General features: G+C 35.0%; 1 protein-coding gene across 7 annotated transcripts; it reads left to right on the top strand.

The window, feature by feature from the left end:
• The first annotated feature begins 12,970 nt into the window (after positions 1–12,970).
• On the top strand, positions 12,971–65,447 carry CB3H14orf39 (chromosome B3 C14orf39 homolog). Of its 7 annotated transcripts, none has more exons than XM_078448187.2 (18): positions 12,971–13,087; positions 13,830–13,886; positions 13,982–14,038; positions 16,468–16,594; positions 21,373–21,462; positions 29,245–29,432; positions 29,518–29,560; positions 31,299–31,419; positions 32,350–32,441; positions 34,877–35,007; positions 35,708–35,784; positions 41,675–41,760; positions 42,067–42,125; positions 48,125–48,186; positions 50,072–50,250; positions 51,922–52,057; positions 58,001–58,058; positions 64,339–65,447. In XM_078448187.2, exons 2-18 carry the CDS (start codon positions 13,838–13,840, stop codon positions 64,536–64,538), a joined length of 1,755 nt encoding a protein of 584 aa, XP_078304313.1. In that variant the 5' UTR covers positions 12,971–13,087; positions 13,830–13,837; the 3' UTR covers positions 64,539–65,447. The 7 variants fall into 7 exon arrangements, with proteins under 7 accessions (XP_078304313.1, XP_078304310.1, XP_078304312.1 ...); XM_078448184.2 differs by having other exon boundaries at positions 13,961–14,038; XM_078448186.2 differs by having other exon boundaries at positions 13,825–13,886; positions 13,961–14,038; positions 31,311–31,419.
• Positions 65,448–68,827: the final 3,380 nt, after the last annotated feature.

Genomic DNA, 68,827 nt, shown 5'->3' with positions numbered 1-68,827 from the left:
AGGCAAATACTTAGGAATAAACTTAACCAAGGAGGTGAAAGACCTACGCTCTGAAAACTATAAAGAAACAAATAAAAGACAACACAAACAAATTGAAATTTATTCCATGCTCGTGAATTAGAAGAATTAATATTGGTAAAATTTCCATGCTACCCAAAACAATCTACAGGTACAATACATTCCCTATCAAAATACCAACAGAATTTTTCACAAAACTAGAAAAAATAGTTCTAAAATTTGTATGGAAGTACAAAAGACCATAGATAGTCAAAGCAATCTTGAGAAAGAAGAACAAAGCTGGAGGTATCACAACCCCAGATTTCAAGATATACTACAAAGCCATAGTAATCAAAACAGTGTGGTACTGGCACAAAAATAGACACATAGATCAATGGAACAGGATAAAGAAATAATCTGTGACAAAGGAGACAAAAGTATACAATGGATAAAAAATCTCTTCAATAAATGGTGTTGGGAAAACTGGACAACTATATGCAAAAGAATGGAATTGGGACACTTTCATACACACACACAAAAATAAACTCAAAATGAATTAAAGATGTAAATGCGAGCCATGAAACCATAAAAGTCATAAAAGAAAACATAGGTAGTAATTTCTTTAACATGTCCATGGCAACATTTTTTCCTAGATATGTCTCATCTGTCAAGGGAAGCAAAAGCAAAAATAAACTGTTGGGACTACATAAAAATAAAAAGCTTATGTACAATGAAGGAAGGCATCAACAAAATGAAAAGGCAACCTACTGAATGGGAAAAGATATTTGTAAATGGCATATCTGGTAAGGGGTTATTATCTAAAATATATGGAGAACTTATACAACTGAAGATTAAAAAAAGCCCAAAACCCACCTGATTAAAAAATGGGTAGAGCAACTGAATAGACATTTTTCTAAAGAAGACATACAGATGGAGGGGGGTACCTGGGTGGCTCAGACAGTTAAGCATCTGACTCTTGATTTTGGCTCAAGTCACGAGATAAAGCCCCGCATTGGATTCTCTCTCTCCCTCTCCCTCTCCCTCTGCCCCTCCTCTAATTGCTCATGCTCTTTATCTCTGTCTCTCTCTCCCTCTTAATACATACATACATACATACATACATACATACATACATACATACGAAAGCCATACAGATGGTCAACAGATGTGAAAGGATGCTCAGCATCCCTAATCACCAGGGAAATGCAAACCAGAACCATAATGAGGTATCACCTTATACCTGTCAGAATGGTTAGTATCAAAAAGACAAAACATAACAAATGTTGGTAAGGATGTGGAGAAAAATGAACCCTTGTGCACTCACTGTTGGTGGGAATGTAAATTGGTGTAACAACTGTGGAAAACAATGTAGAGATACCTCAAAAAATTAAAAATAGAAATGCCATATGATTCAGTAATTCCACTACTGGGTATTTACCCAAATTAAATGAAAACACTAATTTAAAAGATATATGCATCCTATTTATAACAGCATTATTTACAATAGCCAAGATATGGAAGAAACTCAAGTGTCCATCAATAGATGAATGGATAAAGAAGATATATATCTATATATATATATATAGATATATATGTTTCTAATGTATGGAAGAAGTGGAGATTGCTTTGTCTCTCTCTCTCTCTCTCTCTCTCTCTCTCTCCACACACACACACACACACACACACACACACACACACACACACACACACAGGAATATTACTCGGCCATAAAAAAGAACATCTTGCTATTTGTAACAACATGGATAGACCTGTAGGGTGCTTATGTAAGTGGAATAACTCAGGCAAAGAAAGGCAAATATCATATGATTTCATTTACATGTAGAATATAAAAAAACAAACAAAAGAAGAAACAGACTGATAAATATAGAAAACAAACTAGTTGCCAGAGGGGAGTAGGGTGGGAGATGGGCAAAATGGGCAAAAGGGAGTGGGAGATACAGGCTTCTAGTTATGGAATGAATAAATCCCAGGGACAGAGCATAGAGAATGTCGTGAATGGTATGTTAATAGCATTGTATGATGACAGGTGGTAGAATAATATATAGACTTAAATCACTGTGTTGTAGAGCTGAAGCTAATATTGTGTGTCAGCTATACTTCAACAAATAAAAGAGACTTCAATGACAAATGCAGAAAGTTATATAGGTGGAAAAATAACTTAGCTCTTTTAGTAGAGAAGACTAAGTTTTCTTAGGTAATCAAAGACCTAATAAAGACGACATGAAGTATAGGAAATTATTTTGATAAAACACAGAATCTTTGTTTTCTAAGCAGATTATTTAAAGGATAAAAACATTTCACAATTCCATCAAGAATAGATCAATAGTCCAAGAAAACATTGTCCTTTTAGCATATGAAAGAAGATTAAGTTTCAGTTTTATATAAGTACACAATTAATGTTAAAGCTTATTTTTCTTTAAGCCAATTAAATACAGCTCTTTTACAGGTTAATTTTGGCAATACCCTCTGGAGGCAGAAAATCATCACATATACATAACATATATCCACAGACATACATAAACATACAGACAAATTCAAACAGAGACCCTATAGCTTTCATTCCAAAACTTTATCCATGAGTTGGTACAACAATATAAAACTCACTAGTTTATAGAACAGTTGAACCCAAATGTGTCTCTGACTGACAGAGTAAGTTAAGGTTACCCACTCACATGGCTAAAGCTTTTTATTAATATTTGTGGAGAAAGTTTGTATCTGCCCTTTGCCAGTAATCTTTTGGTGGACTAGATTCAGGGCAAGGGTGCTTCTACAGCACTCTGTATTTTCAAGAACTTCTTTCCCCCCTTTTTCTTCCTCACTCTCAGTCAATTGTGGGCAGCATTTTAGTTATCTGTTGGGCTGTTTATATTTCAAATATGATAAATTTACAATCTCAAGGGACAAAGAAGGAAAGCAAGTTTTCTCCTAGGAGTTTTGGGGCATATTTTTCTATTTTCAAAATTCTAGGGTAATTACTATTAAATTTTTTTATTAGGGGTCAGACAGCATAGGGTGCTCTGTCTGTATCATTGTCAATAACCACAACATCCTCCCCTTTGCTTTCCTCACTTTCCCAGTAATTCTACCTTTTGGCGCCCTAATCAGGCTCTGTCAAGAGCACCTGGATCTTAATCTGTGGCAGTTTGTGCTCTCCTTGCTTTGCAAAATGGCGTGCTAAAGTCTCCAATTTATTATCCTGCTCTCCCACCTGGTCCAGCTCCAAAGCTAGCAGAGTAAAGACAACTGCACGTCCTTCTCTAACTTCAGTTTTTCTTCCAACTTTCTAACTTGAGTTTACAGTCTTTCCATAGGCATCAGTGGCCAGCTGAACTACCCACAACAGAAACCAGTTCACTGTGGCAGCTGTTTATTTCCCTAGTTTCCTGCAGTTTGCTGTGCAGAATTTCTCAAATGCATGAAATCAGCTTGTGTTTTTGAGGTGTCCATGTACTTATGTGGGGATCTACAAGCATCTGACATATGGGCCACCCCTCCCCACTTAGAAGTCAATGGCCTACTTGGAATTTCCCCTGCAGATGCCTCTTTCCCAAGGCCCATTTCTTTGGTTTTTTGGCTGACTCACCAACTGTTAGTTCAAGAGGGCAAGGAGAGACCAAACAAAGAGGCAGACCACTTCAGACTGGTAGGTGGCAGGCTTAATAAACAAGGGAACTTACAAGACTCATCTAGGTGGCACAAGATGAGTAGATCTCTGCACCCACATGTCAAACCTTAAAAGTTTATAGAGGTCTTAACTGGTTTCAGTCAGGTTAAGTCCAGGTTGTCTCAAAAACACCTTACTCTCTCAAGGCTATGTCCTTGAAAATGACTCCCATTGTGGGAATGGTAGGCATCCCAAGGATGGGATGGGGTTGAGGAGCCTTTGAGTGCCTGGGTCTAGCTCACAGGTCAACCAATGGTCATGTCCTCTTAATGACCTCCTCCAGCAAATTGCATTATGTAAATAGATTAATTTGGGATAAAGCACATCCTTACGACATTGAATATTCCCATTCAGGTACATGGAATGGCTGTCATTTTTTCAAATATTCTTTTATGTCATTCAATAAGATTTTATAGATTCCTCATATAGGAAAAGCAGATCATGAGAACTGAAAAGGTATCATGGTTTGAGGTTATTATTGCAAAGGTTTTAAGTCCTATACAATCCCATAGGTTTTGAAGGCATCATTGTATTCCAGCACTGTACAATAATTAACGTTTACTATTGTTTAAAATGAATGAGGAAGTTTTTCCACTGAGTCTCACTGAGTTGGTAGATATAGATAACTAGAAGGGGGAAGAGGAGCAGAAAATGAGGTTATGGCTTGAAAAATTATCGAGAGCAAGGCCATGGTAATTGACCCGTCCTGTCGCTTCCTACTCCTGTGAATGAACCCAGACCAAAGCCTAAGAAATAGTCTGTAATGAAATTGATTGATTAGCCTGGGAAGGTATAGGTCTCTCAAAGTAGAGTGTTTGTGCTTACTCTGAGCTTAGAAATTATGCTAGTGCATTTGACAATTAGTAAGGGGCCTGAGAGATTTAATGATATAATGAGGAAGACATATGATGCTTTTCTATATGGGGACAGGGGTATGGAGGTGTGGGGGGAAAGTGCAATTAGAAACTCCAGGGAAAACAAAATATGTATAAGAAATCATCGATCAAATATGAAACAAACTAAAACACGGCGTGATTATAATTAATTGATGGAGACTAAACAAAGAAAATTTGATTAACTTTGATGCTTGGAAATTTGATGCAATCAATTTTCTTTTTTTTTTTTAATTTTTTTTTAACGTTTTATTTATTTTTGAGACAGGGAGAGACAGAACATGAACAAGGGAGGGTCAGAGAGAGGGAGACACAGAATCTGAAACAGGCTCCAGGCTCTGAGCTGTCAGCACAGAGCCCGACGCAGGGCTCAAACCCACAGACCGCGAGATCATGACCTGAGCTGAAGTCAGCCGCTTAACCGACTGAGCCACCCAGGTGCCCCAATGCAATCAATTTTCAAATGACATGTTTGGTGACATGAAATTTTATCATCTCCACTTTTCTCCATTTAAAAGAACAAAAAGGGAATATCTTGACTTATACAACTGAAAGTCCAGAAGTAGTTGACGTCTCTCTATCTTGCTTCTGCTTTTGTCTGTGTTGCCTTCATTATAGGGCAGGTTTCTTCCATATGATGAGAAAGATGATTATCAGCAGCTCGAGCCTTAGACAATTTTTCGAGTCCATCAGCTTTGACATACATTTTCCTTCTACCAATCTGCATATATTTAAAGAAAGACTGTTCCCAGAGATGAGTGCTGTGATTGGCCAGGCCATTCTTGGCCTGGTCACATGTCCATCCCTGAGGTGACTGGGAGCTAGTGGGAGCTAGATACATAGTGTTATTGATTTCTATTAAGAAAGAGGAGCTCTGTTGTCTAAGAAGGACTCCTGAATATCCTGAGACTGTTTCTCTAAAACTGATGTAATGTTTTGTGATCTTGTACCCTACTGGAAACCAGAAGTGGGGCGGGGGCGGGGTTGATATGCAGGGGACAACTTTAAACTTCTAAGAAATATCTTAGTTGTGGCTAGTTTAAAAGTTTCTTTTAGATGACTCAGTCTTTTTCTTTAAAAAAAATGTTTACTTATTTTTGAGAGAAAGAGAGAGCATGCAGGCAAGCAGGGGAGGGGCAGAGAGAGGGAGATTGTGACTTCTGAAACGGGGTCTCTGCTGACAGCAGACAGCATGATGCAGGCTCCAACTCACGAACAGTGAGATGGTGACTTGAGCCAAAGTCAGATGTTTAACTGATTCAGCCACCCAAGTGTCTGATAACTCAGTCTTTTTCAGATAAATACTAAATCTTTTAGATTTCCTCTGTCTCTCTAAAATGGCATTTTTTATCTGTGGAGGATGGGGCAAATGTGATTTTATGGTGAGATAAATGGGAGCTTTGGGATACATTTGGTATTCTTTGGATCTTTTGTGGTCTTTGCTGTGGATTAGTCCCCCTATAACCTTTTGGAGTGTTTCACAGGCACGCATTGCTGGAATTTAGGCTTCCAGACATCATTTACCTTCAGGATCAGGAATGAAACACCATACACTTTGTCCTCTGCCCATACCTGTATAAGTAGTGTCTTCATTAAAGTCTTATCACTTAAGTCATCTGAGATGATCTTTTAAAGTTTATTTATTTATTTTGGGGAGGGGAGGAAGGGCAGAGAGAGAGGGAGAGGGAAAATCCCAAGCAAGCTCCACGCTGTCAGTGCAGAATCTGATGGGGACTTGATCCCATGAACCATGAGATCATGACCTGAACTGAAATCAAGATTCAGACACTTAACTGACTGAGTCATGCAGGCGCCCCAATCTGGGGTTATTTTTTAAATGTTTGTTTAATAATTTATTTTTGAGAGAGAGAGGGTGAGTGCATGTTTATGCCTGTGTGTGGATGTGTGCCAGTGCCAGGGAGGGACAGAGAAAGAGGAAGAGAGAATCCCAAGCAGGTTCCATCTTGTCAGCACAGAGCCCCACGTGGGGCTCAATCTCATGAACCACGAGATTATGACCTGAGCTAAAATCAAGAGTCGGTCACTGACTGAGCCACCCAGGTGCCCCTGGGGTGATTTTATTTCCTATGGGGATTGTGACTGATATAGAGTTGCTGACTGACTGAATTAAAAGTTACTGAGGTCACTACTTTAACAAAGGTTACTGAGGTCACTGTCATACCAATCACATATGTATATCTCTATTATAGTATTCATACCCATTAGTATCGGTCTCCACTGTCAGTTGTGAGGCTTTTAAGAGCAATAACTTTTTCAGCTTTATAATCCCAGTATTTAGCATACTGCATAATTAAGTACTACATAAAATGCCATAGACTTTAGAGAAATAGCCATAGACTTCAGAGAAAAGGATATTTATAATAGTCAGGTCAGGCTTTATGAGGAGGTTGGGACCTGAACTCTGAAGAATGGATAGATCTAGATTGAGTCAAGAAGAAGATATTTTCCAGCTGACAGAACAATGAACACAAATCCATGGAGGCTTAAACAATTATAGTATCTTCATGCATCAGTGAGGGAATTGGGCTGCTAAAAATAGAGAAATTTTGTTGGGAAATAAAGTTGAGGTCAAATTATAGACAGTCCTAAAATAGTGCAGACATTCCAATTTAAAGCAGAGTAAAATTTAATCATTAATTTCTTTCAAATTAGGCATGTACCATGATGACACAGATGTAAGAAAAGTCAGTATTGTTGTAGGATAGAATAGAAAGAATATAGGATAGATCAAAGGAACAGGTTGTCCCCAGTCTGTTACAGTAATCCAGATGTGAAATATTATAACCATTTTTGACCACTTCCCATTCTTTCATTGATTAATTAAGTATCTGTTCAGTGTCTATCTTTTGTCCGGCAGTGGCTAGCTATTGGGCATACAATGGTGAGTCAAAAAAGGAATAAAATTAAAGCGTTATGTGACAAACGATAAAATAGGGAAAGTAAATTAAAATTTAAGATCCTGCTTAAGGGGTGCCTGGGTGGCGCAGTCGGTTGAGCGTCCAACTTCAGCCAGGTCACGATCTCACGGTCCGTGAGTTTGAGCCCCGCGTCGGGCTCTGGGCTGATGGCTCAGAGCCTGGAGCCTGTTTCCGATTCTGTGTCTCCCTCTTTCTCTGTCCCTCCCCCGTTCATGCTCTGTCTCTCTCTGTCCCAAAAATAAATAAACGTTGAAAAAAAAAATTAAAAAAAAAAAAAAAGATCCTGCTTAATAGGACTTTAGAAGTAGGTATACTTGAGGGAAACAGGATTGCACCAAAAACAGAATCAAAGATACATGAACAATTAAACAATGAATGGGTCAAATTAACATTAAATGATGTCTATAAGATCTACAAGAACAAAAAAGGCTATTTGTGTGTTTGTTTGCATTTGCCTAATATGGTTTGCACACACTTAGAAAAAAACCTACTAGCATTAGGATTATTGTCAAGAAAATAGAGCAGAGTTGTCAAATAACTACTCATATTTTTTTGACTTGGTAATTCAAGGAAGTGATGAGAGGTACAAACCTAATGTGGCCAGGGGATCAAATGAGGAAACAAAGGAAAGGGGTTTGTTTTAATTGATATTAATATGTAAATTTAATATTAAAATGTAAATTTCATCATGCATATTTGAAAACCATTTTTTAAACTTGTTGGTTTTTTTCATTAATCTAATTGCCATTCATGTAAATAAATTTGTGTTAGCAGATTCACATTGCTTCACTTCCTCTTCTATGAGTGTTTTCCTTGTAAAGATTCTTCTTAGAATGAGGTGGCATTTATTACTTTATAATTGTGTGTCAATTGAATTGGAATTATTCATTGTGACTGTCAAGGTGTTTGTGTGTGTTGGGGATTGTGGGGCAGATAAAGTTGGGCCTGTTCTCATGAAGCCTGCAGTATAAAGGATGAGATAGATATTTACACAATAATTGCACAAATAATGTAGAATTATAACCATGTTAAAGACTATGAAGGATAAATACATGAACTCTGAGGGTTTATAAGAAACATTATTGAGGCTATGATACTTGAGTTGAGATTTGAAGGATTAAGAGTTTATTAAATGGAGGATAGAGCATTCCAGGCTGAGCAGCCAGCAAGTACAATGTCTGGAAAGAAACATGTTAAGAACTGAAAGAAGGCCTGTAAGCCTGGTTTGCAGGGAAGAGAATAGGGGTGGTATAATATGAAGCAGAGATAAATAGGGACAAGACCATAAAGGATTTTATAAACCATGATAAGAATTTTGTCCTTAGAACTGTAGGTAGTCATTGCCATGGAAGTGTTTTAAGGGGTGTGTGTGTGTGTGTGAGTGAGAGAGAGAGAGAGAGAGAAAGAGAGAGAGAGAGAGAGAGAGACAGAGAGAGAGAGACAGACCGACAGACACAGAGAAAGAGAGAGTAATATATTTGCATTTAAGAATCACTCCATCAAAGGATAGATGAAGAATGGGCTAGAGGGCCAGGGTAGATATGCAGCAAAACTAGTCCAGAAGCTATTATAATAATCCAGATGAGAGATTGATGGTAACCTGGACTAAAATGGTGGCAACTGAGATGCAGAGAAATGTATGGATTTGAAAGATATTTAAGAGGTAAAATTGGTAGGGCTTGTGATAGATTAGATATGGGGGATGATATGAGAGGAAGACTGTCAAGGATGATGCCTAGATTCATGGCATGTACAAATTGATGCTGGTCACATTTATGAAGAGATAATGAAAAAGGCCCAGCGTTTGTGGAGGGAAAAACATGAGTTATGTTTGGATTTATAATGTAGGCAATTAAGATACTTGCATCTGGAACTCAGAGGATAGGTATCACAGAAAGTTTCTGTTTTTTTGGGTTTTTTTTACTTCCCAGAATTTCAATCCACTTTTGTTTGGAGGATTTTTACCTTCAGTCTGAGGGAAACAAGAGATGGAACATGTGGCCTAGGCTTCTCCAAGTCAAATGTACCCACCCCAAATTTTGAATTGGGAGTTAAGTGACACAAAGAAGTGTGCCCTAGGAAGAATTCCCTCTGGCAGTGGTGGCAGTTGAAATAAGATCAAGTTTGTAGGGTAGTTGTGGTAGTAGAGGTAATAGAAGCATCTTGTGCTGGTGGTAGTGGTGTGAACTGCTGTCCTTAGTGCTTGTTTGTGGTTGTATTTTCTTTGCCTGCAGTTACTTGGGATGGGTTTGGGCATTGATCCTTGCTAGGTTGCCTCTGAGTCTAAATCCCCTATTCTGGGGATTTTGTGATAGGCACTATAATTTGACCAAATTCTGTTTTTACTTAAATCAGCCAGGATCACCTTCAGTTGTTTGCCACTAAGGATGTGGATTGATACTAGAGGTCTGGGCTAGAGATATACATTTGTGATTCATCTCTATAGTGGTTGTGGTGGAAGCTGTGTACAGGGATGAATTACTAAAATATAGAGTACAGAATGAGAAGGACTAGGATTGAACCCAAGGAATTTATAACATTTAATGATTAAGTAGAAGAGGATGAGTCTGGAAGAAGAGATAAATTATTAGAAATAGTAGAAAAATCAGGTAAATACTGTATCTTAGAAGCCAAGGTGTTGGAGTTCTTAAAAAAAAAATAATCTCTACACTCAACATGGGGCTCAAATTTATGACTCCGAGATTAAGAGATGCATGCTGTACTGACTGAGCCAATGATGCACCCCAAGATGTTGAAGTTATTGATTTTCACTCTACATGTGAAGAAACTAATGTTGGGTTAGAAACCTGACAGTAGTATGATTGAACCAGAAGTTGAGTCCATATCTGCCTGCCTACAAAAATCATTTATACAGGATGCTGATGTGTAGGGGGCACTTGTACCCCAATGTTTATAGCAGCACTTTCAACAATAGCCAAATTATGGAAAGAGCCTAAATGCCCATCAACTGATGAATAAAGAAATTGTGGTTTATATACACAATGGAATACTACTTGGCAATGAGAAAGAATGAAATATGGCCATTTGTAGCAATGTGGATGGAACTGGAGAGTGTTATGCTAAGTGAAGTAAGTCATACAGAGAAAGACAGATACCATATGTTTTCATTCTTATGTGCATCATGAGAAACTTAACAGAAGACCATGGGGGAGGGGAAGGAAAAAAAGAAGTTAGAGAGGGAGAGAGCCAAACCATAAGAGACTCTTGAAAACTGAGAATAAACTGAGTGTTGATGGGGGGTAGGAGGGAAGGGAGGGTGGGTGATGGGCATTGAGGAGGGCACCTGTTGGGATGAGCCCTGGGTGTTGTATGGAAACCAATTTGACAATAAATTTCATATTAAAAATAATTTATAGAGTTGATTGGATATATATGAGGGATACATCAAAGACTGTGAATAAAAGAGATGAAGGGAGTAATGAGTTGGTATAACATACCAACTTTCCATGTCTTGATTTTGGGGAGAATTACTGTGCTACTGAGACAGGGATACTAGAGGGAAAGGAAGAGATGACTCTGGATTTGGATCAGATGAACCAAGACTGATGGAAAAGCATGTAAATATAAATATTTATATAACTCTCAGATAATAGGATAGGACTGGAAATATAGGTTTGGGAGATTTAAGCATAGAAATGATAACTAAAGACATTAGCATGAATGATCCAAAGAAAAGAATATAGAGAAGGGTAGAGTTAAAGAAAAGGAGAGGTAGAGAACTATAAGAGAGTAGTGTCTTGGAATTTGGGGTTGCAGAGAATTTTAATAGGACTAAATATAAAACAGTTCAAAAAATAGGTGGAGGGGAAAGACTGAGAAAAGACCATTAAATTTGGAATAAAAACATTTTATTGATTATCTGAGAAGCAGTTAAATGTGATGGGGATAGCTGTTGAGTTTAAAAACTCAATAGGGAAAGGAGTGGAAAGCAATAGTAAATAGGAGACATGCTTTCTATTGGCTAGATTTAGCAGTAAAAGGAAGGAAAGGAATACAATACAATTAGAATGGGGACCAAGGTTAAATACAGAATTTCCTCAGATTCTGATTTTCATGTTTGGAGCAAAGGGGAAGACACTAATAATAGGTGGGGAGAGATTTTTACAGGAGTACTTTCCCAGAAAATGATTTGTTAGGATAAATGTTTACCTGAGTCAACTGTCTGTAATTTTTCAAATGGTGCTCAGTATTTCATTGGGGGGATATAGAAGGAAGAATAAAATTTGTTATTTAAAAATCTCCAATAACTGGAACTTCTTCATCTTAATTGCTGTCCAGAAGGGATTTTTTGGAATGGGATCTGTGGTAGTGATTTTAGTAGAACTCAGTTGTATTTTTGTGAGAGTAATTAGGATATATATAGATGTGAATTTAAATGCAAATAAATTGATTTTCAGGTGTCAGTAAGGTGGTGTTTCTAGGTTTCCACAAATTTTTATAAGAAAATGTACTGTTAAGTTGAATTCAATCAACTTTTCTGACCTATCAAATTTTCTTGACCATCATAGCAAGCAAGACTAAATAACTGTAGCCTTCCTATTTATGCTCTTATGCCTTCCTAAAAAGGTAGCAAATAAACATATCATAAGCAAGTATAAGAATAAAGCTGCTAAATCTCTTACATCATCAGACTTACATTAGTTTTGATGGGTTACTATCATTAATACTAATGAGTAACATTACATCACAGTATAATAAAATCAGTTATGCGCATATAATCTGAGGCACTTAAGCGAAAAAAAAGCTCTGAAAATTTCTCTTTCATTTTAATAATCTGTGAATTTAGGCTTTGGTAAATTGAGACAATTATTTAGAACATTGGGTATTAAAAATATCTTTACCAGAAATATACCAATAATTAAAGCAGTTTGGGGGCTTATTAGCTTAAATTAGTTTTACTCCACTCTTTTTTTCACTTTGGATATGTTGACAAAGTCTAAGAGCATAAATTACCTAAAGACAGCATTTGGACAAAAAACGTTAATGTTCATTTTATTTGAAACTAAACAAATGAGTCACTCAAAATGTTTGTTGAATGAAAATGCATTTGAACTCTTATACTTGCTTTTAAAAAAGTTTTGAAAACGCTGAATGCAAAAATATATTTTGATGATAGATTCTAGCGTTTTTTACTTTCACGTTACGATAATATCGATGTTCCTGCTGTTCTGCAAAATACTTTTTTAAACTGCTAGGTTACAAGAGGAATGAATAGTCTTCATGACGTGTTCCCTGTTGTTTCAGGGCTTCTCTGTAACTCCAGCACTACTCTTGGGGGTTTAGGGTGTTGGGTTCTCTCCTCGCCCCAGGGGAAGGGGTGATGGCCGCAGCACTGGTCTCGCGGGGAGTTTAATCTCGCTCTTCAGCGCGATCTGCGGCTCCCGTTCTCGGCTTCGCGGGGTCTCGCGGGGCTGGGTGGGGCTGAGGCGGGACTGCCGTCGGCTTTTCGGTGTCTGGTACGCGTCGAGTACTCCGCGCTCCGGACCCAGAATAAAGTGTGGGACCCGGAGAAAGAAGGGCGTGGATGTTCGGGTCCCGGAGGGAACCGTGAGGTGGGCGGGAAAGGGAACTGTCTGTATGTGGCGGTTATTCCCTGGGCGAGCGGCTCTGAGGGATTTGGGGGGCTGGCGGGCCCTGTCCCCAGAGTTCGACCAGAGGTCGCGTGGGGGTTTGATGGCGCGTGGGTTGGGGGGTTGGGGGCGGCCCCGGGTGAGGGGAGGCTCGATGGCTGTGAGGGTGTTGGTCCCGAGCCAACCTGCCGCTTCAAAACGCGCGGGAAGAGTGGCTCCTTGAATCTGCGAGTTAGGAGTGAAGCGACGCCCCGCCTCAGGCGTATTTTGTAATGCGAATTGGCAGTCCTGTGAAAACCTCCGCTTTTTGGAGTCCTGGTGGTAAATTCCTAAGTGTAAAATTGCACTCTTCCTGGGTTTTACCTTGCTGTTGGTAAAGGACTTTGTTTAGGATACTAGTTATTTTCAAGGGCGTATCGTTTTGGGAAGTCTTGGTGTCTGTGGACTCCAGAAGATTCAATGACTTATTGCAATACCACATACAAACAATTATGAAGGCTCTCCCCGCCCGCCAGGTATTTCAGTCGTGCAGCGACATTCAGCAAGTATTAAGTGCCCAGTACTGGACTGAAGGTGTTCCTCCCCTTCCCAGTGCTTGCCCCCCACCCCATATTTTTCTGTAATAATGTCTGATTAGAAAGTTTGCTACCGAATGAATATATGCTGTTTTGCATATGACTTCAGAAAATCCTTCTTATAAATATTTTTGTGTTTTTTAGTGTAGCATCCAAGATGAATGACAGCCTATTTGTCAGTTTGGACAGGCTTTTGCTAGAATTTGGTAGGTATAAAATGAAAATAAAGAAATGGGTAACTATTTGTATTATTATTTAACATTTTAACAACGAAGTGAAGTCACAAAATTATTTATTTTAGTTTTCCAGTATGAGCAAGATGTAAGTACTAAAGAAGATATGATTCAACGGATTAACAGTAAGTCATTTGGCATGATAAAGGTATTTTAGTTTTTAAATTTTTTATGGCATATAAGATAATAATGCAGTTGCCAACTTACAGTTGGCATTATAACTTTTGTGCCAGTTCTATCTAGTGACTAATGCTATTTGCCTGAACTACAGATTCTCAATAATAAATTTCTGTATTCAGCATTTAATTATTCTGTGTTGAAGAATTTTGCTTTAAGCAGAAGTAACCCCTTTGGCCCAGGTCATGATCTTGCACTTCATGAGTTTGAGCCATACTTGGGCCTCTGTGCTGACAGCTCAGAGCCTGGAGAATTCTGTCTCCCTCTCTCTCTGCCCCTCCCCCACTCAACACTCTTTCTCTCTCAAAAATAAAAATTAAGAAATAACCCCTTAATTCAGTGCAGTTAAAAATATGTTATTTTTCTCAGACAACACCAGCTACTTCAAACATTTTATTGAAAAATTTTTGGTTTTATTTTTAAATTTATGTTCTTTTTTGTAGTTTCAAGTTTGTATTTATTTTTAATCTATTTTATTTGAGAGAGAGAGTGTGAGTGCAAGTGGGGGAGAGCAGCAGAGGGAGAGAGAGAATTTTAAGCATGGGGAGCCTGATGCCAGGCTTCCTCCCCACCTTGGGCTCATGAGCTGAGCAGAAGTCCAGAGTTGGACACATAACCTACTGAGCCACTCAGGTACCCCTCAGGTTTTTATTTAAATTCCAGTTAGTTAACATACAGTGTAGTATTAGTTTTAGGTGTAGGATTTAGTGATTCATCACTTAGGTACAACACCCAGTGCTCATCACAAGTGCAGTCCTTAATACCCATCACTCATTTAACCCACCCCCTGCCTCCTCCCCTCCAGCCACCCTCAGTTTATTCTCTATAGTTAAGAATCCGTCTCACGGTTTTTCCCCCCGCTCTATTTTCCCTGTGTTCGTTTTGTGTCTTAAATTCCACATATGAGTGAAATCCCATGGTATTTGTCTTTCTCTAACTCACTTATTTTGTTCAGCATAATACTGTCTAGCTCCATCCATGTCATTGCAAATGGCAAGATTTCATTCTTTTTTGTGGCTGAATATTCCGTTATATATATATATGCCACATATTCTTTATCCATTCATCAGTTGTTGGACATTTGGGGTCTTTCCAGAATTTGACTATTGTTGATAGTGCTACTATAAACATCGATGTGCATGAGCCCCTTTGAATCAATATTTTTGAATCCTTTGGGTAAATACCTAGTAGTGCAATTGCTGGATTGTAGGGTAGTTCCATTTTTAACTTTTTAAGGAACCTCCATACTGTTTTCCAGAGTGGCTGTACCAGTTTGCATTCCCACCAACAGTGCAGAAGGGTTCCCCTTTTTCCACCTCTTTGCCAACATCTGTTGTTTCCTGTGTTGTTAATTTCAGCCATTCTGACAGGTGTGAGGTGATAGCTCATTGTAGTTTTGATTTGTATTTCCCTGATGATGAGTGATGTTGAGCATCTTTTCATGTGTCTGTTAGCCATCTGTATGTCTTCTTTGGAAAAATGTCTCTTCATGTCTTCTGTCCATTTTTTAACTGGATTATTTGTTTTTTGGGTATTGAGTGTTCTAAGTTCTTTATATATTTTGGATCCTTTAAGTGAATTTTTAAAAATCTTTTTATACATGACCAGAAGTCAGGGGTCAGGATTGATGCATGCCACATTTTCAGGAATAATTCTGAAAAATGATATTATGAGTGAAATGGCAAAGCAAATTACATACATACAGTATTTTAAGATCCAACATAAAAGCTATTATAAAATAGAACCATTAATTTCTTGATTTCTGAAAAGGTAGAATTTGGTTACCTTTCTGTGACAAAAAAGAATACGGAGTATGAGTGCTAATAATTTATTTTAATGTTTAAGAAATTCTATTTTTATCTTGTATTTTTTCACTAGTAACAAAGAAGTGAGTTGAAGGTGTATTTAATAATTAATTGACACGGAATCAGTGAAGGGAAATTTTACATTTGTCAAAACCGAAACAAGTTAGTATCACATATGACTAAATGTTTACATGAACTCATACAATCATAAGATGCCACTGATTCTAGATATCACTTGATCTAGCCTTCTTATGTTAAAGATGAGGAACAGGGTCTTTTTTTTTAATTTAAAGTTTTTATTTAAATTCCAGTTAGTTAACATACAGTGTCATATTAGTTTCAAGTGTACTTCTCTTCAGTCCAAACACAAATCCTTTGCTTCTGGATCTATGAGCAAGCCTGGTTCTGGTTCTGTGCTTTTTAGTATAGGGCCCTTCCCATCTCAAACCTCTCTTCTCCATTCTCTAACTCCTCTTCTTTTAGCTAAGTTGCCATACCCCTTTTTCCTCTGTGTTTGTTAATTTTGAATTTATGACTTCTACCTTAAGAAAATAAACATTTCTCCTTTTCAGAATGCTTTGAAGATATTAAAGAAAACAAGGCAGCTATTTGTAAGATACATGAAACTATAAATACGACAGATGAGGAAATTGGTCATTACTGTAAACATAGTGAGGAGATCAAAGACAACTGTAGTAAGTGAGTATTTGAAAGAAATGAACTTTCAGTAATTGTCACTGGATTCTTTATTTAAGGTTTCTGTTATTTATAATTTATAGTTTTTATACTTGGAGACACTGTTGCTTTAAAGTAGTATTTTGTATTAGCAAAATAATGAATCAGGTCTTAAATTGCTTTGCTACATGCTTCTGTAAAAAGGGCTCATAGGAGGATCAAAAGAAAAATAGAAGCACTGTAAGATCTAATTCAGATCCAAATAGTTTGCAGAATTTTGAATAATATAGGCTCAGTATATAAAATTCCTATTGGATAAAGTTGAAACAATTTCCGTATTTGAATTTTTAAGATTTATTTTTATGTAGGAGAATCTAGCCTAAAATAAGTTGATTTTCAAAGTGAAAGTACTTACTATGTTAAGAATTCTTTCAACATGGCTTCAGGTTCTGGATCCTAATGGTTAAATTTACTATAAGACATAAACATTTTGAAGCAAAGGCTTACTAATAGAACTTTATTATATATTACAAAAATAAAATGTGTCAGGGTATCTGGGTGGCTCAGTCGGTTAAGCATCCGACTTCAGCTCAAGTTATGATCTCGCAGTTCATGAATTCAGGCCCCGTGTTGGGCTCTCTGCTGACGGCTCAGAGCCTGGAGCCTGCTTCAGATTCAGTGTTTCCTCCTCTCTCTGTCCCTCCCATGCTTATGCTGTGTCTCTCTCTGTCTCTCAATAATAAATAAACGTTAAAAAATTTTTTATAAATAAATAAAATGTGTCAATTTTCTGTACTTAATATAGACCATTGTCTTTGTATTAACTACTGTATTTCAGAATCCTATTTGTTTAAAAATATATTGTTGGGGCGCCTGGGTGGCTCAGTCGGTTAAGCGCCGACTTCAGCTCAGGTCACGATCTTGCGGTGTGTGAGTTCGAGCCCCGCATCGGGCTCTGGGTTGATGGCTCAGAGCCTGGAGCCTGCTTCCGGTTCTGTGTCTCCCTCTCTCTCTGCCCCTCCCCGTTCATGCTCTGTCTCTCTCTGTCTCAAAAATAAATAAACGTTAAAAATATATTGTTATTCAAAAAATTTTTAAATATTTTATTTTATTATTTCTTTTGAGGGCAGGGGAGGGGCAGAGGGAGAAGGACAGAGAGAATTGTAAGCAGGCTCCACACCCAATGCAGAGCCCAATGTGGGGCTTGATTCAATGATCATGAGATCATGACCTGGCTGAAATAAGGAGTCAGGTGCTTAATCAACTGAGCCACCCGTTATTCAGAATTTTAATAAATCTTTTTTATTTTTGCCCTTTATAAAAGTAGCACATACCTAGTATAGAAATTCAAAAAGTATACAAATGTGTGGAATAAAAAGTTATTCTGTCTGCAGTTCCCACCTCAACCCTGTCCTCTTCCTTAAAGGAAATCATTTTTAATCGTTCTGAGAATCTTTTCAGGCATTTTTCAATAAAAATTCAGTATCATTATTACATATATATACGTATGTCTACTTTTTCTTTTTATAATATGGGATCATACTGTACTTATGTTTTTAAATTTAACAGTATGTTATGTAAATTGTGCTATACATGTAATGATTATGTATAGATTTAATTCTTTAACAGCTCCATAGGATTTTATAGTATTAATGTATTTTATATCATTTAACCATTCCCCTATTAATAGACATTTAGGTTTCCAGTTTTTCCCTAATATGAGCAACATGTACTGGTATCCTTCCATATTAATGGACCTGTTGCTATAGAATGAGCTTCTAGACATGCAGTTGTTAGATCAAAGAGTATGCACATTTAACTATTTAATAGATAATGCTGAACTGCTCTCCAAAAAGATTATATGAATTCATACTTCCACCAACAGTGTATGAGAGTTCTTGCTTCCTCATACCCTTGCCAACACCGAAATTATGCTTAAATTTTTGTTTAAATTTTTTGGCAATCTGATCAACAACAAAAAACCATATATTATTGAACTTTTTCTTCTATTTTGATTTAAGTTTTATTGTAGGAAGTTTTACCAGTGGTTTCCTTCAACTAGATGCAGTGGGTGCTGGAAAAGTAGTTTCCTGTTAGAATCTGCTGTTCTAAGAACCAGTTGTAGAACCAGTACAAGATGTACTGTACTACAGACAAGCTTAATCTCTCGCTGGGTTCCAAGGACAGTTAGTAGAGATCTTAATATCAAGATATACCTCTAATTCATGATTTCATCATACTGGTTAAGAGATCGAAATGTGGACTATGAATTCATGAAAGTACTAGAAGAAATGTAAGTGACTGTAGAATCTTTGAGAGTAGAAGACCTTTCTAAGTGTGTCACCAAAAGTAGAAACTACAGAGGAGACAATGGATAAATGTGACTACACACAAATTAAAATGAAAAATGCCCCCAAATGGTATAAAAGGCAAAAGAATAAGGTTGGGAAAGTGTCAAGTAATGGTTATTTTTAAAAATGTAAAGTACTTGTGGAAAGTAATAAGCAAAAGCCCTGTTAGAAAAATGGGCAAAGAAAATAAATAGGAATAGGTAAATACCAAAATGAAGAAATGTATGTTTAAGAAACATGTGAATAAATGCCCAATCTTACTAGTAATCTAAGACATCCAAATTCAAGCAATAATAAAATGCTTCTTTTTGCCTTTAAGTTTTACAGAAATTTAAAGAAAGATAATATCCTGTGTTGGCCAGGGAATAAGAAAATCACTTACCTTGTACACTATAGTAATGTATGCTGGTATAAACCTTTTGGATGATATGTCAGTATTTTTTTAAAAAGCTTTAAAAATAAACATGACTTTTGTTGTACCTGGGTGGCTCAGTGGGTTAAGTGTCCAACTTCGGCTCAGGTCATGATCTCTTGATTTGTGAGTTTAAGCCCTGCATCAGGCTCTGCATTGACCGTGCAGAGCCTGATTGGGATTCAGTCTCACCCCCTCTGTCTGTGTCCCTCCTCAACTCTCTCAAAATAAATAAATAAGCTTAAAAAATTAAAAAATAAATAAACACGACTTTTAATTAAAAGTGTCCATTTCTGAGAATTTTTCGTAAGGAAATAATTAGGCATTCTCTCAAAGATGTATAGCAAGGTGTTTTATTTCAACCTTTTTTAATGATAGGAAAACATTGGAAGCAACTCTAGCGTACAACATTAGGTGATGGGTTAAATGGATTTTGGTATGTGCATATGAACAGTAGGCAGCCAATAAAATTATGAATGTATATTTATTGACATGGAAAGAGGTTAACTTTCTATTGACACGAAAAGATGTATATTGCAAACTGAATGAAGCAATAAAACAACATTCATAGTATGAACCCAGCTTAGTAATTGTATATATATATATAATTAGAAATAAACTGGGAATATGTACATCAATATGTACATGCTTACAGAGAATATCTTTTTAGTGAACATGTATTTCTTACAGAATTTTTAAAACACTCAGAATATGTGTATGTATAACCTTTGACCTTATAATTCCATTTTTGGGAATGTTTTCTAAGGAAATTGTTAGAAATTCAGACAAATATTTAAGTAAAAATTCTATTTACCATGGAAAAACTTAGATTAAGCAAAAATGGCCAACAATATGGGAATGGTTAGATAAAGTTATGGAATATGATGTATTTATTAAAACCTTTACAATGAATTCTAAGTGACAAGGAAAATGTGTATAATTTAAAAGGTGATAAAGGAGGATACACATATATATGAATATAATCTCAAAGATGTTAAATTATGTACTTATAAAATCTGGAAATAGTTTATTAAAACAGTAGTAGTAGATATTATTCTGTATTTGAGAATATGGATGATAGCTATTTCCTTATATACTTCTCTGTGCTTCCAGTGTGAACTTTTTTTTTTTTTTTTTTTAATTTTTTTTCAACGTTTTTTATTTATTTTTGGGACAGAGAGAGACACAGCATGAGCGGGGGAGGGGCAGAGAGAGAGGGAGACACAGAATCGGAAACAGGCTCCAGGCTCCGAGCCATCAGCCCAGAGCCTGACGCGGGGCTCGAACTCACGGACTCACGGACCGCAAGATCGTGACCTGGCTGAAGTCGGACGCTTAACCGACTGCGCCACCCAGGCGCCCCGAGTGTGAACTTTTTGACTCTGAAAAAATATTAAAAGATTAGAAAAAAGAGCTGGAGGAAATAGTTGAACAACACTTAGAATGGAAGCTGTCATGGTATATGCAAATTTTAGATTTGTCACATTGATAACATTTTTCAAGTCTTAAAACAAAAAATGTGTAAGATAGCTATTCATATTATTCTTACTATCTGATTTTATAATTCATTTTGGCCTAGTTTCTTTCTTTCTAGTTCAGGAGGGTATAACAATCTGAGTTTCTAAGTTTCAAGGGAGAAAAAGCCTCTCTTTAGCCCTTATAATTCTTTGAATCCTTATTCCAAAAGAATTTCTTAGCCAAGATATGAGAAATAGAAGGAAAGCCTGATGTTGGAGTGTTGCAGAGTATATTCTAGAAATGCCATAGCAATACACAGTCCAACCATGTAACATTTGCTTCTACCTTAGTCATGGTTCCACAATGGGTTTTACATAAAAATTGATCAATGTTGATATTTGAGTGTATGTATGATTGTCTGAGTGGTGGTAGTGGTGGTGATGAGAGGTGGGAATATTTTCTTGTTATAAACTTGTTTTCTCCAGGAAGATATTCATTATCTTTAAATGGTTAAATTCACTTTTATTATCTCTTACAATTTGTCATTCTGAGATGCTAATTACAATTTTTTTTTTCTATAGCTGGAAGCCAACATGTGATGTTTTTCATAAACATGAAGACTATATGCAGGACCAATTTACTGTTTATCAAGAAACTAGTGAAAAAGACAAGTACATATATTAATTTAAGCTTATCAATTCTATAATTTATTAATAGGATATGTGTAGCAAAGACGTTACTTGAAAAATGCAGAAACTTTGTACGTTGAGAGGTTTTTTGTTTTGTTTTTAAAGTAAATCCAGTGCTTTGTACTCTTTCGGTACCATTGGAGGTCTACCTATTCGTTATAAAGCTCTACCGAATCCTTAGGTAGAAACAATTTGTCAGTAGCAATTGTTATAGCAGAGTGCTTCAATTAATGGTCTTTATAACTGAATTGTTATAGGTAAACATCTGGGGGAATAGTTAGCTATAGAATTAGCTTATGAAAAATTTGGAGTATTGACTTTTGAAGGGGATTTTATTTATTTTTATTTTTTTAGAAACTGTTTTCCATCAACCTTATTTCCATTTTGTTTGCCTCTGTAAAAGAGCAGCTTAAGACCACTCAGTGGTTGTCCCTATCCATTCAGTGGCCTGAGCAGTGGGAGCTGCAGATCAGTCTTCAGTGGCAGGCTAAGCACTCCAGTCTTCAGTGGGGAACTGCTGAATAGGCACAGAGGGCACCTGTACACCTTGAAGGGGATTTGATATGAGACTTATCTTTTTCAGAGAGCTAATGTAGTGGGGTATTATATTCTGATGGAGAAACCCCAATATTTGTATGGGTTTATCTTATTATGTATAAAATAACCTGGTCTTGAGTACTAAATGTAATTAGTGAATATAATAAAACAAGTTGAAAGACTTTGAATATATTATATAGCATTATAATTTCACTTAATTTTTTTTCAAAGGTCAATTTTTTTTAAATATAATTTTTTGTCAAGTTAGCTAACATACAGAATATACAGATTGCTCTTGGCTTTGGGAGTAGATTCCCATGATTCATCATTAATATACAATACCCAGTACTCATCCCAAGTGCCTTCCTCAACGCCGGTCACCTATTTTCCCCTTCCCCCTGCCCTCCATCAATCTAATTCTTCATCAAAGACCAAGTTTAAAATATTCAAATTGATGGAATATTTTGGCCTTCACAATTCCACTTCTTCATGTAACCTTCCTTGATTTTTAATCCAGTGCTAGTTATTTATTTATTTATTTACTTATTTTTATTTTTAAAATATAATTTATTGTCAAATTGGCTAACCTACAGTGTGTCACTTAATTTTTATAATGTTTATTTTTGAGACAGAGCATGAGTGGGGGAGGGGCAAAGAGAGGGAACAGAGTATCCAAAGCAGGCTCTGCCCTGACAGCAGTGACCCTGACGCGGGGCTTGAACTCAGGAATCATGAGATCGTGACCTAAGCTGAAGTCAGATACTCTGAGCCATCCAGGCACCCTAATTTCACTTAATTAAAAAAATTGAAATATTTTCATAAATATTTTTTTCATAAATATTGAAATATTTCATAAATATTTTCATCATTTTTTATATTTTATGTCCTCTTTTATACTTTATTTTGTTGTTTTTTTTTTACTTTTCTTCCGGATTTATTGATATATAATTGACATATAACATTGTTTAAGTTTGAGGTATACAAACATGATGGCTTGATACATGTATGTATTTTAAAGTGTCTGCCACAGTAAGGCTAGGTAGGTAGCACATCTGTCACCTCATATAACTACTGGGGTTTTTTGTACTAAGAACATTTAAGATTTACTCTCTTAGCAATTTTTAAGGATATAATACAGTATTGTTATATTTACCATGCTGTGTATTAAATCCCCAGAACTTATTTACCTTACAACTGGAAGTTTGTATCCTTTGGGCAACATCTCCTGGCCCCTGGCAGCCATCATTCTATTCTGTTTCGATGATCTGGCTTTTTTTAGATTTTTCATATAATTAAGATCATATCATATTTGTTTTTCTCTTAATCACTCGGCATAATACTCTCAAGGTACTTCCATGGTGTCATAAATGGCAGCAGTTATTTATTATGACTGAATAAAAAATTCCATTGCATATATATACCACATTTAAAAAAATTTTTTAAAGGGTTGGGATTTTTAATTTTTATTTTTAAACTCTCTGCTCAACATGGGGCTCCAGGCCTGAATTTCTTCCATTGAATGTATATATAAATATATATATATATATATATATATATATATATATATACACACACATACAAGTGCACGCACGTCCACACACACACACACATACACACACACATACATACATACATATATATTACTTCTGTATCCATTCATCTGTAGATGGACACTTGGGTTGCTTGCATATCTGGTTATTGTAAATAATTCAGCTATAAACATAGGGGTTCATATATAATTTTGAATTAGTATTTTTGTTTTTTGTAGTGGAATTACTGGATCATATGGTATTTCTGTTTTCTGTTACCAAGTGTGTGGACTGGTATGACTCCCACTAGGTCCCTGGGAGGCCTCCTGGCTAGTCACTGGATAGATCTGTGGGTAGTCATGACTGGCCCTAAACTTTAGTGGCCAGAAGGGACTGGAACTGAGCCTTAGTGAGGTTTCAGGTTCCACAATCAAGGTTGAGGTCTGTAGTCCTGGCTATGAAGGGACAGAAGGGCTTGTCTTCCACCAGGTCCCTGGGTGAGCTGGACCACTCCCTGACTGTAGCAGGAGGGGCTGGAGCCAAGTATAGGGCCCTTTTAGCATTTCTAGGGATACATATAGGAGTACCTATTTGGGGGGCTCCAGGGCTAGCAGGTCTGCTGGTGGCCTTTGGCTGTGAGAGACCTAGAACTAAGTATATGGCTCTTGAGGATCTCCTTGGGTGCAGACAGGAGTGTCTCCCACTGGGAACTAGACCCTTAGTACTGCTGATAAACTGTACCTGTGAGGGGGTTGGAACCAAGCATAAGGCCCATCAAGTATCAGGATCTTTAGGGGCACAGACAGGAGTGTTTCCTGCTGGATCCCTGTGCCAGCAGAACTCTTTGATGACTGTGGCTGGGATGGGCTCGAGCCCAGTTAATGGGGCCCTTCCAGAATCTATATCTGAATGAGTGTGGCAGGCTTGCCTCCAGGGGCTCCCAGACTGCGACCATAGGGACTAGAGCTGGTTCATGGGCCACTGCAGGGTCCACAGCTGGGACCAGGGGATGTATGCTTATTTCCTGACACAGAGGTGGGCATGACTCCTTCTGAGTCCTTTGGTGTATAGTGCTGGTAACAGACCCAAGGCCAAATGGGCTGTAGCTGAGATCTCAGGGGTACAGAACTATTTCTGGGTCTGTGGTCAGGACCAGAGTGAGTTAACCAGGATGTGAGCCTGCCTTCTCAAAATAGCTCTTCTTAGTCTTGGACTACACCAGGGTTTCACAGTCTCCTACCTGAATCACAAAGCTCTCACAAATGCACTTTTGTCCATGGATATATGGTAATTACTATTTTTGAGGAGGCAATACACATGAGGGATGTTTTATTCTGTCCTCTTGCTGGCATCACTCCAATTTTTATATTTTAATTAAAAACATACTAAATATAAACTGAAATACCCTTTATATTCAAAGATGGGTCTTAAGATAACAACTAAAGTAATAGATTTGGACTTTGTTGGCATTTGAAATCATGGAAATAGGTAAGATTGCCCATGGAAATGAATAGAGCAAAAAGGAAAGAAAGCTAGAGTATACAGTCATCCAAGGAATAGGTAAAGGGTGAAATTAGTGAAAGAGACTGTTACTTTGTCATTTTTAGACCCTGCTTCAATCTAAAATGGATTTGAGATAATTTGTATAATGCCATAGTGTTAAAAGAAAACTAAATATAAAAATTAAGGCTATAGGAATATAAGGATAATGTAAGAAGATGAAGCATTTGATTAGAATAGAAATTCATATTACATGGCCTTGTACGTTTGTTAAATATAGATACAGATTAGGTTCTGGAATTCCTAGTAGTCAGGCATTGTGGAAATGTGATCATTTTGGGATTCAGAGTATTCATTTAAAAACCAGTTCAATTGTTAAGGATAAGCAGAAGTTTTTCCTGGTAATGAGATTTGAGAGAAATTTCTCGCCTGAGTTCTCATTAAAGGATAATTATACAGTGTGGTAGTATCTTCAGTGACCTCCCCAAAATAAACAAAATATATATTACTTCTTAGAACATCTCTCAATGCAAGTCATGGCTATAAAACATTATTAAAAATGCTTCTTTGAGAGGCTAGAACAAAGCAGTTCAAAAGTGTACCTAGCTGATAGTGTTTGTTGTGGATGACTTCTCTTAGGTAGCCAGAGTAGTCACTGTAATAGTGGAAATGAGTATTTCTTTCTTAAACCAACCACATAGGTTGATTGAATTGATGACTCAATACCAGATGCTTATAAAAGGAAATGACTCCATTTGTTGGTATCATGGATGCTGAAGGAAATAGAGGAACCAGCTTCTTGTTTCTCCTAATCTTCCATTCTAGACATTCATTAAGGCTAGTATTGTCAGCAGATGAGATAGTCAGGGCTCTTCTTGAATCATGATTTTGCTATGCTGGTCTCTGCTAAAGTCCCTGTATGGAGTATATAAGAACAGTGGGCATGAATATACAACATGAATAGGGTACATGTGGAATGCTAATTTCATCTGAAACTGGCCACTCCAAGTCAGTTTTCTATAGGTATTTCCCTCTTCCCTGGGCCATTTTCCCAAGAAGTGTGGGATTAGGGGTGCCTAGGTGGCTCAGCGTAGGTGACCTTCAGCTCAGGTCATGATCTTGCAGTTTGTGAGTTCGAGCCCCGCATTGGGCTCTGTGCTGACAGCTCAGAGCCTGGAGCCTGCTTCGGATTCTGTGTCTCCCTCTCTCTCTGCCCCTCCTCCACTCGCACTTTATCTCTGTCTCTCAAAAACAAATTTTTTTAAAAAGAAGTGAGGGATTAATTAGCAAATAGGCATTTAGAGGAATAGGAGTTTTGGGGCTCAACTGCTTTATCTTGCTAAAGGGGACAGAGTTTAGTATAGATATAGATATAGATATAGATTTTTTTTAATTTAATTTATTTTGATAGAGAACAAGTGGGGGAGGGGTAGAAAGAGAGGGGGACAGAGGATCTGAAGTGGGCTCCGTGCTGACAGCAGAGAGCCTGACATGGTGCTCAAACTCACAAACTGTGAGATCATGACCTGAGCCAAAGTCAGATGCTTAACTGACTGAGCTACCCAGGTGCCCCCAGAGTTTATTTAGTATATTAAAAAATTAAAACATGAGGAGATTCAGATCTGCTGATCAGTACAATGCTGTTATCCTTACTTTTTTTTCTCAGTATACAAGCATTTATGAATACTGTTTTTTCTCATCTGTTAAGATGCGATAATCATAGTATCTTTAAATAAATTTCCCCCATATAGAATGTTTTGATTTAGAAAATTTACAAAATTTTGAGGAACATAAGGACTATATATTTTTAGAAATTTTTCAATGCATGTTCTTTCTTGAAACTTAAGAATTGGGTAGAAAGAATCTAAAGAATATATTTCCTATGATAAACCTGGATTGAACATTTTCATTGTTGTAGATTAGGATTAGCAAACTTTTTTTTTATAAAGAGCCAGATAGTAAATATTTTAGGCTTTGTGGGTTATACTAAGTCTCTGTTGATACTCAACCTTACTGTTGTGATGCAAGAACAACTTTAGACAATACAAAATGAATGACTGTGTTCTAATAAAACTTTATTTATGGACATTACAGCTTGAATTTCATATAATTTTAATGTGTCATGAAATACTATTATTTTGTTTTTCAGTAATTTTAAAATTCAGAAATTATTCTTAGCTCACAGGCCATACAAAAACAAGTGACAGGTTAGATTTGGCCCGTAGGTCATAGTAACTGACCCCTATTGTAGATCAAGCAAAAGTCAAATGAGAAGGAAGAGTTAATATCCTTTTGCAAGAATTAACTGTCCCACTTAAGACTTGTGTCTACATAGATGACCGATCCACCTCTACCTGATTTAGACTGGAGGAGCTCCTCCAAACAGTGCTGAAATTTCCTTCATAAAACAGATATGGAGTATATAAGAATGATTGTGAACCTAGAGTTCTAACACATAAAACATGACTTCCTTTATAATGTTAGCTTAGAGAGTTGAGGATTTAGAACACATAGTTTTAGAGGTAGATGGACTGGGGACAATAAAAACTGAAAACTCAGAGAGGATAGAGATCAGGAAGTCATCAGAAGAACCAGGTTCTCATTGTAGTTTCGATTTGCATTTTTCTGATGATAAGTGTTGTTGAGCACTTTTTCCTGTGTCTGTTGGCCATCTGTTTATCTTCTTTGGAAAAGTGTTTATTCATGTCTTCTGCCAATTTTTAATTGGATCATTCATTTTGGGGTGTTGAGTTTTATAAGTTCTTTATATATTTTAGATACTAACTCTTTATCAGATATGTCATTTGTAAATATCTTCTGCCATTCCATAAATTGCCTTTTAGTTTTATTGATTGTTTCCTTCACTGAAGAAGGTTTTAATTTTGATGAAGTCTTGGGGCATCTGGGTGGCTCAGTCATGATCTCACAGTTCGTGGGTTTGAGCCCCATGTCGGGCTCTGTGCTGACAGCTCAGAGCCTGGAGCCTGTTTCAGATTCTATGTTTCCCTCTCTCTCTGCCCCTCCCCTGTTCATGCTCTGTCTCTGTCTCAAGAATAAATAAATGTTAAAAAAATTTTTTAATTTTGATGAAGTCTCAAATATCTTTTGATGAAATCCCAAATACCAACAACACAAGAAACAACAGGTATTGGCAAGGATGTGGAGAAAGGGAAACGCTCCTGCACTGGTTGGTGGAAATGCAAACCGGTGCAGCTACTCTGGAAAACGGTATGGAGGTTCCTCATAAAGTTAAAAATAGAACTGTCTTATGAGCCAGCAGTTGTACTACTAGGTATTTACCAAGAGAATACAAAACACTAATTTGAAGGGATACATGCACCCCAATGTTTATAGCAAACATTACCTATAATAGCCAAATTATGGAAACAGCCCAAGTGTTCACTGACTGATGAATGGATAAAGATGTGGTATACACACACACACACACACACACACACACACACAGTGGAACATTAGGCATAAAAATGAATGAAATCTTGCCATTTGCAATGACATGGATGAAACTAGAGAGTATCATGCTAAGCAAAGTAAGTCAGAGAAAAGCAAATGCCATATGATTTCACTCCTATGTGGAATTTAAGAAACAAAACAAATGACCATAGGGAGAAAAAAGAGGCAAATAAGAAACAGACTGTAGAGAACAAACTAATGTTTACCAGAGGAGAGGTGGGTGGGGGATGGGTTAAATAGGTGATGGAGATTAAGGAGTGCACTTGTGATGAGCACCAGGTGTTGTATGTAAGTGTTGAATTACTAAATTGTACACCTGAAACTAATATTAGACTGTATGTTAACTAACTAGAATTTAAATAAAAACTAAAAAAAACAAAAAAAACAGGTTCTGCACTGTCTTAGGATGAGAAAAAAAGGAGATCACTGAGTTGGACAGTTAGATCATTGGTGACCTTGTGAAGGGTAGTTTCTTTGGAATGGTGAGAGTAAAAGTTAAATGGAAGAGGATTAAGGAATGAATAACTCAGGTAGTGAGAAAGTAAAGAGTTGAAAAGTGTAATGGAGTTAAGGAAAGTTTGAAGGGCAGACAGTATTGAGGGAAATGGATAAGTAGGTATTTGACTTGCCATTTATACTTAGTTTAGTAGACTTTAACAAGTGATACTTAGAAAGTTTTTAGATATACTGTTTTTATATTGACATCATTTTTTTAAAATTTTAACAGAAAAATGTATCATGATTATGTATGTCAGTATAAAGATGTTTTGAAGCAATATCAACTAAAATACTCAGAAACACCTCTTTCACATGTATATTATGAGAAGAAAAAAGAACATGAAGAAATTCAAAATAGAGTGTTGGCATGTACTGAACAACTAAAAATGAATGAAGCTATCTTTATGGAACTTCTAGGTATTAACATTTTTTATATATTGTTTAATAATTGTATCTTTGTAATGAACAATGAATTAGACTAAAATATGATTTTGTTTTTCAGTACCTGCTCCTTTTCCATCACTTACTAAATGGACATTACATATGTATCCACAAAAGTACTTCTACTTAGAATTTTTGTTAGATAAGTGTTTTTTTCTGTATTTTGTCATTGTGATTCCTTGGTAAGTATCACATGGATTTGGAGTTTTTTGCTTGTTTAATTAAAAAAATAGAGAAGTTACTTTACAGGTCAGCTGAGGTTAGTTTTCATATTTATATACATGTGATCAGAAGCAAGCAGTTTTAATGAGAATAAAGCGATGACTGCTTTAAGTGGTGTATCTTAGCAACCAAACCAATGAAGAAGTCTTCTTGCTCTGTCTTACCAAAGAAAGAATTCCAATTAAATCAATTGGTTATTACTTGTTAGAATGGAAGGTGGTAATCACAATTATTTACTCATCTATAGAAATTCATTGGGGACTACCTTGTGCCAGGCAATCCTCAAGAAGATACAGAGCTTTCTTGCAGGGAGCTCACAGTTTAGTAAGGGAGACAGACATGTAAACAAATAATTCTAATACAGTGGCATTGTATTAGATGATTAAGTAATTCTTAATTGGTCTAAGTCTCATCTGTTTGTCAAGGTGATCTTCCCTGATGATGAACTTAGAACTTTAATCCTCTTCCAACCTCTGCAATCCTTCATATGCTTTCCTATTAGATTATAACTCCACTGTTTGTACTAAGTCTTCTTTATCCCTGCATTCTACCTTGCTTCATTCTGCTTCATCCTAAATCATCTTTTAACTCCTTTGCTGCTTGCTGTCTTCATGTTTAGGTTTTAGCTTATAAACAACTGTAAACAGCATAGTTGTTCATTTGCTGCCTGTGTTGTAACTTCTCAATGGGAAGAGGCAGAGGTTCATTGATGCATGAGGTATAGCGGGGATTAGGGGGTTGGATGTAGGAAGGGATGAGTTACAAGATTATATGAGAAACAAGAACAGGTGATGAAGGTAGGGAGAATTGAAGATTAGGATTTAAATGTCTATATTTAAAATTTAATTGATACTTTTTATAACAATATAGCATAAATAATATTCATGTGAAATTTTATGCTCCAGCATATAAATTATATATTTTAGGGCAGAGTAGGAGATATTCCATCTTAAATAGATTTTCTCTGGAGTTCTTGTTCACTATCACTATTTTATTTTTAAATTACCCTAAATGGATTATAGAGTAATTTAGGAAGTTGTAGTGATTAATAACTGTGCAGGATGTCTGTTAACAGCTGAGAAATTCTCTACTTGAAATTGGTGTAACTTCAGTTCAAGCAGAAAGTCCAGATGGAAGATCTTGCTGTTTTCTGAGTCCTGCAGGCTGCACTGATGAACCTTACAGAACAAGAAAAGGGAAATTGGGTAGATTTTTAAATATTGATTTTGGAACAAATAAATAATGGAAACACAAGAAGTTAAATTTGGACCTGAATTGATTACGTATTTTTAGTTATACCAAGTAACTTGATGAACTTAGGTAAAAAAACAAAAGCAAAAAAACCCCATGTGAAATATTTAAGTGAAAAAAATTCTAACATATTTTAGGTGAAATGTTTTTAAGTTCATTATATAATATAGGTAAGCAACAAGTTATCTTTGTCAGTTTGCCAAATGTTCATGTTAGCATTACCTGTTTTCAGGCACTGTTATTAATATTGCTTATTGTTTATATGGAACATTTTATAAATAATGTGACATAATGTTAACTATTTCTGATATGGTACATATGTTATAAATGTCAATTTTACTTGCATAACATCATTCCTTAATATAAAAGGGTTAATGTGAGATGTAAAACACAAAATATTCTTAAACATGCCAGAAGTTTTTCCAAAAGTTCATCTGAATTGAAGAAAGAAGTAGATGAAGTGGAAATAGAAATTAATTATTTAAACCAGGTATATATTTTGTAATATATTTCTAATATATTTAAGGTATATGTATAATGGTATATTTAGTCTTAGAAGAGCTATTTCCAAAAAGCCTAAATATGGAGAATGGCTTATGATAATTTATTTGCCTCAGATTATCTTTGGATCCAAAAATATGTTTTAGGTAGTAAATATATTTAATTTTAAGTTTTAGGGAATGGTTTAATTTTCTTTGGCAGCTGAAAAAAGATGAGTAAAGAGCAAGATGTAGCTTAATAACAGGAATTTAAAGGCACTCACTACAACAGTGTTGTCAGCAAAGAAAACAAGACAATAAATGGTTTTAAAAACTTAGTCTTGAAAATGTATGACTATAATCTTTATAGAGCTAGGCTAGAACTAGTTTAGACTTAAAGATTGATGGTGCATAATTTCTTGAATACATTTTTAATGTCATCTATTGAAATGGCTTTCATCGACTGAGAACCCATCAAAGTTACTTCCAGATTCTGAGAAAAAAATAGAATAGCTAATTTTCTGAATTTTTTGAAAATTGTGTTAAAGAAGATACATTTACCATTCATAGGTATTAGGTTCCAAATAACAGTAAAGTCATTTTGGTAGTAAGAACAAAGTAGATGCTACTTCCTTTAAAATATATGATAACTAGGTCTATTTACGGGGAATTGATGTCTGCTTTGCTTCTGACCATAGTCTTTAAAAAAGAAGATGGAAGTTCATTGAATCTAGGTTGGCTAATGAAATTGTAAGGAAAAATTAAAGGAGTATGATTTATTGTTAATTTTGACCTGGTTTTAGCAACTTTTACTAAAAGATAGCTAATACTACAAAAACATAAATCCTGTAATTATATAGAAAAAATCATATTTATTAGTTAAGATAAAGCATGTGTTCCTTGGTACTTACTTTGTTCTGCTTTGTCATTTTTCTTTTTAGCAGATTGCAAGACTTCATGAAACTAAGAATTTTGCAGAAACTCTGGAAGAAAAAAATAAAAATAAGGAAAAGAGAAAGGAATTGAAAGAAAGGTATAGGTAAACCTTAAAATGGGATTTTATGTGAATGGTTATTCTGCATCTAAACATTTGATTCCATATTCTATCCCAAGCCACTAATATTCACATAGTATGTATATACATTTTTGTGCAGGCTATTTTCTGCTTATTATGAAAAATATTAATTTATACCCTTAAATATTTTAGACTAACATTAAAATATGCTTGTTATTTAGTAAGGCCAAGGATAATGTATAGAGAGAAATAAGGTAGCAGCAGCACATTTGCTGTTTTATAAGCTACCTTTCATCCAGTTTTCCATGATGGGTCACCAGTAGGAGTAAAACAAAGGAATAATAGTGGGAGCAGCATTATATTTAACTTTTTAAAAAATGTTTACTTATTTACAGGGGCGTCTGGGTGGCTCATTCAGTTAAGTGTCTGACTTTAGCTCAGGTTATGATCTCCCAGTTCGTGTGAGTTCGAGCGCCATGTGGGGCTCTGTGCTGACAACGCAGAGCCTAGAGCCTGCTTTGGATTCTGGGTCTCTGCCTCTCTCTGCTTTGTGTGCTCTCTCTCTCTCATTCCCTCCCTCTCCCCCCCCCCCCAAATAACAACCATTTAAAACTTTTTATTTATTAACCATAAAAAATGGTTATTTATTTATTATTTTGAGAGAGAACGAGTGAGCATGCGTGAGCCAGTGGGGGAGGGGCGGCGAGAGGACAGAGAGAATCCCAAGCAGGCTGTGTGTTATCAGTGCAGAGCCCAACATGGAACTCTGTCCCTAGAACCATGAGATCATGACCAAGAGCTGGATGCCCAACCAACTGAGCCACCCAGGCACCCCAGTATTTACCTTTTTTTCACTCTGTCACCAGCTTGACTGTTCTTTTGCCACAGAGAGTGAAGATGAATCAAAATGCTACTGAATCTGTGGCATCATATGTTTCCTTGCTTTTCATCCTTATGGTGATAAAGCAGACATCAGTGATGGAGGCATTAAAAAAAAAAAAAAAGTTAGATTTTACCTGTTATTGTGTGACAGAAAAATAGATGTATTACTGTTGCTGTGTCTGATAAAATTTCTACCTTTTCTCTTTTTGCCCGAATGCTTTTTCATTCTTTTTAAATTCATCTCCTTAGTAGGCTCCATTACTCTTGTCCTGATGTTTCAACACATTTCCTCTCCAAAGTTAATTTCTCTGATCCCACTTCCTTGGATCTATTAATTTTCTTGATTCCCCCCTCCCACTTCTTACAAACATAATAATGTTGTCTTTAATTCTCCAAAGAAATTGAGTAGGAAATAAGTACATGTACAGAATTTCACTTCATTGACTTTTTAGTACTGTAAAAATCTTCTATATTGAGAGGAATTTATGTAACTGTTTAGTCATTTTTACTCAATATCTATTTCATAGTTATTATAAATAACATCATTTAAATTATTTAACTAAAACTAATTAAAATTATTTCTTTAGGAAAAATTCAATGAGTAAAAAACTTAAGTAAAATTTTAAGTAAAAAACTAAAAAGACCCATTTATGATTTGTGTTATTGCTTTAGTGGTTTCTGGATTCATGTAGCTGAATTGTTTCTGAATAATTATTTTTAAAGTTTGAAGTACTCAAATCTGTAGCATGTTATTTGTGGATAAAGTTTTGTTTAGAAATTTTTTAACATGTTTAGAAATTCTCCTAAAATTATTATATTTTATTTTTTTAATATGAAATTTATTGTCAAATTGGTTTCCATACAACACGCAGTGCTCATCCCAAAAGGTGTCCTCCTCAATGCCCTTCACCCACTTTCCCTTCCCTCCCACCCCCCATCAACCCTCAGTTTATTCTCAGTTTTCAAGAGTCTCTTATGGTTTGGCTCTCTCCCTCTAACTTTTTTTTTTCCTTCTCCTCCCCCATGGTCTTCTGTTAAGTTTCTCATGATCCACATAAGAGTGAAAACATATGGTATCTGTCTTTGTCTGTATGACTTATTTCACTTAGCATAACACTCTCCAGTTCCATTCACGTTGCTACAAAAGGCCATATTTCATTCTTTCTCATTGCCAAGTAGTATTCCATTGTGTATATAAACTACAATTTCTTTATCCATTCATCAGTTGATGGACATTTAGGCTCTTTCCATAATTTGGCTATTGTTGAAAGTGCTGCTATAAACATTGGGGTACAAGTGCCCCTATGCATCAGCACTCCTGTATCCCTTGAGTAAATTGATAATGTTTTAAAATGAGAGTGTGGTATACTGGGAAGAGCACTGGACTTAATCTGGAAAAGTGTGTTTTAGCTGTGACACCAGTAAATAATTTTATTGGGCAGATATTTTAAATTTTCTGAAACTCAGTTTTACTCTCTGCAAAATGAATTTATTTAGTATATAAGTCTCTTCTAGATTTAAAATATGTTAATTTTTTACTTACTAAATATTTAATGTAATTTACCCTTCAGAATTTTTGAAAAAGATGAACAACATGTACTTATATTGAATAAACCCCCTCAAAACAGTCGATTATTTCTTCCATATGAATCTGAGAAAGTCAGACCAATGAAAATGCATTCTTCAGAGGCAAGAGTTGTAGGTACAGTATCTGTTAATTATTTAAAAACTTAGTTTTCTTTGTAAACACATAGAAGAAAAGGCAGAAGCAAATTTTGTTATCATTTGGTGTAAGCAAGAACAAACAATACTAGAGACCAATAGACTCAGAAAGTATCACTTTGATTCTTTCTGAGAGTGAACAATATGCCTTCTATCCCTAACTTTTTTCTCTTTGAGAGAGAAATCATCCGCATAATATTAAAACAAGTGTTCTGGTTGGGTCACACAGCTGCCAGAGGAGGATGAATAATAATTTTTCATTTGAGGAGTTGTGTTATTAGTGTATGTAATTAAAGTGGGTAGACGACTTGTATTAATGATATTTGTGACCTAGTCACTGAGATATTTGAATCGTGTTTCATTCAGTGGATCTGCAGATTAGATTAACTACATTGTATTAGATTAACTGTACTAGCTGTTCTTTTTCCCTCAGTCTTATTTGGTTCCTCATTATAAAGACGTAGTTTTGTAAGCTGGTTTTCATTTTACACTCATGCTTGTTATGATAGTTTATATAGTGAGGAATTAAAAGGTTTGCAGGAATTCCACACACTTCTATAATTTAAATTAAATCTTCATGTAACTTGATTTTTTTAATTATAAGTTTATGTTGAATTTTGGGCATAATATTTGATTCTATCTCTGAAATTCATTTGAAGTTGTACAATTTAATAACCTAGATAAAAAAGAAGAAAGTTCTGTGAAACAGTCAAAGCTTGCCAATATTGACTTTAGGCAGAAAGGAAACAACATGCAGGTAGGTATTTCCTTTTTAATAGTATAAATTAAATATTTGCTTGCATTAAATGAGATAATGAATGTATTGCATTTAGAACATGGGTGTGTGTGTGTGTGTGTGTGTGTGTGTGTTATAAATATATTAAATCAGCCATTACTACAACCTCAGTGTCTAAAAATCTTAAAAGAATTTCAATATGGCAGCCTGAACATATACTGTAGCCTTCTCACTTACTCTTAAAAAATAGAAAAGATATTTAAAAATGCCAAGCCCTGTACCTAGTCAAACCCAGATATTTCTGAAGGAGGAAAACAGGATTAGATTGAAGTGGGAAATTGTGACCCAGGACTTGCATAGAACACTATTATAGAAGGTATAGGTCTGGGGACAATGAATAGGGTAATTGGTTGGGTTATTTCAGTGGGAGTTAATTAGTTAACACCTGTTCAACTCATATCTACTCTGCCTTTGGCTAGGCATCAGCAATGGATCACTGTCTGTAGGTGGAAGCAGTAAGTATAGGAGCTTTGATTAGAGAGATAAATGGTAACTCTAGGGAGTTCTTCTTTTCTTAAGTTTATTTGTTTATTTTGAGAGAGAGCACATGTAGAGGAGGGGTGGAGAGAGAGAGGGAGAGAGAGAATCCCAAGCAGGCTCTGAGCCATCAACACGGAGCCCAACACAGATTTGAATTCAGAAACCATGAGATCATGACCTGAGACAAAGTCAGGAGTCAGATACTTAACCAACTTAGTCACCCAGTCGCCCTTCTAGGGGGTTCTTGATGCTTAAGAAAAATAAGGAGCATACCACCCAGAAAGCTAGCTTCTGGTGTGGCACATCTCTGTCTTCCCCCATTCTTCCTGAAAATAGTCCAGGGGGGAATTCTCAATGGAAAATATAATTGCCTTTCATTAATTTGTAATTAATACATACAGATAGAGGGGTAGTGGTAACCAAATTAATTAGTGAAACTTATCGTAAATATGTATTAATTACAAAAATGTTTAAATCTGGTACTAAAATTTCAGATGAGATCAATATGGGATGAAGGTAGGAAGATAAATAAGGGAAACAAAAGTTTACCCAAGTTCTTTTCTTGGGGGTGGGGGGATGGAAGTAGAGAGAAGATACAAATACTGATTCACTTATATATTGTTGGGAAAATGCGAATTTATGCGTGTATGTTAAACATGTAAGAGTAACCAAAATAAGAGAAATGACGTGCACTAGTTTTAAAACAGTAGAAGAAAAATGATGGAACAACTTAATCAGTCCAACAAAAGGCAGGGATGGAAGAGTAGATAAAATAACTAGAATACATTATAAATAGAAAATAAGATGCCATAAATAGTTCTGAACAAATCAGTATTCAGAAATGTGACAGAGATGCTTCTATGGGATATATAAACAAAATACAGACATATACTTTTATTTTTTTCCAAGTTTTATTTAAATTCCAGATAGTTAACATTGTAATATTAGTTTCAGGTGTAGGATTTAGTGATTCATCACTCCCATACAACACCCAGTGCTTATCAGACAAATGCACTCCTTAATCCCCATCATCCATCTAGCCCATACCCTGCCCACCTCCCTTCCAGCAACCCTCAGTTAGTTCTCTGTAGTTAAGAGTCTGTTTTATGGTTTGTTTGCCTCTCTCCTGCCCCTATGTTCATCTGTTTTCTTAAATTCCACCTAGGAGTGAAATCGTATGGGATTTGTCTTTCTCTGGCTGATTTATTTTGTTTAGAATAATACTCACTAGCTCCATCCACATCATTGCAAATGGCAAGATTTCAATCTTTTTGATGGCTGAGTAATATTCCATTATATATATGTATATAATACACACACATATATACATATATATATAATACACGCATATGTATATAATATACATATACATATATATCACATTTTCTTTATACATTCATCAGTCGATGGACTTTTGGGCTCTTTCCATAATTTGGCTATTGTTGATAATGCTGCTCTAACATTAGGGTGCATGTATCCCTTTGAATTGGTATTTTTATATCCTTTGGGTAAATACCCAGTAGTGCAGTTGTTGGATTGTAGGCTGGTTCTATTTTTAACTTGCTAAGGAAACTCCATACTGTTTTCTAGAGTGGTACAGCCATATACATACTTTTAAAATAGAAGAGCTGAAAAAACTTGACAAATGAAGGGTAAAGGTAGAACAATGGGACAAAAACATTGTTATTACAATGCCATATAAAATAGGGAAACAAACCACAAAAGACTCTTAATGATAGAAAACAAACTAAAGGTTGATGGAGGGAGGTGGGTGAGGGATGGGCTAGATGGGTGATGGATGTTAAAGAGGGCACTTGTGATGAGCACTGGGTGTTGTATGTAAGTGGTGAATCACTGAATTCTACTCCTGAAGCCAGTATTGGAGTGTATGTTAACTAAAATTTAAAAATTAAAAAACAGAGTTCAAGACAAAAAGCATTAATAGGGAAAAATATATTTCATGTTTTTAAAAAGAATAACTCACCAAGTCATAAGAACCACGATAAACCAAATTATACATTTTCAAAATAAATAAAATAAAAATTAATGGAATTCCAAGAAAGTATTTAATTCATAATTTTAAAAAGGATAGCTTTCTCAAAAAAAGTAGTATCTTGAGTTTAGGGTTAAGTTTTGTTACACATTTAACAATACAAAACCAATGAAATGAAATAACAGCATCTTAAACAAGATAAACATTTTTCTCTTACCTGCAGTGAAATTCTAAAGTAGGTGACTCAGGTTCACTAATCAGGGATGATAGGACCATTTCTACAGTGTCATTTCTCAGGCTCCCTTTATACTTTCTTTTCCTGATATTTGCAGTATTCACCAAAATTAACTGTTTACTAGAACCAAAAGAATACCTCAATCAATTCTAAAAAGTTGTTCTCTTCACTTACCACTACCTATAAAAAATATAAGTTAAACAAAAATATAGCCCTCCTCTCAAAAAAAAGTACTTAGCAGAGGGAAAGGAAATTTACACTTTCAAATTATTTGGGGGTTATAGAAGAAATAAAAAGAAAACTTAAAAACTATTTAAAAGAATACTATAAACCAAAACCTGTGGAATATAGCCAAATTGCTTCTCAGAGAGAAATTTATATTTGAAAACAAATATAGAAAATAAAGATTAGGGGCGCCTGGGTGGCGCAGTCGGTTAAGCGTCCGACTTCAGCCAGGTCACGATCTCGCGGTCCGTGAGTTCGAGCCCCGCGTCGGGCTCTGGGCTGATGGCTCGGAGCCTGGAGCCTGTTTCCGATTCTTTGTCTCCCTCTCTCTCTGCCCCTCCCCCGTTCATGCTCTGTCTCTCTCTGTCCCAAAAATAAATAAAAAACGTTGAAAAAAAAAAAAAAAAAAAAAAAAAAAGAAAATAAAGATTAAAAGTAGCTGAACTTTAAGTAGGAAAAGTTTAATTCCAAGCATGAAAAGTTCAACTCAAAATAGGAAAATAATTAATGCAAAGAAAGTAGGAATTAATAAAGAGAAAAACAGAAATTAATGAAATTAAAAGGTTGGGTTAATCAGTATAGCCAAAAATTAATAACTTTTAAATATCAATAAAATAAATTTTATTATACTTAATAAAATAGAGAGGGAACAGTACATATCATTGAATATATGGAAGAAATCTTTTCAAAGTCTTAATAGAATACTATGTAAGACTTTATATCAGTAAATTTGAAAATGTAGGTGAGGGGGACAATTTTATAGGACAATATAAGTTATTAAATAGCCTGAAAAAGAAAAACATGAATAGATCAATTAACTAGAAATGGAAATGTAGGTGAAACTGAAATGTAAGCAGTTCTCTGTTTTCTTCTTTTCTTCTTTATGTGCCTCCCTTCTCCCTCTGCTACACACACACACCTTTCAAAACACGTGGGAATGAGTTTTTCAGGTAAATTTTACCAAACCTTTAGGAATAAATTGAGTTTCTAAACCATGACACTATAGACATTTTGGGCCAGATAATTCTTTGTTGTCGGGTCACCTTGTGATCTAGAGGCCAATAGCACCTCATCCCTAAGAAAAGACAGTGAAGAATATCTTCAGGGGCGCCTCCGTGGCTTGGTTGGTTAAGCTTCTGACTCTTGATCTCTGCTCAGGTCGTGACCTCACGGTTCATGAGATTGAGCCCCACATGGGACTCTGCATGGATGGTGCAGAGCCTGCTTGGGATTCTCTCTCCCTCTCTCTTTCTGCCCCTCCCCTGCTCTCGCTCTCTCAAAATAAATAAATAAACTTAAAATACCTCCAGACATTGTTAGATATTCCCTGAGAGGCAAAATTGCCGGTTGAGGGCAATCTTTTTATTTAAGCAATTCCAGAGCATAGAAGTTGGAAGCTATGCAACAAATTATACATAGTTAATTTATTAGGGAGCAAGGACAGAGATAGTGAATGAAAAAAATTTGTACATTAGTCTCAAGAATGAACATACATGTAGAAACCCAAATAAATGATCAGCAAACCTAATTTGGCAGTGTAACATTAAAAGAATAATATATTATGACTAAAACATGGTTTTCCCAAGGAATGCAATAATAGCATTGGAAAAGTCTATCAATATGATTCACTACATTAACATATTAATAAATGAGTTCAAATAAAGATTTAAAATATAAGATCTTTTTAAACAACATAAGGGAGACTCATACTATTAGATGCTTAAAAGTTTATCATAAAATTCACCATTTTAAAGTGTCCATTTTAGTGGTTTTTAGTGTATTCAAAAGGTAGTGTAACTGTCACCACTGTCTTAATTCCAGAACATTTTCATCATCCCAGAACAGTTTTAAATATTATCAAAATGTGGTAATTACAACAGTGTGGTATAAGAAAAACTAGTCAATGGACTACATTAAAATAAAAAACTTAATGTGTGACAAGACACCAACAAAGTTGAAGAGAATGACAGAATGGACAGGAGATTGGTATGCATAACATACAAAGAAATACTAATACAAATTAATTTTTTAAATGCGCAAAAGATAAGCAATTTACAGAAAAAGAAAGACGAAGTGTCACTAGACATAATAAGGTGCTTGAGCTCGGGGGCAAAGGGAAAGGCATATTAAACCAATGATATATATGGTTTCACCTATCAGATTTGCATACACTACAACATTTGATAATATCTACTGAAGTCAATAGTGGAATGTTATTTGGTATAATTACTTCAGAGGACTGGTTCATAGTATTTGTTACAGCACAGTAAGATGACAGAATTAAGACCAGTGGCTGTTATAACAAAAACAAATGGGATAAACTTTCCTATTAAAGATATTTTTATTTTGGGTCAAATAAAAATCAGAAACTCTTCAGAATGAGTCACTCACAGAGAATGAATGACTTGAAATAGACAATACAAAAATAAAGCAGTGGCTTAGATATTGATATTAAATTTAAAGTTAAAAATGAAATATTACCTTTTCCACACATATATAAAAAATAAAATTTCAGCCTTTAATCCTTTAATCTGCTGTTTTGCTTTTTTATGTTGAATTTAAGAGGTTACAGAGAATAGACAGAAATCAGTTGAGAAAATGGTAAGATTGACTTGATTAATCATAAATATGGGATAAAAATTTTAAGTTTACCTTAAATGTCAAAATGCTACCAAGCATAGTTGTCATACTTGTCCAAAATATCAAATTCCTTGAGAGTTTTAACCTTTGTTTCCCAGTATTTGACTTAATATTTTGTATATAGTGGTTTCATTTAATCTTTGTAGTGGTTGTTCATATTGATAATGATGATGAGGAAGAGGATGACAATGTTCTTGGAGAGCCTTCAGTAGCCATGACAAGAAAAAAAATTTTGTTGTTTATGTAGCCAATTCTAATGCTTCATTTCTTTTGTTCAGGTACTTAATGACTCTACTGTGAGTAAACATTCAAAATGCTCAAATGCCGTGGCTATTAAAAATTCACAAAATACGATGCATTTCAGGTAACTTTTAAAAATAGGAAAATGCTGGGCGCCTGGGTGACTCAGTTGGTTAAGCATCTGTCTCTTGATCTTGGCTCAGGTCATTATCCTGGGGTAATGGGATTGAGCCCCGCAGTGGCTCTGCACTAACAGTGCAGAGCCTGCTTGGAATTCTCTCTCTTTCTCTCTTTCTGTCCCTTCCTCTCTGTCTCTCAAAATAGATAAACTTTAAAAAACAAAATATTTAAAAATAGGAAAACGTTTTAATTTCTAAAATAATTTATCAACTGAGCAAATAATACCTAAATTTTATTTATTTTATTTTAGATTGTTAACCCCACAGAAACAATCAAATTGCAATCAATGGTTTGAAAAAGGAGATACAGGTATTTGCTGCTTATATTTTTCCTAAGAAGTGGGAATAACATTATATCTGGTTTTTATACTATTTAAATACGTTATTTGGATTGTTTGCATCTCTGGTTAACTGACCATGCATGCCTAGTTTTAAAAACACTTTTTCACTAAATATAAAACATATCATTTCATTGTAAAAGAGTTGGAAAACAGAGAAAAATACAAAAGAAACAAAGATACCATCACCCAGATATAACTGACACCATTCATACTGGTATATATCTCTGTCTTATTTTTTTTCCTATGTATGTGTGTGTCTTTTTCTTTTATTTTTTTCCCCAAATTTGAAACATGCTTGTGTATATCATTTTGTATCCTTTTCTTTCCACTTGATATACTGTTGAGGGTATTTTTTAATGCCATTAAATAGATTTTATTTTTAATGACTGTATCATATACCATTGTAAGGATATGCTATTATTTATTTAGCTTTTCTCTCAAAATATTGAATTATTTTTATATTTAATTGTTTTAATTATTTAGCCATTCTCTCTCAAAATATTAAGTATTTTAGGGGGCATTTGGGTGACTCAGACTCAGTTGGTTAAGTGTCCTACTGTTGGTTTCTGCTCAGATCATGACCTCATGGTTGTGAGATTGAGTCATATATCAGGCTTTGTGCTGGACGTGAAGTCTGCTGAAGATTTTTTCTCCTCCTCTCCCTCTGCCCTTCCCTTGTGCGCACTTGTGTGCATGCACTCTCCCTTCTCTCTCTCTCAAAAATTTTTTTTTGTTTCCAGTTTGGGTTTTCTTGCTATTGTGAATAATGCTACTATATTCTTTTGCATAAAACTTTTACTATCTTGGATTATTTTCTTTAAATAAAATCATAGAAAGGTCACAAGATATATATATATATATATATATATATATATATATATATATGTATATATATGTGTGTGTGTGTATGTATAAATATATGTATGTATATGAGTTTATTATCCTAGAATCAACTAGCTGTTGGAAATTTTCAAGGGTATCACATAAAGAAAGAAAGAAAGAAAGAAAGAAAGAAAGAAAGAAAGAAAGAAAGAGAAAGAGAGAGAGAGAAAGAAAGAAAGAAAGAAAGAAAGAAAGTATAATATAATGTGTAACATAATTCATCTCGTGTACATATATACATATTTTGGTAATCCCATATGGATAACAATTATTCCACTCATTAGGCTGTATGAAAGTTTTCATTTCTTCTTGTCTGTAGCATGTGGGCTACTGACTTTTATTTTGAAGTTTTAAAAATAGCTCATTCTATTGAATCAGTAAAAAAAAAAAATCAACGGACTAAACTATAGGGCCACATGGCTTCACGGCAGAATTTTACCAAACATTTATTTATTTATTTTTAATGTCTATTTTATTTTTGAGAGAGAGAGAGAGTGCAAGTGCACACACAAGAGTGGGGAAAGGGGTAAGGGGGGGGGGGGAAGAGAGAGAGAGAGAGAGAGAGCGCGCGCGCGTGAGCACATCATCAGCACAGAGCCTGACACGGGGCTTGATCCCACTGTGAGATCATGACCTGAGCTGAAATCAAGAGCTGGATGCTTAACTGACTGAGCCACCCAGTTGCCCTGAATTTTACCAAACATTTAAAGAGTTAATACCTATTCTTCTTTTAACTATTCCCAAATATAGAAATGGAAGGAAAACTTTCAAACTCATTTTATGAGGCCAGCATTACCCTGATTCCAAAACCAAAGACTCCACTAAAAAAGAGATCTGCAGGCCAATATCCCTGATGAAATGGATGCAAAAACTCTCAACAAGATATTAGCAAATCGAATCCAACAGTACATTAAAAGAATCATTCACCACGATCAAGTGGGATTTAATCCTGGGATGTAAGGGTGGTTCAATATTTGCAAATCAATCAATGTGATATGCCACTTTAATAAAAAAGGATAAGAATCATATGATTGTTTCAGTAGATGCAGAAAAGCATTTGACAAAGTACAACATCCATTCTTGATTTAAAAACTCTCAACAAAGTAGGTTTAGAGGGAATATACCTCAACATAGTGAAGTCCATATACAAAAAACCCACAGCTATTATTATTCTTAATGGGAGAAAACTAAGAGCTTTTCTTCTATGATCAGGAACAAGACAGGGATGTCCAGTCTCACCACCATTATTTAGCATATTATTGGAAATCCTAGACACAGCAGTCAGCCAATAAAAAGAAATAAAAGACATCCAAATCAGCAAGGAAGAAGTTAGTCTCATTATATGCAGATGACATGATATTCTATATAGAAAACCCAAAAGACTCCACCAAAAAAAATTCTAGAATTGATACATAAATTCAGTAAAGTTGTAGGATACAAAATCAGTGTGCAGAAATCTGTTGCATGCCTGTACACCAAAAATGAAGCAACAGAAAGAGAAATCAAGGAATCAGTTCCATTTACAATTGCACCAAAAACCGTAAGATACCTAGGAATAAACCTAACCAAAGAGGTAAAAAGATCTATACTCTGAAAACTATAAAACACTGATGAAATAAAATAAAGGTGACACAATGACACAAAGAAATGGAAAAACATTCTATGCTCATGAATTGAAAGAACAAATATTGTTAAAATGTCTGTATTACCCAAAGCAATCTACACATAAAAGTGCAACCCCCATCAAAATACCACCAGCATTTTTTCACAGAGCTAGAACAAACAATCCTAAAATTTGTATGGAACCACAAAAGACCCCGAATAGCCAAAGCAACCTTGAAAAAGAAAAGCAAAGCCAGAGTATCACAATTCCAGATTTTAAGTTATATTACAAAGCTGTAGTGGTCAAGACAGTATGGTATTGGCACAAAAACAGACGCATAGATCAATGAGACAGAATAGAAAGCCCAGAAATGGACCCACAATTATATGGTCACCTAATCTTTGGCAAAGCTGGAAAGAATATCCAATTTGGAAAAAAGTCTCTTCAACAAATGGTGTCGAGAAAACTGCACACAACATGCAAAAAAATGAAACTAGACCACTTTCTTACACATCATCAGCACAAAAGTAAATTCAAAATGGATGAAAGACCTAAATGTGAGACAGGAAGCCATTAAGATCCGAGAGAAGAACACAGGCAGTAACCTCTTTGACATTAGTCATAGCAACTTCTTTCAAGATAATGTCACTTGAGGCAAGGGAGACAAAAGTAAAAATAAACTGTTAAGACTTCATCAAAATAAAATGCTTCTGCACAGTGAAGGAAACAACAAAACTAAAAGGCAACCTATGGAATGGGAGAAGATATTTACAAATGACATATCTGATAAAGTGTTAGTATCTAAAATCTATAAAGAACTAAGAAACTCAACACCCAAAAAGCAAATAATCCATGGGCAGAAGGCATGAATAGACACTTTTCCAAAGAAGACATGCAGATGTCTAACATGAAAAGATACTCAACATCACTCATCATCAGGGAAATACAAATCAAAACTACAATGAGCTATCACCTCACACCTGTCAGAATGGCTGAAATTAACAACACAGGAAACAACAGATGTTGGCAAAGAGGTGGAAAAAGGGGAACCCTCCTGCACTGTTATTGGGAATGCAAACTGGTGCAGCCACTGGAAAACAGTATGGAATTTCCTCATAAAATTAAAAATAGAACTACCCTACAATCCAGCAATTGCACTACTAGATATTTACCCAAAGAATATAAAAATACTAACTGAAAGGGATACATGCCCCTTAATGTTTGTAGCAACATTAGCAACAATAAGTAAATTATGGAAAGAGCCCAGCCTGTGTCCATCAACTGATGAATGGATAAAGAAGATGTGGTGTATAGATATACTCAGCCATAAAAAGAATGAAATCTTGCCATTTTCAATAATGTGGATGGAGCTACAGTGTATCCTACTAAGCAAAATAAGTCAGAGAAAGACAAATACCATATGATTTCACCCCAATATGGAATTTAAGAAACGGACACACAATCATAGAGGGAAAAAGAGGCAAACTGGCAAACTAAGAAACAGACTCTTAACTGTAGAGAACAAACTGATAGTTACCAGAAGAGAGGGGGGTGGAAGGATGGGTTAAATAGGTGGGGATTAAAGAATGCACTTGTGATGAGCACCGGGTGTTGTATGTAAGTGATGAATCACTAAATACACTTTAAACTAATATTACACTGCATGTTAACTAACTGGAATTCAAATAAAAGCTTAAAAATACTGGCTCGTTTTTGCAGTAGAAAAATTCTGTAAATATATGCACATTCACAATGGTCTCATAATGTGAATCTGTTTCTCCCACTCTCAAAATAGGGTTCAGCCAACATAATATGCTGATTCCATGCAGATGGATTTTCTTCCTGCTTTCTTCTGGATGAAAGAATCCTATCTTATCTTCACATATAATTTGTTCCACCTGTTTATAATCCTGTATATATACCAAGCTGACAGAACATTAGACAGGGAGGAATAGTTGATCTCTAGGAACAATGCACCCCTAATACAGATATGTGGGGAAATGCACATATCTGTCATATTCCTAGCTACCATTGAGCATATATGGTAAGGCTTCATACCCGAAAAGGCACATAGTTATCTTAGGGAAAAAAAAGATTCTTTTCAGCAGTCTCCCAGCCTGTCTTTTGAGGAAATTAATCTGTGGTGAAAATCATGGTTGTGACTGTTAAATGCAAAAGGCAAAACTATAAAGCTTTCAGATGGTCAAATAGAAAAACATATTAGAGGTAGGAAAGAATTTCTTAAATAATTAAAAAGTCCAATAATAAAACAAAGATTGATAAATTTGGCTGTATTAAACTTAAGAGTTTCCATTCATCAAAAGATGTTATAAAAAGAAGACAAGAGAATATATTTGCAATACATAAAACTGTCAAAGGACTGGTTTCCAAAAATGTGTAAAGAAGTTCTACAAACCAAGAAGAAAAAGACAGACAACCCAATTAGAAATAGGTGCGAAATACGCAAATAGGCACTTCAAATAGAGAAACTTTTGTCTCAAATAAACATATGAAAAGATGCTTAGCAAATTAGGAAACTGAAAAATAAAACCACAGTGAGATACTACACATCCAACAGATTAGCAAATTCAGAAAGTCTGGTAATACTAAGTGTTGATGAGAATATAGGACGATAAGAACTCATAACTATTTGGGAGAAACTCATTTATAAATGAGTATTGAGACCATATCTAAATTATAACTAGAAACTGAGTGGGCTCCTAAGGTAACTTGGGATGTCTAGGTGCCACAAAAATATTGATAAATAGTTTGGAAACTAAACTTTGGAAAAATTTAAAATTTGGTAAAATGGAAGATATAAATACCCTATACCTTATAATTCCACTCCTGCATATATACTTAGAGAAATACAAGTACATACATACAAGTATATATATACAAAAGAATGTATGTGTCATCGGTGTTTGTAATAGTCTTGAAGTAGAAACACCCTGAATGCCCATTTGTTAGTAGAATAGGTAGATATATTGTGTCGTGCTTATACAATGAAATCCTTTACATCAATACAAGTAAGCAAGTTATGTCTATAAGAAGCAATACAGATGAATTTCACAAGCATATGCTGGAACAAAAACAAGACAACACGTACCATTTCATCATATAACTTTTTAAAACAGGAAAAATAGACTATATTACTCAGGTGATAAAACTATATAAAACAAATCCAGGAAATAATTATCACACAAGGCAGGAGAGTGATTATCTGTGAGGAGGAGGCTATGAGGAATATGGGGCCTTTTGGAGTATGCATGATCTATTTCTTTACCTGGTGGTGGTGACGTGAGTATTCTCTATAATTTTCTTTGTTAAACTGTTCATGTGGGTTTTATTCTCCTATTTCTATGTGTTAGGTAGAACTATATGAAATTGCTATTTTTGTGGGTCAAAAACAGTTAAATTTCTTATTTGTATGTTTTATTTGCAATTGTAAAAAAACCCAGTTTTTTCTCCCATAACAAATAGATGCTGAGTGTGAAGATAAAGGGACGGTAAGACCATTGAGAGAATTAAAATGTACTTCACAAGTAAGTCTAATGTTTGGTTTCTAAATTCTAAGCAAAATATTCCAATTTAAAGTATTGTTTCCACTTTAATTTCTGATTATGTTTAATGAAGATTATTTATGTGAGGTCTAGATGTTATTTGGTTAGTAATTGAGTTGCTGTGGTGTTAAAGCTTCTATCCCTTAGAAGAGCTTTAGATTAAAAAAATGAAGCCACAAAAAGTTTACATGACATGAAAATATACAAAAAAGAGTTGTCATTAATACATTAATACATGACTATATATATATATATATGTATATATTATATATATATATGCTTAGAATTATATATATATATATATATATATACACTGACACTGCAACTAAATTACAACTGAGGAAGACAATTTTGTTTGGTAGAATTGAATGATTTGCTAATCAAAACCAGTGCTTATCACAAAAATCTCTTCAAAATATATTTTAATAGTGGACAACTTTAATGATAGATGTAGGCAATGTATACTGACTTTACTAAGTACTAAGGGTTAAAACAAGGCAAATGACATAGTAGAATACTGCTCAAGAAACACAGATAAAAAGCACATTTTAATTTTTTTGGTAGAGGGACCCAAATTGTTTCTGAAATGATATTTGGTATAGCAAACATTTGAGAAATCATATTCCTACCTTACAAAAGTCAATTTCTGTTGAATTTCTCAACCTTTGCAGAGAAAATAGTATAATGAATTTATAAGGGCAAAAAAGTATAAAGAACATAACTGATGAGAGTAAGATTGCTTAGAATTAAATTACTTTTTCCTTTTAAAGAGCTATCATATACAATTCTTGAGTCAGAGCATGATGTGGAAATTTTATTTATTTTTTATTTTTTTATTTTTTTTAAATTTTTTTATTTATTTTTTATTTTTTTATTTTTTAATATATGAAATTCACTGTCAAATTGGTTTCCATACAACACCCAGTGCTCATCCCAAAAGGTGCCCTCCTCAATACCCATCACCCACCCTCCCCTCCCTCCCACCCCCCATCAACCCTCAGTTTGTTCTCAGTTTTTAACAGTCTCTTATGCTTTGGCTCTCTCCCACTCTAACCTCTTTTTTTTTTTTTTTTTTTTTCCTTCCCCTCCCCCATGGGTTTCTGTTACGTTTCTCAGGATCCACATAAGAGTGAAACCATATGGTATCTGTCTTTCTCTGTATGGCTTATTTCACTTAGCATCACACTCTCCAGTTCCATCCACGTTGCTACAAAAGGCCATATTTCATTTTTTCTCATTGCCACGTAGTATTCCATTGTGTATATAAACCACAATTTCTTTATCCATTCATCAGTTGATGGACATTTAGGCTCTTTCCATAATTTGGCTATTGTTGAGAGTGCTGCTATAAACATTGGGGTACAAGTGCCCCTATGCATCAGTACTCCTGTATCCCTTGGATAAATTCCTAGCAGTGCTATTGCTGGGTCATAGGGTAGGTCTACTTTTAATTTTCTGAGGAACCTCCACACTGCTTTCCAGAGCGGCTGCACCAATTTGCATTCCCACCAACAGTGCAAGAGGGTTTCTGTTTCTCCACATGATGTGGAAATTTTAAAAAGTCATTCCTAACCATTTTTCTTCATCAGTTTCAGTATGTTCTGGTTATCTTTTCCTTTTTCAGGTAGAGGTAGGGGAGGTGGATCAGGGAAGAAAAGAAAAATTAGAAAATTAAAAATAGTTATTTTTCCGTATTTTGCAGTTATATTTTGATACCACTTTCATCAATTAATATTTTAGTTCTTTTGTCTATGAAATGGTAACATAATAGATTAATATGGTGTTTTCTACCTCATACACTTTTATATATATTTGAGTTTGTTAATAGCATTCATTTTTATAGTTTTCTGTTATTTTGAATTTGTAGGTTATATGCGCAGAACGTTTTGGGAAGCCAATAGAAGATAATAGTGATGAAGTAGAAGAAAGGACTGAGAATTTTCCACGAACTCCTGAAATTCCTTTATTTTTAAGAACTCCTGAAGCTGTGAAAACACCTGAACCTTTGGAGAAATCATTGTTTCCTAAAACCCCCTCTTTTGAAATGTAGGATTTTAATCAATAATTATAATTAAAGAATCTATATGCTGGGCCAATATTATGTAAATAATTGATGGGAATAGTAAAATGTCTAGTACCTATAACTTTAAAAAGGTTTTTATATGGAATATTTCAAATACATAAAGGAGAGACTAGCATAACGAACCTCCATGTACCTATTATCCTGTTCAAATAATTATTAGCATTCTGCCATTCTTGTTCCATAGAACCTCTTCCCCATTTTTCCTACAACACTTAGATGAAGATGGCATAGATTCTGAGTACTTACCCAGTGCAATAGTATATAGATTTTAGATTTTTCCAAAGGATAAAAACTGTATGGAAAAATGTTAAATGTCAAGCTAAAAAGCAACTGTCATGTACGGTATAGCTTGTGGACATCACTGAATAATGTTCCAGCCGTAATTTTCCTTTATGTTGTCTAAAGCAAGAATTGCCATCTGTCAAGTAACCTAGGTAGGCAGAAATATCTCTAACATGATTATTTAACTTTGGAAATAGATTTGTAGCTTGCAGCCAAGAGAATAGTGCGGCATTTAACCTTTTTGTGTAGTTTAATCCCTTTTAAAACTACAAACCTTAAAATTCTTTTTTTTTTTACCTTAAGATTTTTTAAAAACAAATGTCAAACAAATTTCACTTCAGGAATCTCTCACCCATTTTCTACTTCTGTAGTTTGAATTGTTAATAAACGTTTTCTATGTGAAAGTCATGCTGTTGACTCACAGTATGTTCAAACTAGAACTCCTCACCAAATCTGAGAACTGTAAAAAGAATGGCAGCCATATACTAAAACCTCTGTTTATGGATGAGAAAACTAATCTGTAAAGTTAAGTGATTCATTGATGGTCATGGAGACAGTTATGGAAGTATCTTCAGATATCTATTATATTTAACAATAGCATTAACTGTGTCTAAACATTTTATAAACTTTATGAGATGTAAATACACTATTATACTTAGAGGAAGAGGAAACAGAATCACAGGTGGTACAACTCATTAGTGATAGAGTTGTGATTCAAACCCAGGCATTTCTGCCTCCAGAATTCATGCATTTGACCACTGTGTTGTATACTGTCTTCTCTAATTATTTTTCCCAAATCATTTTCTAGTTTAACTTCCTTATGCAACAGTATGTAATGACTGACTTCTCATTAAGACTAAAATCTTGTAATTGGCTTTCAATGTGTTGGGGACAGTATAGCCTCAAAGTTAAAAGCTTGGACTTTGAATCTGGATTGTGAATTTAAGTTGGCATTTACATTTCTTGGAGAAAGTCATTTAACCTTTCTATGCTTCAAAATTTTCTTCTGTAAAATGGAGGTGGTAATATCTATTTCATAGGGATACTGTGAGGAATACGTAAGTTAATGCCAATGGAAATACCTAGAATAGACCCTGAACGCAGTTTAGGGTTTATTCTCAGTTGAACTTCATTGTTATCATCATCCCATACTTGATTGTTCTACTTTATTTAACATTTTTCACTTCAAACTATCTTTTTCTCAAGAGGTTTGTCACCTCAATAACTATTCCTTCCCTTTCCCTACTGTGCTAATTCTTACTTGTATGGTATTTCTTATGGTGTTTACCAGTCTGCATACTTAGTAATATATTTTTTTAACAATTTTATTATTTCTTATTTCTCTGTAACAGAAATAGAAATATAATGCCTGAAGGTCAAACACAAAAGGAATCCCCTGGATTTTCTTTTCTTATGAATTATACTTCTAGATCTCCTGGATTGAATCTATTTGATTCTACATTTGATTCAGAAATCTCATCAGATCAGGTAATAGGTGGAAGCTAAAGTTTTATTTCTAAAAAATTGCACTGGAGGTGGCTCAGTCGGTTAAGCATCCAACTTTTGCTCAGGTTATGATCTCATGGCTCGTCAGTTTAAGCCCTGCATCAGGCTCTGCTGTCAGCACAGATCCCACTTCGGATCCTCTGTCCCCCCCTCTCTCTGCCCTTCCCTGCTTGCACTCTCTCTCATAAAAAAAAATAAAACATTAAAAGATGAAAATAAGAAAAATAAAAAACTGTACACTATAACCTCAAGTAATTTTAATTCTTTACTGTCAAACTGTCTTGGGGCAGAGTAAGAAGCACAGGCAATTTTTTAGAAGATTCTGAGTATTGATAGAATAGCACAGTTTTCCCATTATGTTTTTGTTTTCAATTTCAGGTACCTTCAGTTGATATCTATTTATAAAAAAAAGAATCTCAGTATAGGGTTGATTTACATTGCAGTTAAAGGCACTTTAAAATAAATTTGGCTTTATAGTTCATGTGTCTACTAACCAAACTTCACATATTCTCAGTATGAAAAATTCTCCAGGTTATTAGTTGGTGTTTTTATCTACATATGTGTACATAGTAACATCATCAGTTAATTTTTTAGAAGACGTAATTTTCTTCTAATAGTGATAGTGATTCTACTATTCAGTGATAGGATAGTAAAGTGCTTATTTCTGTATTTGGCAATTGAAACTGAAAATTAAGATGTACTTTATTTGATCAGTAGAGACAGCACAGTGTAGTGGTTAAGACTACACTCTGATACGACACTAGTTGACTATTTTCCACTGTGGAAAACTGTATGAAGTTTCCTCAGAAAGTTAAAAGTAGAACTGCCCTGGGTGCCTGGGTAGTTAAGTCAGTTAAGTGTCTGACTTCTGCTTAGGTCATGATCTCACGGTTCGTGAGTTCGAGCCCCGCATCAGGCTCTCTGCTGTCAGCATGGAGCTTGCTTTGGATCCTCTGTCTCCCTCTGTCTTTCCCTCCCCTGCTTGCTCTCTCTTTTTTAAAAAATAGAACTGCCCTACATCCAGGAATTTTCCTATTTTATTTTGGCTCATCTTCTACTGTTTTAATGCTCAGAGAATCCTTCCTCTTGTTAAGATCTAATGAAAATTTAAAATTCCATGACTTTTAATTCTGATTTGAAGGGATACATGCACCCTGATGTTATAGCAGCATTATCAACAATAGCCAAATTGGGGTGCCTGGGTGGCTCAGTTGGTTAAGCATCTGACTCTTGATTTCAGCTTAGGTTATGATCTATCAGTTTGTGGGACAAAGCCCCACAATGGGCTCTGCGCTGGCAGTGTAGAACCTGCTTGGGATTCTTTCTCCCTCTTTCTGTGCACCTCCCTTGCTTATGTGTGAGTGCGCGCTCTCTCTCTTAAAATAAGTAAACATTTTTTTAAAACTAAAAAAATAAAACAAAATAGCCAAATTATGGAAGGAACCCCAAATGTCCATCGATTGATGAATGGGTAAAGAGGATGTGGTGTGTACACACACACACACAGACACACACACACACACACACACAGGAGTATTAGTCATCAAAAAGAATAAAATCTTGCCATTTGTAATGACTGAATGGAGCTAGAGCATATCATGCTAAGTGACATAAGTCAGTCAGAGAAACACAAATACCATATGATTTCACTCCTATGTGGAATTTAAGAAACAAAACAAATGAACAGGGGAGCCTGGGTGGCTTAGTCTGTTGGGTGTCCAACTTCGGCTCAGGTCATGATCTCGCAGTCTGGTCCGTGGGTTCGAGCCCTGCGTCAGGCTCTGTGCTGACAGCTCAGAGCCTGGAGGCTGCTTCGGATTCTGTCTTCCTCTCTCTCTCTGGTCCTCCCATGCTCACGCTCTCTCAAAAATGAATAAACGTTAAAAAAAAACCACAGATGAACATAGAGGAAAAAAAGAGAGGGAAACCAGAAAATAGACTCTTAATTAGAGATAAATGGGTAATGGAAATATACTTTAAATATAAAGATAAAAACTGGTTGAAAGTAAATGAATGGAAAAAGATATATCATAAAAACTAAGTGAGAGAAGGTCACAATGGCTATACTTACATCACTTTAGATAATCTTCAAGACAGAGAATATTGCTAGAGATCATGAAGGGCATTTCTTTTTTTATTTTTTTTTAATTTTTTTTAATGTTTATTTATTTTTGAGACAGAGAGAGACAGAGCATGAACGGGGGAGGGTCAGAGAGAGAGGGAGACACAGAATCTGAAGCAGGCTCCAGGCTCTGAGCTGTCAGCACAGAGGCTGATGCGGGGCTCGAACCCACGAACCGTGAGATCATGACCTGAGCCGAAGTCGGACGCCCAACCGACTGAGCCACCCAGGCGCCCCATGAAGGACATTTCTTAAAGACAAAAGGGCCAGTTCTCTAGGAAGATACAACAATGACAAATGTGTATGTGCCTAATGACAACTTCAAAATACAGAAACAAAAGCAGAGCATAAGGAAGTCAGTGTTATTGTAATAGCAATGTAATGGGACAGATGATAGCTGTACATGTGATGAACATAGCATAATGTATAAACTTGTCAATTCACTAAGTTGTACACCCAAAACTAATATAACATTGTATATTAACTATAAAAAATATTAATAAACAAAATTGACTTAATTAAATGGAGAAATAGAAAAAAACACAAGCTTAGTTGGAGATTTTTAATAAAAAACCCCCTCTAAGCAATTGGTTGAATTAGACAACATAATCAATAAAGATCTATAAAATCTGAACAACACCATCAACCCTCTTGACCTGACATTTATAGAACAACACATCAAGCAACTGCAGCTTATGCAGGCATACCTTGTTTTATTGTACTTTGCAGATACTGCTTTCTTGTAAAGGTTTGTGGTAACCCTGTGTCAGGCAAGTCTGCTAGCATCATTTTTCCAACAGCATTTGCTCACTTTTTTCTCTGTGTCACATTTTGGTAATTCTGACAATATTTCAAACTTTTTCATTACTATTTGTTATGGTGGTCTATGATCAGTAATTACAACTCACTGAAAGCTCAGATGAAGGTTAGCATTTTTTTAGCAATAAAGTATGGTATTTTAAAATTTATGTGCATTTTTTAGACATAATGTTACTGCACACTTACTAGATTACAGCAGTATAGTGTAAACACAACTTTTATATGCATTGGGAAACCAAAAAATTCTTTCGGCTTGCTTTATTATGATACATTTTTGTGATGGTCTGGAACTAAACTCATAATATTTCTGAGGTGTGCTTCTATATTCTTTTCAAGTGCTAATGGTACATTCACCAAGACCATGTTCTGAACCATAAAATGAGTCTTAATAATTTAAAAGGATTGAAATCATACAGAGTACATTGTCTGCTCACAATATAATTAAATTAGAAATCAATAATAAGGTAGAAGGAAAAACCTGAATAATTAGGTCGTAGGCCAAAGAAGAAATCATGAGAGAAATTAGAAAAGATTTTGAAATGATTACGAAAAATTCAGTGTATCAAAATTGTAGGATGTTGCCCAAACCGGAACGAAACCATAGCTTTAAATAATTTAGTTTATATTTAAATAATTCAATTAATGGAAAAGAAGAAAGGTCTAAAATCAGTGATGTAAGTTTTCACCTTGAAAATCTAGAAAAGTAAGAACAAAATAAGCCCAAAGTAAATAGAATGGCAAAATAAGGGGGATAAGAGACATTAATGAAATAGAAAACAAGCAATAGAGAAAATTGACAAAGCCAATTGGTTGGTTCCTTGAAAAAAAATTGAGAGTTTATAAAGTCATCATTAGACTGATAAAAAGATAAGACAATTTATACATTTTATGAATGAAATAGTATTATAGATTTATAGACATTAATAATAAGATAATATTGTGGAAAATAAGACTGGTGAAGGGAAACCTAGAGCAAGCAAAGTGTGGTAATGGTACAAGGATTGATAAATTGATCAGTGGTATGGGCTAAAAGTCTTGGAACTTTAAATATTCATCAGATCTTAAGAAGAGGAAGGATTCTCTGAGCATTAAAACAGTGGAAGATGAGCCAAAAGAAAATAGAAGGGTTTGGTTCCATATAAAATTGTTATATTTTAATTTCTTTTTATTTTTAAGAGAGAGGAAGCATGGGGGAGAGGGATGGAGAGAGAGAGAGAGAGAGAGAGAGAGAGAGAAGCTTAAGGAGGCTCCACACTCAGCGCTGAGCCCAATGTGGGGCTTGATCCCCCAATCCTGGGATCATGAGCTGAGTTGAAATCAGGAGTTGGACACTCAACCAACTGAGCCACCCATGTGCCCCTGTTAAAAAAAATTTTTAAAGGCAAAATGATAATGTGATATGCAATATTTGCAATAATAGTAGAAGAGATTAATATCTTTAATATATGAAGAGCTTATAGAGATTAATAAGATATATTCAAGTTCTTTAGGTGAATAAATCGCGGAAAAATAATTCAAGTGACATAAAATCTCCAGGAAAAACAGTTTTCCTTATTGTCAAAAAATATAAATCTGTGCATAACAGTATTTATTCAAGTGTAATTTGTATTAGAAAAAAAAAAACAGAGGTAACCTAAATGTCTAAATTGAAAGAATGATTGCAAACCAAGAAACAGACGCTTAACTATAGAGAACAAACTGTTAGTTACCACAGGAGAGATGGATGGGGGGATGAGTCAAATAGGTGATGGGGATTATTTAGGGTGATGAGCACCAGGTGTTGTATGAAAGTGTTGAATCACTAAATTGTACACCTGAAATTTATATTATACTGTATGTTAACTAACTAGAATTTAAGTAAAAACTTAAAAAAAAACTGTATGGTATGTTGATATAGAAGAATATTAAAATGCTATGAAAAGAATCTGGTTTTGGAAGAATAATGACATGGGAAAATGCTCATAATGCAACATTAAGAGAAAAAAATGGGTCAGAAAACTATGTTGTCATATCTATGTCATGATCCCATTTAAAAAAAAAAAGACACAGAGAAAACAGACTCTTTTGGCAGCAAAACTTGATATTTCCTATTATCCTCATATTTCCTATTATTTCCTATTTCCTCATATTTCCTATTACTTTTATAGGCAAGAAAACAATACCAAGAACCTGATTTGTAAAAGGCCTTCAGAATAAAGCAAAAATTAATTAGAATTTTAGGTTATATAAGGGCGCCTGGGTGGCTCAGTTGGTTAAACATCCGACTTCAGCTGAGGTCATGATTTCACAGTTCGTGGGTTTGACCCCCCACATCGGGCTCTGTGCTGACAGCTCAGAGCCTGGAGCCTGCTTCAGATTCTGTGTCTCCCTCTCTCTGTCCCTCCCCCACTCACACTCTGTCTCTCTCTCTCAAAAAAAATAAACATTAAAAAAATTTTAGGTTATATTAATATTCCAAAGTAGGAACTATTTTTAGCACAATATATACACCTTTTAAGATTTTACCCATTGCCAGAATGAAATCAATAAGCCTTATTTTAGGCTTAATGATAGGTTTTAAAGATAGATTTCTTTTTTAAAGTACAGTAGTATCGGGGCACCTAGGTGGCTCAGTCGGTTAAGCGTCCGACTTCAGCTCAGGTCATGATCTCGCAGTCCGTGAGTTCGAGCCCCGCGTCAGGCTCTGGGCTGATGGCTCAGAGCCTGGAGCCTGCTTCCGATTCTGTGTCTCCCTCTCTATCTGCCCCTCCCCCGTTCATGCTCTGTCTCTGTCTCAAAAATAAATAAACGTAAAAGAAAGTAAAAACAAATAAAGTACAGTAGTACGCTATATAGAATGTTGCCATTAAAAAAAAAGAATGTTGCCATTTTTGTCTACTCTAATTATGCTTATTAAAAAAATTAGGGTTTATATTCAAATACAAATGTCATATTTGCTGTTCTACTGACTTCATGAGTAATATTGAATGGAAATTATTTTTCAGTTTAATGAACATTATTCTGCGGGAAATTTAAATCCTCTTTCATCACAACAAGAAATTGGTAAGTGATTTGAAGTTTGCTACATATAAAAACATGTTACTTTCTCCACTTTGTATTTAGTTTGTCTCTGATTTTTCTCAGCTAATTCTTTTAAAATTTTATTACTTCTGCATCACTCACTAATCATTTTTTGTAGTAATTTAGCTTCTTCTGTCACTACTCTACCAATTTCTCTAATATTACTGGTGAGTTAACAATTATCAAACATTATGGGTATTTTGTATTTATTATCATACTCAGTATCTTTGCAGCATGTGATATAGTTGACTCTTCTCATCCTTCTGAAGTTTTTGGGTTTCATCCTCTCTCTCTGGTGCTTACTTTTTATTGGATCTTCTTTCTTCTTTTATCCTATGATTAATGGATTCATTCAACATATAAATATAAACATATATGTGTATACATATAGTATATTTCATATGCAGTACTGCTTTGGCTCTGATGATAGGATAGTGGACAAGAATGCAAAGTTCTCATAGGGTTTTTGTTCTAGTGGGAGAAACTGAAAGTAGACAAACGATTATATGTCAGGTAGTGCACTAAACAACAGTAGATATTGGTAGACTCACACGTTACAACTTTTAATCTTAGATTTACTTAGCTTTATAGAAAGATACAGGATAGGAAATAACAGCATGTACAGTGTCTTTATCTCATTGAGAGGCCCACCAGCTACCCAAATAATAAGGTTTCATTTGCCACATCACTCACACAAGACATGTAAAGCTACTATGGACAAAAGGCATGGTGCATAACAGAAAATCTGCAACCTCAGTTTCCCACCAGTCTTTTAATATCATTCTAATCATAAGGTCCAAAGACTGCATCCTAACTCACAGCTCACCTAATTCAGGTGCAGTCTCACACTAAACAAGGAAGACACAGCATTTACTTTAATTCCATATTTTTTAAGAAAATAGACCTATGAGAATTCCAACTTCAAGGTCATTCTTCCAGGTGGGCTTGGATCAATGCAGGCTTGATGTTTGCTTTTTACTTACTGTGGATGATCAGTATTATGAAGAAAAGTAAACGGAATAAGGGAAATAGGGAGTATTTGGATTGGGCGGTTGGTTACTCTGTTACAAGGGAGTCAGGGAAGGCATCACTAAAAGGCAGCCATTGAGCAAAAACCTGAAGGAGGTGCCAGGTACAAGCTATGTGGTTAAGTGTTCTAGGCAGAGGGTGCAAAGGTCTTGAGATGAGAGCATACTCAGCATGTGTGTTGAATAGTGGGTAAATTGGTATGATTGGAATCAAATAAGGAGTGAGAAACTGGTAGGAAATTAAATCAGAGAGGTTGGAGGGAGAGCAAACCATACGGGGCCCTAAGACAATTAAGGACTTTGGGTTTTTTTCCTAAGTGAGATGAGCAGTTTATTGGAAAGTTTTGAGCAAAGGACTGAAATGATTTAATAGGTTTTAAGAGCATTATTTGGCTACTGTATGGAGAATGGACTATATAGAAACAAGGGTGAAACCAGGGAGATTTATTAGGAAGTAATTAAAATACTACAGGTGAAAATTAATGGTGGCAAGGATAGTGGTAGTGGAAGTGGTGAGAAGAGGTTGGATTTGGTCATTAAGCTTTCTGAAGGTAGAGTTGTAAGGATTTGCTAATGGACAGGACGTAAGGATTAAGAGATAGAAATAAGGATGATACGAAGAAGATTTTGATGAATAAGAATGGAACTGCCACTTATTGAAATATGGAAGGCCATATGTTAGATACCAACAGGAGCTGGGACTTTAGTTTTGGAAGTGTTATCAACTGAAAAGCCTCTGTTAGATAGCTAAGTAAAAGTAAAGTAAGAAATTGTATATATGAATTTGGAATTCAGCAAGGTGAAGACATAAATTTTGAAATTGTCATAAATGACATTTAATGCTATGAGACCAGAATTAATATACCAATTGTAGACATTCTTTTAATTAAACCTTATTTAATAAAATTAGAATGTTAATATTCTCTCCTTTGACATTCTTATTCATTTGACACTCATTCACTTCAGCACTTTCAAATATTATAATACAGGTGATGACCAAGTTCCTATGTTCCTCCCTGACTTCTCCTAAACTTTAGGACCTTATGTTTTTAGTCTTTTTTCCCCCCAGTTTGTTAATATAATTGACATACATCACTGTACAAATTTAAGATGTACTGCATAATGGTTTGATTTACAGACGTTTTAAAATTATCACTGTAATAAGTTTAGTGAGTATCCAGCATCCCATATAGATATAATAAAAAGAAAAAGCAAAAAATTTTTTTTCTTTGTGATGAGAACTCTTAGGATTTACTCTCTTAATATCTTTCCTATATATCATACAGCAGTGTTAACTATAGTCATCATGTTTTAGTTACTTCCATAGTACTTATTTATCTTAGAACTGGAAGTTTGTATCTTTTGACCACCTTCCTCCAAATTCCCCTCCCCCTCCTCCCACCTCTAGTAATCACAAATCTGAATTTTTTTTCTATGGGTTTCCCTTCCCTTTCCTTCCGTTCCACATGTAAGTGAAATCATACATCATTTGTCTTTCTCTGTCTGACTTACTTCAATTAGTATAATGCCCTTAAGGTCCATCAGTGTTGTTTTAAATGGCAAGATGTCCTTGTTTTTTAATGGCTTAATATTCCATTGTGTGTGTGTGTGTGTGTGTGTGTGTGTGTGTGTGTGTGTGTATGTATCTGTCTATCTATCTATACGTAGATATGTATACATAGATATGTATAGATATCTATACATAGATAGATATACACCTCACAACTGTTTTATCCATTCATTAGCTGATGGACACTTAAGTTGTTTCTATGTCTTAGCTATTATAAATTATGCTGCTATGAACATGGAGGTACACTAATCTTTTTGAGTCAATGTTTTCATTTCCTTTGGATATATTCCCAGAGTAGAATTGCTGTGTCATATGGTTGTTCTATTTTTAACTTTTTAAGAATCCTCCATACTGTTTTCCGTAGTGGCTATACCAGTTTACAATCCTACCAATGGTGTACAAGTGTTCCCTTTTCTGTACATCCTTGCCAGCATTTGTTATCTCTTGTCTTTTTGATGATGAGCATTCTAACAGGTATGAGATGAATTCTCATTGTGGTTTTGATTTGCATATAACTAATGACTAGTGATGTTGAGCATCCTTTCATATGCCCGTTGGCCACCATAGTACCTGTTGGCCTTTTGGAAAAATGTTTATCCAGGTCATTTGCCTATTTTTAATTGGATTGGATTTTTTATTGGATTTTAATTTAATTGTTTTTTTTTAATTTTGTTTGTTTAAAATTGTTTGTTTTAATTTTAATTGTTTTAATTTGTTTTTTTGCTACTGATTTGTATGGGGTCTTTATGTATTTTGGATATTAATCCCCCTTATCACATACATGATTTGCAAATATTTTTCCTATTCCATAGGTTGTCTTTTAACTTTAACTCTGTTGTTTCTTTTGCTGTGCAGAAGCTTTTTAATTTGATGTAGTTACACTTGTCTGTTTTTTATTTTATTGGTTATGCTGTAGGTATCATACCCAAAAAGTCAAGACAGTGGCAAGGAGCTTTGTTCCTATGTTTTCTTTTAGGACATTCATGGTTTTAGGTCTTACATTTAAGTCTTTAATCCATTTCACGTTAATTTTTGTGAGTGGTATAGGGATCTAGTTTCATCCTTTTTACATGTTAGTATCCCAATTTTCTCAGCACTATTTATTGAAGAGACTGTCTTTTCTCTGTCCTTAACTCCCTTGTCAAATATTAGTTGACTGTATATGCAAGCCCTGTTCTGTTGATCTGCTTGTTTTTGTGCCAGTGCCATATTGTTTTGATTAATATTAGCTTTGTAGTTTAATTGAAACCAGGAAGTATAATGCCTCCCATTTTGTTCTTCTTTTGCAGGATTGTTTGGCTTTTGGGAGTTTTTTGTGGTTGTGTATAAATTTGGGGAGGGTTTTTTCTAATTTTATAAAAAATGCCATTGGAATCTTGGTAGGGATTGCATTGAATCTATAGATGGCTTTCAGTGGTATTGATATTTTAACAATATTAATTCTTCCAATCTATGAACACAGGGTACTTTTCCGTATATTTGTATCTTCTATAATTTCTTTCATCAGTGTCTTGTAGTTTTCAGAGTAGAGATCTTTCACCATTCTTGGTTAAGTTTATTCCTAAATATTTTATTCTGTACAATATTTGCAATATTACTCTATTGTAAAAAGGATTATTTTTTAAAATTTCTTTTTTAGATTATTGTTAGCGTATAGAAATGTTACTGATTTTTGTGTATTAATTTTGTATCCTGCAACTTTGCTGAATTCATTGATTAGATCTAACAGTTTTTTTGGTAGAATCTCTAGGATTTTCTACATATAAAATCACATTATTTGCCCTAGTTAATATCTTTAGTGGCTCCCCATGGAGTACCAAATTATGCTCCTGTTTTTCTAACCTTGCTCCAACATACCTTTTAAGCCTTTTCTCTTATAAGAATAATGTATGCTTTTGGCCAAACTAAAGAATTCACTGCATCCCAAATATGCCTGTACTTTCTTACCCATTTTTTTCTTCCTGAAATCCTCAACTTCTAATTCTTTATAACTATCTGTTAAAAACCAAATTCCATAAATCCTTTTGTCTTCAGCCTTTCATTCCAAAAAATGTCTCCTTCACTTTTCTGAATGTTTCTTTTTTATTTACTTTTTGAATATTCTACTCTCTGTTATTATTTATGAATATACATAAAATCTCTCCTAATCACAGGTCTTTGAGGACAGGGGTTCTGTTTTACTCACCTTTGAATTGTCCACAGCACCTTGCACAGTAATCTACTATTTTATTTATAATGAACATGGGAGTTTTATGAAGACTTCATATGAACTTCTTTTCTTCTGAAATTAAATGTAAACATCAAATTCATTTATTCAAAGGCAGATTTAAGCTTTTAGTTCTTTCTGAATCTATAGCTATATTAGAGCTACTTTCCTTTATTTTAGTATTATGGATGTACACTGAAGTCAGTGGAAAAATGGAGAGAGGAAGAACTCAAGTATATGGTAATCAGTCAGTCCATCTGTCTATCTAACCATCCCTCCATCTATCTCTTCTACTTCTGGTTGGTTCACCTTTATTTAGAATGAAATAATTGAGATGTTTAAAGATACATGAAACTTCAAAGTGCCACAAAATAAATTATTTTGCTTAATGTACTAATTGAATTGTTTCTCTCTGGAAGAAATACAGGTGCTTTAAAAGACTTGCTTCAAATAAGGTTTTAGATTACTGTGCATTTTATGTTGTTTAGTAATAATTAAGAATTCTAATTAAGATATTTAAAATATTTTTATATTTATAGTCTTACATAATATAATGAATGAAAAACAATATTTTTCCTTAGGGGCAATTCTTAGAGTCATTAAAATTATTTATGTAAAGTTGATTTCAAAAATTCCTTTTGAAGTGCTTGCTTCGGCAGCACATATACAAAAATTCCTTTTGAAACTATAGAAGGTTTTTCACTGTTCTGTCCATTTCACTGTTCTGTCCATTTCCTTCGGCACTACAAACAATACATTGTAGTAACTCATCAATAATAGTTGAGTAAATTTGACTTCTGCAGTTATCTCTCAGACCCAGCATTTCTTTCCCCATTCCCTTTGCTATGACTGTAAGACCAAGCTTTCGTCATCCCTTTCCTGTTATTCTGACTTCTAAATGCTCTACTATTTCAACCTTTCTACACATTCTTTCCTTAGTAATCCTTATAAAGCAGTTCAAATCCTGTCATAGCTCCACTTGAAAACTTTTAATGGCTTCCTCTTACATATCAAATAAAGTCCAGATTCTGTAGTTGGACATTCAGCAGTCTTTCCAAGCTCATCTTCATTAATACCCTTTTAATGACTATTATTTCTTAGTTCTCCTGACGAGCTGAATTGATTTCTGTTATCCTGATACTTCTTATGCATGCCTGTTTCTGTGCCTTTGTGGTATTCTCTCCATTTGAGGTGCTTTACCCTTTTTTTCTACCATATATACTGGCCCTTTTTATACTTGTGTTCAAATTACTCGAAAATAGAGTTTAAGTTTGAATCTATTTGTTTTTTCATAGTACAAAGGACAATTCTTTGCCCATTGGAGGAATATAGTTAAGTATCTGCTTAATAAGCAATAAGATGTTACCCTAAGCATTGTTTGCAGCATACTGTAACTTAGTAGGTTATGCAAATTATGTAGCATGAATAGCATGATATTATAATATTTACCTTCCTCAGGAAACTTATTTGGGAAACCAGAAGGAGAAGATGCCTTTACATTTTCTTTTTCATCAGACTCTTCAACTCATACATTTGGAACTGGAAAAGATGATTTTAGTTTTCCATTTTCATTTGAACAGGATCAAAACTCAACACCTTCTTCTGTAAAAGGTTTTTCATCTTCCTCACAAAATACAACGCAATTTACCTTTTTTTGAACTAATTACTAATTTCTTGAATTATTTAACTGCTCTGTAAACATCTAGGGCATAAATTTACATTATTACTTTAAAAATGAAGACTACTTTATTTTGTTGGTTAAAGCAATAATAGGTTAGCATAGTTACATTATTTGATTATATATTTAAATATTGATGGAAATTAAGCCTATGTCATCTAATTTTATTTTATTTGCAGTATTTGCTATCATTATTTTGGTTTTGATTTTGCAAGCCATATTTAGGCAGAATTAATAGAATTTGATACTTTTCCATTAATATTTACTGTAAGTATTAAACCTGCTTCTCCCCAGAACCTAAGTTTCATTCTTGTAGTAATTTAGGTGCTTTGATAAGAATGAAAACTTCAGGCCATCAGAAGATGGCAGTAACTATGCAGAATTAATGCTGAGGTATACTTTGTACCTTAGCTACTAAAAAATGCTCTTAAAATTACTGTGCTTCACTATAAAGAGGGTGGTACTTCAAAAAAAAGTGTGGTACATCAGTGATAATCTCACATAATTTATTTTATTGATAGTGAATTAAATCTGTTATTTTTTTGAATACAACAAATAATAAAATTCTAATTTTATCAGTTATTCTAATATCTTTAATGGAAAGAAATTAATGTGAAGGGCTAGAGTAATTTCTGAGAATTAGATTGTATTAATGATGATACTGTTATATTTTTTGCTTAAACTTTTTTGAAAAACATTTAAAATTTTGTTTTCTGTCTCTAACAAAAAAACTCACCTTTATGTTTTATATGCAGTATTTGCTTGTCAATTATATAGATAAATGAAGATATTTAAAATTTGATGAAATTATATAAGCGTAATGTTCAATGTCTTTGTATTTTGTAAATTAGTTATATAGAGTTATTGAGTAATAAAAAGTCTGACTCCATATTTTGGTGTGTGAATGCTCACAAGCTTTAAGCTTCACTGCACTTTCTTCCCCTTCTGCCCCATATCTGATCAATCTGTTAAGAAAGCCCAGGTTCCCATCTTTGGCACTAGTGGGAAGTTCAAACCATGTATAGGAACTCTTGTTTTGGCCCCATCCCACACCACCTTAAAAACCCACAGTCAGTGTCTGATCTCTCTGATGTCTCTGATCTCTCAAGCCATTTTCAGAGAACTAGATAGGCCTGGCCTGCTTTCTCCAGAAAACATCATTAAGTGAGTAATAAACCTTTTCATACCCTACTGGGGTGTGTGTGATATCATCAGTCTCAAAATACAAAGCATATTTGGAGTGAGAGTCTTTCTTGTTTCTTCAGGGTGTCCACAACACATGACAACTGTATGAAATTAAGCTTTCCCAAAGACTTTTTAGAAGTCAGAGAAATGATTTAGCTAATGACAGAAAGAATTTAAGAAAACTTTGGACTGTGTGTTTTTAAAATTTATTTATTTATTTATTTATTTATTTATTTAAAGTATGATAATAGGTCAGTGGTACATTTATTTTTTTAAAGGTTTTGATATTTATTTATGTATTTATTTATTTATATTTTCTATTTTTTCAATATATGAAATTTATTGTCAAATTGGTTTCCATACAACACCCAGTGCTCATCCCAAAAGGTGCCCTCAATACCCAATGACCCACCCTCCCCTCCCTCCCACCCCCCATCAACCCTCAGTTTGTTCTCAGTTTTTAAGAGTCTCTTATGCTTTGGTTCTCTCCCACCCTAACCTCTTTTTTTTTCCTTCCATTGTGTATAGTACTCCATTGTGTATATAAACCACAATTTCTTTATCCATTCATCAGTTGATGGACATTTAGGCTCTTTCCATAATTTGGCTATTGTTGAAAGTGCTGTATGGAATACTACGTGGCAATGAGAAAGAATGAAATATGTCCACTTGTAGCAACGTGGATGGAACTGGAGAGTGTTATGCTAAGTGAAATAAGTCATACAGAGAAAGACTGATACCATATGTTTTCACTCTTATGTAGATCCTGAGAAACTTAACAGAAGACCATGGGGGAGGGGAAGGAAAAAAAAAGTTAGGGAGGGAGCCCAATCATAAGAGACTCTTAAAAACTGAGAATAAACAGGGTTGACGGGGGGTGGGAGGGAGGGGAAAGTGATGGGCATTGAGGAGGGCACAAGCTTTAAGTGATGGGCATTGAGGAGGGCACCTGTTGGGATGAGCATTGGGTGTTGTATGGAAACCAATTTGACAATAAATTTAATAATTAAAAAAAAAGAGTGCGAGCGGGTACACACACATGAGGGGCAGAGAGAGAGGGAGACTGAAGATCTGAAGTGGGCTCTGTGCTGACAGTAGAGAGCCCAATGCAGGGCTGGAACTCATGAACCAAGAGATCATGACCTGAGCTGAAGTCATACGTTGAACCAACTGAGACACCCAGGTGTCCCCAAAATTACAATTTTTTAAATAAAGTTTTTCTGATCTTTTGAAGGAATGAATGAACAAGCAATGTATAAACCTGGCTGGCATGTTGATGCTTTCCCTTTGAATTTCAATTGCTCCATATAACTTGCCTTAGAGGCTGAATGGCTCATTTAGAAACATTCCCATTGCTTGCTTTTATAGTTTGCTCTTGATTTCTCCAAAGCTGACACAAGTCACATACAATCAAATCTACATCCCTGGTGGACAGGCCTGTCCTAATATTCTCTGACTCACACCCAGGTTGTTTGCAGCTCAGCAGTTCTGCTTCTAAATACATCACTTTGTATTCTAATACTAACATCTTGCTGAGAATTTGTCTCTTAAAACATCATTTCTTTAATAGTATACCTTTTTTGATTTGAGGTGAACATGATATTCTTTTTAGAACTTTAAACTACCCTACTCTTTAGAAAGTAATTTTTCCAAAGTATCAGCTCACCTTATAATTTTTTTTTTTTTTGGTGTGTTTTAGGACGTATTTTTTTTCATAAGTATTTGTAGCTCCAGATTGATGAATCACAAGAGAGTGTAACAGCAGAAGGATGATGGATAGAGTATTGAGTAGTAAAGAGTGTGGGCCCTGGTGTTACTGTCTGGGTTTAAACATTGAAAGATTGATGCTGAAGTTTGTCTCTTGCCAGTTATTTATCCTCTTTGCTTCAGTTTCCTCATTTTAAAATTGGGGTTGATCATCCTACCTATTAAAGAGGATCTTTGGGAGTATTAAAGTGTTTGACCTGGCACTTAGCTCATGGTGAGTGCTTGATGAATGGTGGTCTTACTTGTTTTAGAGACAGATGATAGAGATTTTCATGCAAAGCATAAGGTAATTTAATGTTCAGATTTTTAAAAATTTATTAAGATAAGCTAAATATATCAAATGATAGGGACAGAAGTTTTTTTAATCTTTATTTATTTTTGAGAGAGAGAGCGTGAGCGGGAGAGGGGCAGAGAGAGAGACACACACACACAATCTGAAGCAGGCTCCAGGCTCTGAGCTGCCAGTACAGAGCCCGATGACGGGCTTGTACTCACAAACTGCGAGATCATGACCTGAACCAAAGTCAGATGCTCAACCAACTGAGCCACCCATGTGCCCTGAGACAAAAGATATTTTAAAGTAACTTTTAAAGTCTTTTCAATGGTAAAGCAAGTATTCAGTAGGAAGGCATTTTATATTAATTCAGTTATACCATGGTTCAAATTGGTCTGAAAAATAACTACTTGCAAAAGTTATGCCTGTTTTTTCTAGCCAAGGAAGAAATAATTTTGTCTTCCAATGCGTCTTGAAGGGGAAACATTAAAATATGTTAAAATATTACTCATTAGTCTCATTTTTATTCTTTTGCCCAACTTTATGATTAATTGATGCCTTCTGATCATATAAAAATATTTGAATTATACATTGAGGTTTTTTTATAACTAGTAATATTCCACATCTGTTGAATTAGTCTTTCACTTTCTTACCTTCTGTACTTAATGGGTATAAAAATAAAAAGATCTCAAAAGTAAAGATGTGCCTAACCTAATAATAATTAAGAAATACTTGTTAAGGCCTACCAGGTGGGAATGATAGGCAGTATACAAAACTTGCATAAATATTTAAAATGTTCTCAGGGCACCTGGGTGGCTCTGTCAGTTAAGCCTCTGACTGTTGATTTCGGCTCAGGTCATGATCTCATGGTTTGTGGGATTGAGCCCTCTGTCATGACCCGATCATGACCTGAGCCCAAGTTGGACACTTAATGGACTGAGCCACCCAGGCGCCCCTATTACTTTTTCTTTAGAGAATGGACATGAAAAAATTATCTCAGAAAAATGATTTGCAATCTGAAATTCAAATGGCAACCCAAAATC

The sequence above is a fragment of the Panthera onca genome, chromosome B3 (assembly GCF_046562875.1).
Source record: "Panthera onca isolate mPanOnc1 chromosome B3, mPanOnc1 haplotype 2, whole genome shotgun sequence".
In the NCBI taxonomy this organism is placed as follows: Eukaryota; Metazoa; Chordata; class Mammalia; order Carnivora; family Felidae; genus Panthera; species Panthera onca.
Note: the sequence above shows the minus strand (reverse complement) of the source record. Positions and strands in the feature narration are given on the sequence as shown.

Coding starts and splice junctions, on each gene's coding strand:
- CB3H14orf39 (XM_078448184.2), top strand. CDS start 13,838: ATGAATGACAGCCTATTTGTCAGTTTGGACAGGCTTTTGCTAGAATTT. Junction 35,008..35,707: donor TTCAGAGGCAAGAGTTGTAG/GTACAGTATCTG, acceptor TTAATAACCTAG/ATAAAAAAGAAGAAAGTTCT. Junction 52,058..58,000: donor CAGAAATCTCATCAGATCAG/GTAATAGGTGGA, acceptor ATTATTTTTCAG/TTTAATGAACATTATTCTGC.